The sequence below is a fragment of the Brassica napus genome, chromosome C2 (genome assembly GCF_020379485.1).
Source record: "Brassica napus cultivar Da-Ae chromosome C2, Da-Ae, whole genome shotgun sequence".
NCBI classification, from domain to species: Eukaryota; Viridiplantae; Streptophyta; class Magnoliopsida; order Brassicales; family Brassicaceae; genus Brassica; species Brassica napus.
The window spans coordinates 43,820,339-43,876,812 of NC_063445.1; the positions used below are offsets into that span (position 1 = coordinate 43,820,339).

General features: G+C 36.7%; 2 protein-coding genes, 1 long non-coding RNA gene, 1 other non-coding gene and 1 pseudogene across 14 annotated transcripts; 3 read left to right on the forward strand and 2 right to left on the reverse strand.

The window, feature by feature from the left end:
- Nucleotides 1-468: 468 nt before the first annotated feature.
- LOC125582558 lies at nucleotides 469-575 on the forward strand. Its single transcript, XR_007320015.1, has one exon. It is a non-coding gene; the product is annotated as a small nucleolar RNA R71 (small nucleolar RNA).
- A 4,413-nt stretch (nucleotides 576-4,988) lies between these two features.
- Nucleotides 4,989-6,334, reverse strand: LOC106378374. The gene is made up of 2 exons (XM_048749123.1): nucleotides 5,304-6,334; nucleotides 4,989-5,229 (listed from the first exon to the last, which is right to left on the reverse strand). The coding sequence occupies exons 1-2, from the start codon at nucleotides 6,332-6,334 to the stop codon at nucleotides 4,989-4,991; spliced, it is 1,272 nt and encodes a 423-aa protein (XP_048605080.1).
- An 11,166-nt stretch (nucleotides 6,335-17,500) lies between these two features.
- Nucleotides 17,501-31,567, forward strand: LOC106381716 (annotated as a pseudogene).
- On the reverse strand, nucleotides 18,472-19,852 carry LOC125581822 (sucrose synthase 2-like). Of its 8 annotated transcripts, none has more exons than XR_007319552.1 (4): nucleotides 19,485-19,851; nucleotides 19,110-19,393; nucleotides 18,841-18,938; nucleotides 18,472-18,747 (listed from the first exon to the last, which is right to left on the reverse strand). XR_007319552.1 is itself a non-coding variant. In XM_048747867.1 (4 exons), exons 1-4 carry the CDS (start codon nucleotides 19,507-19,509, stop codon nucleotides 18,534-18,536), a joined length of 471 nt encoding a protein of 156 aa, XP_048603824.1. In that variant the 5' UTR covers nucleotides 19,510-19,848; the 3' UTR covers nucleotides 18,472-18,533. The 8 variants fall into 8 exon arrangements, 1 of the variants encoding a protein (XP_048603824.1); XR_007319555.1 differs by having other exon boundaries at nucleotides 19,110-19,330; nucleotides 19,485-19,849; XR_007319556.1 differs by having other exon boundaries at nucleotides 19,110-19,256; nucleotides 19,485-19,847.
- A 6,405-nt stretch (nucleotides 31,568-37,972) lies between the features above and the next one.
- On the forward strand, nucleotides 37,973-41,787 carry LOC106379627. 4 transcript variants are annotated; one of them, XR_007319561.1, is made up of 10 exons: nucleotides 37,976-38,254; nucleotides 38,343-38,504; nucleotides 38,647-38,735; nucleotides 38,809-38,884; nucleotides 38,976-39,433; nucleotides 39,522-39,661; nucleotides 39,755-39,911; nucleotides 40,126-40,540; nucleotides 40,852-40,909; nucleotides 41,494-41,787. It is a non-coding gene; the product is annotated as an uncharacterized LOC106379627 (long non-coding RNA). The 4 variants fall into 4 exon arrangements; XR_007319559.1 differs by having other exon boundaries at nucleotides 37,977-38,254; nucleotides 39,755-39,965; XR_007319558.1 differs by having other exon boundaries at nucleotides 37,975-38,254; nucleotides 39,755-40,540.
- The last annotated feature ends 14,687 nt before the right edge of the window (nucleotides 41,788-56,474 follow it).

Genomic DNA, 56,474 nt, shown 5'->3' on the forward strand with positions numbered 1-56,474 from the left:
AGTTACAAAAAGGTATTCCATGACAAAAAACAAATGTCATAACAAAATATTTTATGGCACACGAAAAGTGCCACATAAAATATTTAAATAGCCAAAAGAAATCGCTATAAATAGGTATAATATAACACAGGACCAACGCTATAATATCTGTATATTGTTACAGCACGCGTAAAACGCTACGCTAGGGGAGGGGTCTATTATAGCTGCGGCTGTCACGGCGTTCTTCGAAACGCTATGAAAACGATATGATAGCGTTTTACGGGTGCTATTAATACCGATATTTCTTGTAGTGTGCCTCTGTCGTGGTCTCCACTGTAGACAGCATCACTCTTTACCATATTGTCAACCAGCTCTTCTGCATCTTCCTCAGTTCTCCCCAAGAAGAACCCATTGCTAGCTGTATCCAGTCTGGCCATGTACTTAGGAAGAGCACCACGGTAGAATGTGCTCAGTAAGCTCTCTTTAGAGAAGCCATGGTGTGGGCATTGAGCTTGGTAGCCCTTGAATCTCTCCCAGGCTTCACTGAAGCCTTCCAAGCCTTTCTGTTGAAAACTGGAGATCTCATTTCTCAGCTTAGCAGTTCTTGAAGTAGAGAAGAACTTCTCCAAGAAAGCTTTCTTGCAGTCATCCCAAGTGGTGATTGAGTCACTTGGCAGAGACTTCTCCCACTGTCGTGCCTTATCCCCCAGAGAGAAAGGGAATAACTTCAGCTTTAAGGCATCCTCAGACACACCTTTGGTTTTTGACAACCCACAGTAGCTGTCGAACCTGTCCAAGTGATCAAATGGGTCCTCTAGAGCCAAGCCATGATACTTGTTGTTCTCGATCACGTTGAGGAGTCCTGATTTGATCTCAAAGTTGTTGGCTGCTACAGCTGGTGCTCGAATTCCCAATCTATGACCATGAATGTTGGGATGGTCGTAAGTGCCAATGGGTCGAGCTGCTCGCTGTTGGTTTTGAGGTACGTTGTTGGCATCATTTTGATGTATGTCTCCCATATCAGTATCCAATCTCTGCAAGTGAGACTGTTGCTCTTCTTCTCTTCTCTTTCTAGCACACTCTCTCTCTAAAGCTCTGATGTCTGCGGCTCTTGGAACTAGGTTTGATGGACCCCTGCTCCTCAAGTTCATACACCTGTAAATTAAAGGGAGGTGAAGAAGGAGAATCAGTAACTAAAGAAAATTAAAATGACTTAGTCTCAAGCAAATGACTAAATCTCAATGTTCAAATCTACTTAGAATTTGGCAGCGGCGCCAATTTGATATTAGGAGTTTTCAAGGCTCCTAAGACAAATGTTGTAGTATAAATGATTGTCGAACCAATTCCAAGGGATTTCAAGCCCTGAGAATGCAAGTACTTACTTAATCTAAGTGCAACCGATGATTTTAAATGTTTTCTAAACTAATGATTATTACTAATGCAGTTTCAGAATAATAAAAATGATAAATGAGTTGACTTTCTTAACTAAGGAAATGAGAACTCATGGGCATAGGAATTAGACCTTGGGTGATCAAGTTTCGAACTAAGGATGGCAAACGAACAATCAAACTATCAACCTTAAGCTTAGACACGATTCTAAACAAACTCTATGTCTAGATGAATGTTCATTTACTAACACATTTCAAACAACAAATGTCTTCGATTGAATAATGTGGAAGCAATCATTACTAACAGGTCTAAGGCTATCTTAGCATTTCTAACAACAAATGTCTTTGGCAAAATATGCTAAAAGCTTAGAAGAGTTGTTTCAGACATTTCATCGAACACCTTTTGGGTGGGAAATGCCTAAAGATCAACTTTTGAGAAGCTAACTCAGAAGATGCATTATGATTACTCTACTAGCAAGGTTTTGGAATGATCTACTCTAAAACATCCTAGCTCTAACCTAATCACCCTTAATCTTCCTAACCCATGAATTCAAATGGTGATTACTCACTACTCTTCATGATTCCTCTTAAACCCATTTTGGATTTCAGATTAATCATACAGAGGGATGCAACAACGAATTGGAAACACAGAATTGCAATAACTAGATGAACAAAGATGATTCAAGAGATGAACTTTCCAAAGGTTTTTTCTTAGAACAAAAAATAATCTGTCTGGTGGCTGCCAAGAGTACTTAAAACATAGGTTTTCAGAAGTAAAAACGTGCATAGTAAAATGACAAAAAGGCCCTTGAGTAGAAATGAATTCGAGTAATCAGACGTCGCGCAGCGACCTCCAGTAGTCGCTCCGAGAGGTCGCTCCAGGCTTCGGGAGCGACCTGGAGGGGTCGCTGCGAGACGTCGCTCTGGGTCGCTCTTCGCGAGCGACCTCGCTGCGTCACTCCGGTCACGTCGCTCCGAGTGATGGAGACGCGAGCGACCTCGCTGCGTCGCTCCGGTCAAGTCGCTCCGGGTGATGGAGACGCGAGCGACCTCGCTGCGTCGCTCCGGTCAAGTCGCTCTGAATGGGTGTCACAGCGACTTCACGGTGTCGCTCCGGTGAGGTCGCTCCCATGCACTGCTCGTCCAATGATCACCATTTTCACCTCTTTTGAGCTCCAAATGCACCCAAATGTCTCCAAGAACTCCATGTGGTACTCCAATACCTGATAAGGACTCATGTATGCAAAATGCAACCTAAACATGGCTAAATCCTAGTCTATTTGATCAAAATTCACATGGGTGAATGGATAAGACAATGAAAATATGCAACATATCACCCCACTAGAAGGAACCCCGAGCTCGGTCCTTGGAACCGAGCTCCCTTCCAAGAAATGGAAAACTTCCGACAAGGAAAACCTTCCATATTTTTGAATATGGAAGAGTTTAACCTAATGAAACCGACTCGTAGACGACTAGATAAGAGCTACTAAAACCCTAAAGCAGGGGATCGATTTCTCCAAGACTTAGAGGCTAAAGCTAGACGGCTAGAATTAGGGTTCTTCTTCAATACCTTGTAACCCCGTTTGTTCTTGCTGTTCTATCTAATAAAACGTCTCTTCAAGTCTTTCTCTTCATTATTCTCTCAAATCCTTACGAAATACCTACAAGCATCCTCAAATACATTCGGTTTACTTGCTTGTCCATCACTATGTAGTATTCACAAAGAGCCTACACAAAAATCCCCTAACAATGAGAGCGTCCATTCAGTAAGACAGAGTAGGAGACCGAGCTGATACAAGACATGATCCAGCTGATCCACCGTCTTTCAAAGCCCATCTTTTCCATCAGAGTTTCAAGAAAACTCCACTCAACACGGTCAAAGGATTTAGACATGTCTGTCTTTACAGCCATGAACTCATCAGAAATAGACTCATTCGTTCTCAGACCATGTATCATCTTGTGTGCGATGATGATGTTGTCAGTTATCGAGCGGTCAGCGACGAAAGCACCTTGAGTTTCTGAGATGATCTGCGGTAGGATGAGCTTAAGTCTCTCACATAAGATTTCTGAGACTATCTTGTATTGAACAGAGCACAAGCTAATGGGTCTCATGTCTTTCATGTTTGTAGGGTTGTTGATCTTGGGAATGAGACAGAGCTGGGTGTGGTTCCAGCCTGGAGGTAATACCGAAGAGGAGAAGAAACTGTGCACCTCTGTTATGACAGCAGGGCCAACTACATGCCAGAACTTTTGGTAGAACAAACCAGAGAATCCATCCTCACCTGGAGCGCTGCTTCCTTTGACCCCAAAAGCCGCCCGTTTGATTTCCTCATCAGATACATTCTGTGTAAGAATTGCATTCATCTCAGCAGTGACTCTTGATTGGAAACCATCGAAAACATATTCCACATCAAAGGGGTTGGAACTTAGGAAAAGATTCCTGAAGTAGTCTGCTGCTATATGGCCTTTTGTACCCTCTGAAAAAATGTTCATGTTCTGTCTCATCCAGAAGCATGAGAATTCGGTTGAGGTTTCTTCTACCCTTAACTCTATTGTGAAAATACTGAGTATTTTTATCCCCAGATTTGAGCCAAAGCTGTCTGCTCCTTAGCCTCCAGAACTTTTCCTCAGCTATGTGGGCTACAGTTAGATCCAGTTTCAGACGTTTCATAAGGCCAAAGTTCGGGCATTGCTTTGATATCTCCTTCTCCAGGGCCTGCTGCAGTCTGTTAATCTCTTTTCTGGAGTTTAGATTAGAAGAACATTTCCATTTAGCCATCTCTCTGCGACAATGGAGTATTCTATCTGCGAGAGACACCTCTGCATCTTCATCACCACACGACCATCCTCTCATCACGGCTTCTTCGATTCCCGCTTTTTCCAGCATACGTTTGTCGAAATAGAATCTTCCCTGATTATCCTCAGTAGCCTCGTACGAGAAATTAATTCTTAACAGTCAATGATCAGATGTACGCATGCTTAAGTACTCTGTTTCGCTTCTAGGGAACAGATTGAACCATTCATCATTCCCAAAGCTTATGTCGAGACGACACTGAATCCAGACTTTATCACGCAGCCCAGCCCAAGAGAAAACGTTCCCTTTACTGCGCATCACCTTTATTTTGCAGTTAGTTGCCATGTTACGGAAGTCCCAGTAGGTAGAAGGATGCCTCTCTGATCCTCCTAGCTTTTTTGAGCTATCCATTAGTTCGTTGAAGTCACCAACTAGCACCCAAGCATCATCTCTTGACGCGCCAATGCTAGATAATTGATTCCAAACCAAGTTCCTTTGGGCCCTGACAGGGTCACCATACACACACGAGACATAAAAACTCAAAGATCCCATCTTGACTCTGAGATCGATTACCCTCCTATTAGCATAGAGTATTTCCACATTCAAACTTGCCTTCCACATTAGAGCTAGACCACCACTCAAACCAATAGGCTCCACTATGAAGACTTTATCGTAACCTAACGTATCTTTCAAACCAGTAACGTAAGCAGATTTTTGCTTAGTTTCCATGAGGAATAAGAGATCCGGGAAGTACTTTCTACGTAATCCCCGGAGACGTTGAACTGTTTCGGTGTTCCCCGCACCTTGGCAGTTCCAGCTCATGATGCTCATTGGGGAGGCAGCGGCTTCAATACGGAAGCCACCGTGGGGTCTTGGTTGAGGTTGGATCTTTTTGTTGAGTCGTATCCAGAAGACTCCGCTTTCCTCTTGCCATTATCAGTGTCCTCCTCGGGGAGAGAGATTACTGAGGTGGAAGTAGGTTTGGTTGAGGCTCTTGCCTTCCTTTTCCATGAAGGCGGTCTGTTTCTCGGCTTCTTTAGGAGGCTAGAAACACCGGCAGTGAGGTTCCTACAAGAGGTACCAACACTGAAACCTGTTGTGTTATCAGCGATCCTAAGTGAAGAGAAACTTTTATTTGAGACATTCGCAAGAAGGTCCAAGGGTGCAGAAGCGCATCATTGAGTCCCTTCAAGACTGATACTCTTGAGTTTGTCACTTCCCTCCTCATAACCAAAGACCATCCCTTTGTTTTGTTCAGGTCGTACGAGATAACTGGCATGGCATTGTCTTCCTCACTCCGTTTATCAGCGATGGAGAGCTGTACTCTTTGGATTCTAGCCATGCGCTCCTTCTCATCAGGATGAGAGATGTACATGAGAGCCTGCTGACGATCAAATGGAAAGAGCTCTGGAAACATGGGAGGGAAACTAGGAGGACCATCAGGGTAGTTCATTCCAGGAGGCTTCGTGAGAACTTTCTTAGAAGCCAAAGCCGAAGGCTCAGCAGGGGTATGGACATTAGACACATTCCTTCTGTGGGGCTTTTTGAGCAGAGGGCATTGAGGCTTCTCGTGTGTGAGACGGAAGCAGTGGAAGCACTTCTTACGGATCCTCTCATACTCGTAAGCAATGGTGACAGGTTTCTCATCTTTGATGTTTAGGATTTTTTCATCACGAGCAGGCTTCGAGATATCAAACAGAACTTTAGCTCTAGTGAAATCTGATTTATGTGAGACGTTGGGGTCGAAAGCAATTTCCTCCACCTTTCCGATGGCTTTTGCAAGCTCGTTCATAGTATCTATCGTGTAGTAGTTGTAGGGGATATTCCTGATACGGATCCATACTTCAAACTTGGTGAGGAAGTCATCAGGAGGGTTCGCAGTCCATCGCTCCAGAAGCATGGTCCAATGATTAAAGGACCATGGACGATCGTTTAAGACAGTCTGTAGATCTTCTTCTCTGTCAAAGATGAATTGGAACTTGTCCTTTGAGAGGGCAATACCTCTGACCCTATTGTAGACCCTCCAGTGCCTTGGCATATCAGCAATCATTCTTGACATAGACTGCTGGTCCGGGTTGAGAAGGCGACCAAGGATGCTGAGCGTGTTCTTTTCAAAAACTCGGAAACGGGGATCAGCAGAGAGAGTGATGGGCTCATCGTCCTCGATAGACATCGAGTTTAGAGCTTCGTGAAGGGAGCCTGCCGTGAGAGACGGTTGCGATAAGCCACCGGAATTCTTTACTCGGCGTGGTTTAGCATTGACTAGTAGTAGGTCAATTATTGTTGATTGAGAAACGCCATTAAGTTTGCAATATTTCGAGACATATTTTTGGGAAATCATGAGATTATGTAGCAGGAAAAGTAAAGTTTCAGAGAAAATCTTTGAAGATAAGGAAACAAGAATCTATGGAGAAGGGAAGAAAAGTAAGAGTAACCAAAAGAGTGTGATACAGACCAAAGCAAATTTCCGGTAATAGAGTTCTACTCAATTAATGAGAGAGGAGGAAAAATTTAAAAGGAAACTTCTGATCTTCCAGAGAGGGGGAAGGAAAATCGCCCTAGAGAGAAAAAAAGATTTTTAGGATCCGAAACGACCGTGTGGTTATATCCTCTTAGTTCAATTTTTCATCTTAAATGTGAAAGTATCTTTTGGCAATATTTTTAATTATTTGATATATGTTGATTTCCTCCAAAATATTATGAAAAATCAATGATCAGTATGAAGTACATTAATAAAAATAACCAGCAAAGTTTTTAGAGGTCATGAATGCATTATTCTAAGTAATTTTATACTTCAGACTTATAAAAGTTAAACTTAAAATTATTTTAAATCATCTTCAGAGTCAGATTTTCTTAACTTTATTATATTATTGGATTATAAAAATATAAAGAAAATAATAATATTAAAAATCAAATTGGATATTTTTAAAAATAAAGATTTATATAAGTAAAATATTTTTTATAGATTCCTTTTTATTTTTGTAACTATTAATATTTTTATTCAACTAAAGATTAAGCAAAAATGAATAAAATATCTCAATAATACTAATAATAAAACATTTTTAGTTAACAAAAGGTATCTCGGTTTATTACTTTGAAAGTATATTTAATGTTATCTAAGAATTAAGATTATGTTTAAATGGCATATGGAATATTATATTTTTCTGCATATCAGTTTTAATTTGTTAACTTTACTATTTTGTGAAACCACATTATATATAAATATATATTTTTATAAATTCGTTTTCAAAATTTCAAATATTTTAGTTTTATAATATATGTTGTTTGTAAAAATATAACACATAAACTATACTAAAAAAGGGAAATAAACTTTAATAATGGTAACTAAATGTAATATTTGAATTTCACTAAGGGTACATCCATAATCAATCATCGTAAGAATTAACATGAATGCGACACGTAAGAAGCTGACTTCTCAAATAATATTATAGAAATTTCCCTAAATATTAATAGAATAAAAAAACTATTTAAATTTTATGTATAAATTATGATATAACTGAATATCAGTAAATTAGAAACCTAAATAAAATTTATTTTTAACGCTTATTTGTTCAGTTATCAAAGGATATAATTGGGAGAATACAAAACGCAAACCTAACACCATCAAAACACTCACCTATAGGCATGGCTGGCCCTGAGATTTTGGGGGCCCGTAGCTATGTGTATGTAAAAAAAAAAATTACGAATTTTGGGGGTCCAAAATTTTTTTGGGACCTATTTGTATGTAATTTTTTTCAAAACATTTGGGATATGTGGCTAATGTTTCACTTAGTATGGTACACGACCGGTCCTGCCTATAGGTGATATAGAACTGCTCAAAGAGCAACAATACAACACATCTTAGGAGAAGAACCCAACAGTAATTCTAGTTTTTTTATGGGATCAAACTCCATGGTAGATTTACTTCAGGTCATAAAATCCTAATTCAAACGATATCGTAACCATGAGGGGCCATTCCTAGAAATTTATAACTGAACACAGTGATTGCGGGTAACTAACTACACAAAATCTTCATTGTAGCATGATTTTGTGTCTGCAACATAAGGTCCAGCGACCAAATACTGGTTTTATTGTGGCATATCCCAATGTCGTCCACTCGTTGCCAAAACTGAGGGTACATGATAGACGTATGTTCATGTTCTCTCATGTCTTCCATAGATGTATTTTCGTTGCAGCACAAACCTGACATGAGGAAAAGCAAAGATTATTCTCTTGTTTAACCGTCATGCCAAGGTAACCATAGAACCCGACAAAGCCACAAGTGCAATTAATCTAACATACAACGACAGCTACAAAAAAAAACAATCTGATAAAAGGGGACACCCTTGACCACCCATATCGACAACTTGTAGAAATACATGTTTCAGGAGTAAGTTATAGTTACCCAAAGGATATTGTTGGTGCTAATCAAGTTATAGCCAAATGTTTCGGTAAGATATTGGAAAATGAAATAAATAAACAATTATATTTGATTTTATATGATCTATATGACAAATTAATTACAAAGCTTTGTATATTATATTTTTTTATTATTATTCTAATCTAGGACTAGGAATACTGACACAGTCTCTCTCACATGTTTAGCTAAAACTGACATTGTATTAGTTCTTTAAACAAATGTAGATTTGGGAGAAATCCTTGTCCTAGAACCAAGACCATTACAAATGATATTTATCTCTTTGTAATAGTATGAAAATATTAGAAACAAAATTACGTTGATGTTCATCCTCATATGTTTATACTTTATACCATCCCTTTGCTGATTGGGTTTCCCACTGAGCCATAAATTATCCACCTTCAACCGTTTCCATTAAATTTTGCACTGAGTCTTGCCTTCAGAGTGTACATAATCACATTAGGCTTAAAATCCTCACCCATATTAAATAATTGATGCATGTTGAATTCACCGCCAGGTAATTTATTTGAACCAACCTCTATTCTTGTTCTTCTTCATCACAAAATTTGTCATCAATAGGAGGGTAGAGTTCATCTTCATTAGAAATTTTACCCTTAATTATAGTTTACCTCCAGTTTCAAAAGTCTCTTTCTGCTGCCTAACCTACTTCAACAACATAACCTCAAGTCATCTTACTACAACAACACAGAATCAAGCTCATCATACTCCAACAACACAGACTCAAACTCCACCTGCCACCATAACTCAACAATCAGAATTAGATAGGTGGTATGCTCAAGAGCTTGGTGCGCTTTGATCAATGTCTAAGTTGTTGTATTTTTACTCGGAACAATATTGTGGTTTGTACTATTCTGGTAAACTCGGTTGTTAATGTATAATATTTTCTTTTAAATATTTTTCTGCTTTTATTAATTAGTTTTAAAAAACAAATATTGGAAAAGTCAATAAGAAGGTGACAAAATCGTGACTAAATCAAATCACAGTTTGGTCAGGTTATATTTTCTGGAAAAAAATAGTCACGGTTTAGCCACATAAATTTGTTCCTACAATAGTTACGAACTAGGTGTTTGCCCGGGGACATAATTATTTTTATAGATATTTATTAATATATGTACTATTAAATTTAAAGATCAAAATTTTTGAATAAAAAATTAAATTAATAATATTTTATGAATCTTTAAATTTATTAATTTTTATATTTTATTAATTAAAAAAATTATTTTGGAAAACAATGTCAATATTTTATTATTTTAAAATTGGTTATTATCTTTAAACAATTTTTTTATTATATTAGTTTGTAATAAATTACTAAAAATTACAGAATCTCAAAATAAATCAAAAGCAAAAAAATTGTTCATAACCCAACTTTACATATTATATTAATCAAAGTAAATAAAACATTGATATTGTATAATTATATTGTAAAATACCACTCATAATAACTGAATAAACACTTAAACAGACCAACCATGTTGACAAATAAAACATTAATATATAATGTATAAGATAAGAACATTTGCTGTCTATTCTTATATTCAATTCTAAATTCTATAATTGAGGGAAATATGCTATAATCAATCTATATTTTTCATTTAAAAAAGAAACTACTATTTTCTTCTAAAAATAGGTATTAAAATAGTATTTCTGCATTATAAAATCATATTTTTTTATTCAAAATGGTCTTTTGACTTTCGAACTTTAATAATTATAACTAAAACAAATAATTTTGGAAAATACAGCTTTTGTAAAAATAAAATCATATTTTTCTTTGAAATTATAAAAATAAAACAAAGTTATAATTCCCTGAAATTCTTGAAAAACATAAAAGAAAATAGAGTTAATTTTAAATTAAAATTTTGAAAATATTCTCGTTTGTAGGCAGATATTTTGAAAATATTTAAAAAGATAATTTCATTCCCAATAAAAAATATATAGAAAAACACGAATAACAAACAAATATAAATCAAAATTTATTGTTATTGCTTATATACCTCTTTTGTATTTTAATATTAAAATAAATTTAAAAATTAGAAAAAAATTCCATGACATATTACGAATACAAAAACATATAAATCATTTTTTTTATTTTTTATGAACCTATTTTTAATATTTTAGTATAATGATAAATCTAATTTATTATATGTATATATATACTACTAACTATAAAAAGTTAGCGAATAAGAAAGAAAGATGTAGATAAACATAAAATAAATACATGAAATTATCTTTTAGTTTTTCAAAAACGTTTTCCATTTATTTTTTTAGATAATTTTTATAATATTAATTTGTAATCAGATAAAAGATATATTATATTTTAATTATTGTTTAATTAACATTATTTTTTAAAACTAAAGACTTAGCCCTAAAATTATAGAGAATATGATAAATAATCAAATTCACTTCTCAAATAGTAGTATATATAGATATAAACATAACCACTTTTTGGGAAAAGAAAACAGAGAAATAAACGTGTCAAATTTCTGGCAAAAAAAACATTTTTCGTGACAATATCTGACTATATTGCCACAGAAAAACATGACTAAAACATGTTTATACGTCCACGATTTGTCACTATTTTTTTGGATATGAACGTATCATCACTATTTATTTTCGCGACTTTTCATGGTTATTTTTCTGATATATCCACAAAATATTTTTCGTAGGCACAATTTAAATTGTGGCTATACCCTAGATTTTTCTAGTGAAATTATATTCTGTTCTTTTACTGAAACTCTGAAATTATATTATGTTACCATGATCTACAGGCCAGTGAAGTGACATGACAAGCAAGCTAGGATCAAAAAGTAATGAAAAATCAGAAGTTTGTTACATGCAATTTGGCTTTAGATGATAGTCAGGGCCGGCCCTGAAAGTTTGGAGGCTTAAAACCATTTAGTAAAGATTGAAAAAATTTGGGAACCTAAAAATTTTTTTTTACAAATTGGGGGCCTATTTACATATAAAGATTTTCAAAAGTTTTGGGGGCCCAAGACGAATGTTTCATTGGGATTGGCCCAGAGTCGGCCCTGGTGATAGTAATACCATGTGAACTAGCACAAGATGCATCCAAGGTAAGGCCTTGGTCCTCTTGAGTCATTGCGGTTTTGTTGTTGTGGAGATGACTGCCATTGTTGGTTAAACTGTTGTGACGCATTCCTATGCTTGTTTTGGCCTTTGTAGTTGTTGCGCTGTTGTGCCATATTGGCTGTGACAGGAGTTGGTGAGACAAGAGCATCACTGAGGGAGAGGAGTTTGGCCTCGTTGTTGAGTAGGCGCTCATGCAGCTCCGTGATCGATGGGGGAACGTCCCTGCTTTCGATCTGGTCTATGACATTTTTGTAATCTTCTCGAAGTCCTTCGAGGATGAGATCGATCTGATCTTCGTGGTCAACTGCTTTCCCGAGAATTGCTAGTCGATCCAAACGAGTTGTGATGCCTTGAAGGTAGACATCGATTGTCTTGGTCTCCTTTTTCCAGTTCTTGAGTTATGTCTTTAGCTGTTTTGTGTGACCTCTGCTTTGTTTTGCATAGGTTGATGCAAGTGTGGTTCACACATCAGAGGAGGTGGTGCAATGCGAGACAGGAGGCTGGAGAGATTGCTCCTAGAAGTGCGCTATAAAGGAGCTTGTCTTGACGGATAGGGAATTCGTCAAGGTATCCAGCGACCGCATATCCATCAAGGAGAGCATGAACCTGGAGGCTCCACATGAGGTAATTGGTATCAGTGAGTTTTGACTTTTGAGACATTATTCATGTTGATGGTGAGGAGAGATTGGGAGGTGGCGTTTATGTTTTCTGTGACAATGGCAGGGGAGGATGAGTTGTTGGAGGTACTCATGATGAGCGTTTGAGAGATGGTAGAACAAAAGAAATTTTTTAGGTGTTTAAGATTAGGGCTCTTGATAACATGCAACTCTATATTGAATCTTATTTATGAATAACTAGGGCCGGTCCGCGCTACGCGCGGAATATGCTTTATGTGTGATATATATAACTATATTATTGCATATTTTTATTGCGTGTGTTTTGTGTTAGCATTTGCAAGAGAAATGTATAAAAATGTTTATGGTAATTAAGAATTTTTGGGCATCGAAAGATTATGTGTTAAATTATTATGTTTGGTTTCGCTGTTGTTTGAGTTGATGTTAGGAGGTTGTGGCTTATAACATAGTATATAGGTTGGATGAGGTTACGTGATCTTCTGTATGTTTTTTTTTATAATTTTGAATCCATAATTAGCCGGTTTAATTTGGTTACTATATTTTGGTTCTCAAGAATGCACTTGTGGTTCTTATGATTATCATTTGTATGAATGTATTTTGTTCTAGATGATTGTATTTCATAATTGTTTTATTTTAGGCTACGTATAATATTGAAGAGGATAGTAAAATAATGAAAATATAATGTAAAATAAATAGTTGTTATTGAAGTTAACCAACAGTTACAGAGGATGTGTAACCTGAACAAAGTTTGTGGTACAAGAAAGTTTTATGAGTAGTGTTGAAGTATGATTAAATTTTATTTATTATGTTCCAGAGAATTTCTTACCTATAAGAATTGTCATTTTATTTGTTATTGACAAAGTGAAAATAAGATGACATGTGTGTATTTTCAGACGGGCATTGGTCTAGTTATGTATGTTTTGTGTTCGTTTAATTTTTGTTTGTTTATAATCAAGTTGATTTTTCTGTAGGAGTATATCGCTCATAATTAACAAACAGAAGTTGCATTTCTTATAAAAAAAACTATGGAAACATTGAATGCGATAAGATCAGCAAAGCAGAACTAATCAACATACAAATGTATTAATTTAAATGTTAGCTTTTGGTACACTGGAGGATATATTTGAGCGGGTGATTGTGGTCGAGTGATAAGGAGACCGTACTGAGACGTCAACACGTTTTAGGTTCGATCCATCTGCTGCGCGAAACTAAGTTTCAATTATCCTGATCATCTAACACGGACATGTGCATATGCTTTAGGGCTCATTTGAATACCCGGAAAGAGGGTCTATCCGTGGGCTACACTGGGCTACACCTTTCTTTAGGGATTAGTCTGGGTCTTTCCATTGGTATGGGATACCCAAGGTTAATCAAAAAAAAAAATTAATCAATTTTAAAAATTCAAAAAGTAATGAATTTGTAAAAAAAAAAAATTGAACACATATTTGTGTTAAAAAATCATGAAAACATATTAAAATAATTTTCTATTTCTGTATGAATATATAAGACTATATATTTTATTCACTTAAAGTAATTAAGTAACTGATATACATCACTTAAGTAATCAATTTACAGAAACATCCTAACATATTTTCCAATATCTTTGAGTTATATGCTATTAAGTTATTTTATGAATTTATTTTAGTTTATTGATATTATGAATAGTTTTGCATAATATTAAACAAATAAATTGTAAAACGGCTAAAAAGTAAAACAGAAGGACACAGCTTTGAAGTTATTTTAATAGTGATTTTTAAATGTGACTATTTTATATAGATTTTATATTTTAATAAAATTATAGAAGTTTAAAGATATTAATGAGGTTGATACCCTGCCTAATTAGGAAGATGAATGGTTTGGCGACCAAGTCTTGTAAGATTATATTTCATATTTTAATGAGTTTATTCAAAGATACTCGTTGAACCAATTGAGGTTGATGAGGTGTGCCCACATGGCGAATCAGAAGAAACTGTGGAGCGACATGTATGCTAAGCTCCTACCTGAGCTGGTGAGTGAATACGAAGGTCTAGATAATTGAGAAGCTTACCTTATATTCATATATCAATAGGGACATATTTGTTTTACTACCTGAAGAAAAAGTTAGTTTTAAACAACAAAAAATGAAAAAAATATGGTTATACTTGAAACCTCTGAACAACTAACATCGTGTATTCTACAAAAGAGCTTTTAGATTTATTGTGATTTTGTTTCTCTTCTATTCAGCTTCTAGCTCAGCTGCAAACTGATCTAACCGTACGGCTTCTGAATCAAAGTCACGAACCGCAGCGTGGTTCACTGATCCACTGTCAAGGCTCGCATGTATCTCTCTTTGCATACCTGCATAAACAGAACAGCCGCATAAGCTACACATAATCACAACATCTCTAATGGCGATTAAGCTGAAATGACTCAGAGAGAGAGAATTTGTACCATCAACCGTTCATTGCATCTGTACATTTCTGAGCATCTTTGTGATCCTTGAATCTTATAAGAACAACACCCTGTGGATGAAGCTCACACACCTGTAAAAGAAAGATATAAATTGATTAAATAATCTCAACTTTCAACAAAACCAACATTAGAATACCACAAGCTTACACTACACGTAAGAGACGCGAAATCTAACATTCACTGGATCAAATGGTACATGCTTCATACTCTCTTCTTCACTGAATCAAATGGTCCATGCTTCATAAACCCATTCATGAGTCTATCACGATCTATAGCCGTCCTGATCATACGTTTTACAACTGGTGATAACTCAAGAATTGAATCTCGCTTACGTCGGCAAGCACGAATGCTCCTCCGATCGGCAAAAACAACCCCTTCATCTTTGACTTTTTATGCGTAAGTGGCCATCTCTACCACCTATGCCAAGAACAGAGAGATCAAGCGCCATCACGATAAATATAAATCCAGTTAGAAAAACTCCAACTTCAAGAACTAAATGGCCACTTATTTTTGCTACGTTCAAAGCCAAATACGTTTTCCAACGGCGCTAACTGAGTAATATTCTTGAGCCGTCCATAAATTTCTTCAAAGAGAAGTATGAGCTCTCATCCTCATTTCAACTCCATCTCCTCACTGAGAATCTTCGCCGTACACTTCCGACGAAGTCCGCTTAACACTGAACGGCGGCACCAAAGTTCTTCGATCTCCATGTGGTTTATGTTGAGCCAGTGGTAGATAAGACAAAAACGATCAGAAGGGATTCGTATTGTTCATCAGAAGAGATTGTGGCGAGGAAAGACAAAGACAAACACAAACAAAATTGATGGTTTGATAAGCACAGATAAAAACGAAGTGGGAATTATATTATTCAATCTGAATCAATAAGACGATTCAAATAAAAAAGAGATTTGACAAACCCGGTATAAACCATGGAAGGATCTGTTAATCAGAACTTAATTTCTCTCTTAGGAAAATAGGTGGTGAGAGAGAGAGAATAGTTTTGTGACGAAGAACCTTAGAATCCATCGAAGAAGACAAATGTTAGGTGATGAAGATCAGAGTAGCCATAGAAGAGAGAAAAGATACGAACCGTCAAACTCCATTGCGTCGATACAATTAGGGTTCACACTCTACTGGGCTTTCAGACTTCATTCACTTAATGAAACGTGGAGTATTGAGGCAGAGGACACGTGGCGGCGCGAGAGAAGTCGACTTATCCATGTGGAAGCTTACGTGGGTGAATGAGAAGAGATAAAACAGGTCTTTATATATAAAGATATATATAAAGATGTATGTACAAGTTATATACAGATACTGATACTAGGGTACGATAGAAGTTAATGACAATACTATACAATAAATGAGAATATACGAAGATCAATCATTGATTGATATTGATTGATCTCTAATATTTATTTGGCCAAAGTTCCTCTAGTAAGTATTGTACGGTGTCAAATGGAAGAAGATCACACACTTCTCTCTAAACAAAAGATAATTTGGTTTTCAATTTTATAATGAAGATGGGAGTCTGATCAGTGCTAACAAACTTGGGAACAACTACTTATTTGCAAAAATACAAAAAAAAAAAAAACTAAAATGAGAAAATCAAATTAAGACGAAGACTGAATAATCGAGAGGATGATTCCATGTCCTAGCAACACTTCTAACAGCATAGAGCTTTTCTTCTTGTGCTGCCTTTTCGCAGACCAGATTCCTTCTTTGCTTCTTTCTCAGCTCTGATAACGTTCTTGCATTATATAGTCTCTGCACGAGCGTGCACACGTTGTTGAACTGAAGTCAGGTAGATACCCAGTGCATGAGCAACTTCTTGCCGATATTGACAATCAAGCCTTCGTTCCACGTGTTCTCTAGTCTCTCTGTACTTCTCAACCCGAGCTATTGCATAGCGAAGCATTGCACTCTCGTGCAGTATCTCTGCTTCAACCACCGATACTTGATTCGTAACATCTTCCTCTATTAGGGTTTTGTGGTCGACGTTGATCATCGGATACAGATCATCGTCATCATTGCAGGATGTACAGATTTGACAAGGTTCTTCTTCTTCCTCTTCTTCTTCGCTTTCGGTCTCAGTGTATTCAGACACGCGCATCACAAATCCTCTACCATTCTTTGAAAAGATATTGAGATTCTTGACCACAGAGTTCATCTGAGAGACCAAGGTATCGAGACCATAAGGGTTATTACTAATCCTATAGTAACTTGTCGGACAAGGAGATCCCAGAACGATTCTCATCAAGAGATTAATTCCACAAGAGATCGTCTCCCTTGTACCTTTAATTGATTGATTCTAAGTTTCTAACTCTGTCGAATCGAAAATAATTTTCTGCACCGTTACAATCTCTACACTTCTACACCAACCTGTGTTTATATAGGCGAAGGAGGTAAAAAAAGGAAATTTTAAAAGAAATCTAGAAGGAATGAAAAGATTGATTACAGAGTACAAAAAAGGAAATTAACGTAGAGATAAAAAAAAGAGAGAAGAAAAAGGAAAAAGCTTGAAGAGGCGGCCACATAAAATTCTGAATCGTACGGTTCATATTTTAAATGACGTCATCAACAAAGATATCAACGGTTTATGTGTAAGCTGTTACCGTAAGGTTGAGATGCAGGAGATTATAACCAGCATTCACAAGACGCGACCCTACTGTGGTTTTTTTTTTTGTTCAAATCCGACCATGATATCGCTAAATAACAAATATATTCCTTTTCTTAACTGAGATTTTTCACGAAAACCACACAAAAAATAACGCGGCAAGGAGAGAGAGAGAGAGAGAGCGGTGGAGTCGTAAGTTTGTGTAGGAGTAGAAGCTCTGGATAACGTCTTTTCCCGTGGTCGGAGACGGAGGTTATGCCTTTCGGCTCTTGAGGTAAATAAAAGATCTTTCTCATATTGGAGTAATTGCGATTTATAGGGGTTTTTTTTTTTTTTTTGTTTGTTTAGAGGTAAACCAGCTGTGACTTGTTTGTTTCTCTAGTTATTGTTTAATATTTATTCATTATCAGGTTATATTAAGCTTCATTTAAATTTCGAGTGGATTTGCTTCTTTTGAGATATGGAACAAGATTACATCTGCTCAGGCTGCCCCCAGTATCGATTTTTCTCTCTGCAAGAAGCTCTCGATTGGCGTTTCTTGCTCCCTCTGGTTTCCTTACTGCCTCTTTCGTGAACTGCACTTAGCTGTTCGGACCTTCTTCTGTGATCTTTATGGAAAGGTGTGATGCACATTTCTAAGTCAGGTATGTTTTTTTTCACGAAGCTATTGACATTTGCATTTTAGCTTTACACGATATGGCTTCCATAAAATTGTCTTTTTGATTTTTCTTAACATATTTGATGGTGACACTTAGCTGTAAGAGCATCATTATCCTCAATACCCAATTAGGATCTCTTATTTATATTATATTACTTTTAAACAATAAATGTATCTTAAAGATTCTTTTAAAAGACACCAACATTTTTGTGCTCCAATGCTAGTTTTTAATTAAGGTTTCTTAAAACAAAAAAAAATTATTAAACATTGTTTTCTTGAAAGTGTTAGAAGTATCATGATTTTGCTAAGTGAAGTGTTATGAGTTTGCTATTAAGCCAAAAGAATGAGAGAATCAAGATAACAAAGCGGTGGGAAATTCGTTGGGTATGTTAAGACACGATGCTTACGTTAGTACTTGTTATTCATATCAACAAAAGCTGACAATAGCTTTTTATTCAAAGACAACATAAACAGAAAAACAACAGGGAGTCAGCAAGTAGTAATATGATCATACAAGTAAACTAAGCGAAGAAACTGAAAGAAGGAAGAGTGAATTACACTGACCAGATCCCGGAACTTCAGAGAGTAAAACATCTCTAGATAACGTCGTGTTTCTCTCCTTTCAAGCTTAGACACATGTTTCCAGAATGAATAGACACCAGCTAGCGTAAGCAGCCTCTCTGAGTACTTCTTCCATGTGTACCTAATACATGCACAAACCCCTTAATGATGCAGTCATCTTGGTGAAGCGAGTACGGTTCTTTTGTTGAGCCTGTCAAGGAAAAACGAGGTCAACCTTTCATAGATTCGCTCAAGCCCTCCATCAGAGATTTTCTCCCAATGACTTGGATCAGCGTTGCAAGTCTCGAAGAAGCTGACCAAAGTAGTTGCAACCTTTGCAAAAGGATTGAGCAAGAAGAAGTCATATAAAAAAACACTAAAACCCAATATGCAGTAGACATCAGAAAAGTCATAACTTTGGTTGATCTCATCAGAATCTCACAAAAGATGTTAACTTTTTTCTTTTTTCTCTCCGACCAAAGTTTCAAGATAAAGACTTTATACCTTTGAGAAAGAGTTTTGTTGAAAGACAAGAGATGTAACTGAATAAGTGTGAGGCTTGAACAGAGATACACCACCATCCTCTTCCTCGTTCTGACAGTCAAGATTCCAAAATCCAACGTTCCCATCCTTGTGCCCTGCAGCAACCAGCTTTACACCCTCGCAAGGTAAGAACTTGACAACCAGAACTCTCTCAGGCACAACACGTTTCACATTACACTGTTCTAAACACACGGATCCAAGATCAAAACTATCATCATCCTCATTCTCAATAACAGTTGCAGTTTCTTCATTAGGTTTCCAAGATCAAAAACAATAAGGATTCCACTTTAGGTGATGACCACAACAAAGAAACAAAGAGATGATTAAACTACTTACAGAAACTACTTGAGCTCTTTGTCATGTCCACCGTCGAGTCCTACATCCAACCTGGAAACGCCGGTCTCAGCTTCGAAGATTTCTCTTCTCTCTACAAGACTTCAGATCAATTTCAAATTAACAAGTTGAGTTCTCCTCTCTCTACCTCAGTCATGGTTGTGGATGGGGAAGATGAGTTCAAGAATCCAATTGAAAGAAGGAGAGAGAGAGATTAGAGAGACAGCAGAGACGGAGAAGAAAAGATAGAGGAAGAAGAGACGTCTCTCCTAATCCTTAATTATTTTTTTTTTATTAAATGGTGTATTTGTAATATTCATTTATATTATATTTATTAAGTAAATATTTTTTTTTTTGCATCTTAAACTATCTATATTTTACGAATGCGTGATATCATATAAAAATATAAAAAAATAAGTATAGAGTTAATTAGATAATTTTAAAAACAGAAATTTTTCTTTCGTGTGCGATATCATATAAATAATGATCCGCCTAGTTAACAAAAATCATGATTATTTTATGTGTAATTTTTTTTTTTATTTTGACCATTTCTTTAAAACTATATTAAATTTTACATATTTTAATTAGAATATTTTTAATATCTTTACCTTTTTATTTGAAATGTAACTCAATATTTTTTTTAACAATTATAACAAAATATTTAAAAAATATTTTTAGAATTTGTTTGAAAAATATGAAAATTACATTTTAAATTAAAATTATCCTAAAATATGATAAGTTTTGACGTAAAGAAAAACTCAAATTATGTCAATTTTAATTGATTATTTTTTAAAAAATACATTTACAAAAATATTATTTGAAAGAAAATTCATTTATCTTTCAAATATAAAATGAAAATATTATAATTAAATAATAAAAAATATAAATAAAAACCATAAATTTATCAAATGACAAATGATTTATGAGCAAATAATACCATATAATTTTTAAAAACATAGTCATTCTTAAATATTTTTTGATTAAACAATTATTTTTAAATTTAATCAACTGAAAATAATATCCGTACAATTGTGTGAGTCAAATTCTAGTTTTATTGATGCATGTTATATATTAGTGCTGCATGTTTTAGATAACATTTTAATGATGCACGTTTTTAAAAATCTTCATTATTAAAATTATGCACGTAAGGATAACTCATGAGTTTTTTTGGTTGATTAAATGACATTATGTCCAAATTTATTTAAGGATATTTCATTAAGGTAACTGAAAAAGACAAACAATAAAATAGGAAGTTTAAATTCATTTAAACATATTTCATTAATATAAATAAAAAGACAAGTAATAAATTAGGTAGTTTTATTCGTTTTAGGATATTTCATAAATGCAACTGAAAAAGACAAGCAAAAAAAAAGAGTTTAATTAATGAAGTAAAAACATTTTCAAATGTGCGCTTCTCTTTTAATAATATAGATTAGGAGACCTCTTTTGTGTTTATTACAATTTTTTTTTTTGTTAAATCATAATTATATAAGAGACCTATGTCAGAGACTTCGATAATGATGCTCTAAATTTAATTAATGTGAGTTGAGGAAATAATAAGATTTTTATATAAAAAGTCTATACAATTGGAGTGTGAATACATATGGAAATTTAGAGAAAAGAATAAAACTGCTATAAAAGTTAGGAAATCTCAAAAAAAAAAAGGAATGATAAATGATAAGATCTAAAACACGTCATATACTCCAAACTTATATAACTCGTTGATTTTCTTTCGTTTCATATTTATCGATGCACGATTGTGTTTGTGTGGCATTTTTGTTTTGTGTGCAGGGCTGATGTCTACAAGTTATCATTCCTTTGCATAGTCCAAGACCAAGAGTCTCATCTAAACCTTGGTCTCTACAGTTTAAAAATTCTGTTAGTCCCTATTCCATATCTGCTTCTTATGGGAGCTGACTGAAGAAGAATGTATCAGTTTTTTTTTTCTTCAAAGTTTTGACATGTCGTAGCTTTGATAAGAGTCTTTTTCTCGAGTCTTCCAACCTTGAGTGAACTGTTGAGAGCCTGGGTTTCTTACTTAAAAACATCCCTTCTTTTTGGTTCTTTGCGTCGTCCAGTTCTCAGTATGTTTTGCGTTCTTATCTTGGTGTCTTTCTTTTGCCTTGATGGCCAGCCAATTTATTTTCTAAGTAAATAACGGTTAGCCAGAAAATCTTTGAGTTTGCTGGCATACGAACAATTGGAAGATTGAAGTTACAGAGATATTTTCATAAGTTCTTTACAAAAAAAAAACTAAAGAGGATACTGTGTTTATCCAAGAGACATGGAGAGGTAGGTTTGATTTTCTTTATCTGTTCTCTAACTTTGGCTTTAGACCCTTGAGTTATAATTTATGTTTCCTTTTCGATGCCTTATGCAACTGTAGGTATAATTTAGTCAAAGAAGTTGGTGATGGAACTTTTGGGAATGTTTGGCGAGCTGTCAATAAACAGACTGGTGAATTTGTAAGTTGTTTTTTTCTTAAGATATCAAGGCTTCTATACTATTTGTGCTTGATTTTTAGGGTTCTGAAGTTTTCTATGGACAGGTTGCAATTAAAAAGATGAAGAAAAAGTATTACTCTTGGGAAGAATGTGTTAATCTGAGAGAAGTGAAGGTATTGCATCTCCTCTACTACAAATGTTATCAGTCTTTCTTCTTGTATGTTTACTATGTAAAAGCCGGAAAACCGGACCGATGTAAACGATATAATAAAAGCGAAGTTAAGGAAATAGACGAATATAGAAAAACGAATACGAGAACGATAAGAAACCGTATTCGCAAATAGACATGGAGGCGAGATATGATCTCTTTCCTTAACTCAAAATATTCGCTCCGTTAGTGAGACGGGACTGTACGAATATAGAGTCCCAGGATACAACCATGGCAGACGAATCACGCCTCACTCGTGATCGCCCTATCGAACTATAAACTCTACGAAACACTCTCGCTATATAGACTTACGCAGAGGGATTTTTTGCTGTTGGATTTTGATGAAGGAAAAAAATTAGGAAATGAAGGAAGAGGAGAGACGATATTTTAAAGAGCCGGAGAAGACCCACTTCCCGCAACAGCTGCTGCACGTGGGCGAGAATCTCGCGGAGATCGAGGGAAGTTGAGTTCTGAAACTTCTTCCTCAAGATTCTCTCTTATCTCGTTTTAAATTTTCGAGAGGATAACATGCATGACGTTTTTTAATTTTTAGACAAACTACTTGTCGTTTTAAATAAAATTGTATGCTGTTTTTTCCCGAAATAACTGAGCTTAACTTGGTCCAAAAAGAATAGTTCTTATCGGGCCAAAGGCCCTCCACCCAAGCCCAAGCCCAAGCCCAAGCCCAAGCCCAAGCCCAAGCCCAAGCCCAAGCCCAAGCCGAGCCGAGCCGGCCGGACGGCGGCGGCGGCGGCGCGCGCGTGGGGAGCTCTCTCTTCCTCTGAGCTGTTTAACCTCTCATGTCATGAAGACATATATATACTCCTCAAAATCAACTCTCCCAACCAATGTGAGATGTTGTTAACTTCATTTCATTAAAGTCAACAAGGCTTTTTATATGAACCCATAGGCCCATTTCATTTTCACATTTTGCCATATATTATTTGAGCCATTAGGCTTAATAATTAGGCCCAACAATCCCCCACATGAATAGAAATGACTCTTCTAAAACATATGCAGACTAAATGCAGACTCGATAGACTCTAAAGAAAAACTATACTTATTCTAATCCTGATTAGACTAGACAGACTTATCCAGAGTGTTTGCGAAAAATTCACTGTGTTTGAGTTGGTGGCATTTTTAAGCCTTGAACCACTCATAGTTAATATCTGTCGGGTTTACTTTACCAGAAGGTGAACATGATGTCTTGAACCAACCGGTGTTTTATGTAGACCGAGACAACAGGCATAACGCAGCTTCATTTTCTCGTAGAACTTAGTTCTCTATTGTGTTCATTGTGGCCCTGAACTATTCCTGGTTTTCATGAGTGACCTTAGAGAATATAGCCTTGCATTCATTCTCCTAGAAACGGCTCCATTTCACACTCATTAGGTGATTGACCATGAGAAGTATTGAGTAATACTCCGCTTAGAAGCTATGGAATCATTAAAAGCTTATGCTTATCCTTTTACACATTTGTTAGCACTTTTCTCATCTTAAGAGCTGGGAAGAGACTACTTTGTCTCAAGTGCTTTGGTTAGATTCTGCTTGATTTTGTTTTCCCTTTGAACCTACATCTTGGGATCTCCAGTCATGATAGATAGGGTTGCAATCAAGCATCCTCATTCGTTATAGGCTTTAAACCCATTCCTTTTGATGATTTAGCAACAACATCTCGTGGCAAACCTTTAGTAAATGGATCCGCTAGGTTGTCAGCCGATTTGATGTAGTCTATTGTGATTACACCAGTTGAGATAAGTTGTCTAATGGTTTTATGTCGTCTTCTGATGTGACGAGATTTACCATTGTAGAGATTATTCTGAGCCCGAGCTATTGTTGATTGACTATCACAATGTATGCGTATGGCTGGCACAGGTTTCTCCCACTTAGGAATATCTTCCAAAAAATTTCTAAGCCATTCAGCTTCTTCTGCTGCTTTGTCTAAGGCTATGAACTCAGATTTCATGGTAGATCTGGCTAACACTGTTTGTTTGGTAGATTTCCATGATATTGCTGCTGGTCCTAGTGTAAAGACATATCCACTCGTGAATTTTGAGTTTTTGGAATCTGATATCCAGTTAGCATCACTGTATCCTTCTAAAACTGCTGGTTCTTTACCATAGTGAATCCCAAAATCTTTGGTGCAGCGCAAGTAATTGAGTACCCTCGTTATAGCTTTCCAGTGTGTATGACCTGGATTACTTGTATATCGACTAAGTACGTTTACTGCATGCGCTAGATCTGGTCTAGTACAATTGGTCAAGTACATGAGACTTCACGCGTGCATACTCGTTTTGTGAGACCGCTTCACCTGAATTCTTTGTCAAGTGCATTTGGGGACCTAACGGAGTTTTTGCCGTACTCTTAGAGTAATTTTTAAATCTCTCTAATATTGTTTCAGCATAATGAGATTGGGTTAAGATAACTCCGTTTGAATTTCTTGTGACTTTAACCCCGAGAATTACATCTACTAATCCCAAGTCTTTCATCTCAAATGTCCCTTTGAGCATGTTCTTTGTTTGATTGATAATGTCTTTATTGCTTCCAATAATAAGCATATCATCTACGTATAGACATAGCAAAACATACGCATTTTTGGTAGTTTTGTAGTATATGCATTTGTCACATTCATTTATTTTGAAACCATTTGACATCATTGTATTGTCAAATTTTTCGTGCCATTGTTTAGGAGCTTGTTTAAGCCCATAAAGTGACTTTACAAGTCGACATACTTTGTCTTCCTGTCCGGGAATGACAAAACCTTCAGGTTGTTTCATGTAAATTTCCTCTTCTAAATCACCATTTAGAAAAGCAGTTTTTACATCCATTTGATGGATTTCTAGGTCTCTTAAGGCTGCGATTGCTATCATCAGTCTTATTGATGTTATTCTCGTCACTGGAGAATATGTATCAAAATAGTCAAGGCCTTCCTTTTGTCGGAATCCTTGAACTACAAGCCTAGACTTGTATTTTCCACCAGGTTTTCGTGTCATTATCCATTTATTCCCTAATGCTTTGCAGCCAGGTGGTAAATCCGTTATGTAATAAGTATAATTTTGCATGATCGAATCAAATTCACTCCTGACCGCTTCGTTCCAGAATGGAGCTTCTGGTGAAGCCATGGCTTCTGCCAAAGTTTTTGGAACATTTTCTACTAAAAATGCCATTAGGAAATCTTCTCCAAAAGATTTTTCTTTTCGAGCTCTTTTGCTCCTTCGAGGTTCATCTTTTTCTTCATTTTCTGAAATATCATTTATAGAAATCTCGACGTTTCTCTCAGTTTCTGAGTTTTTGTCATTGTCTCTTTCTTCTCGAGTTCGTTTTGAACCTTGTTTTTCCTTATATGGAAAAATATTTTCGAAGAAAGATGCATTTCTTGATTCCATGACTGTATTTTCATGAATGTCTGATATTTCAGATTTATGTACCAGAAATCGATAAGCATTACTGTTATGTGCATATCCGATGAAGATGCAATCCACTGTTTTAGGTCCAATAGTGACCTTCTTTGGAGGTGGTACTGCAACTTTTGCCAGGCACCCCCACACTTTGAGGTATTTATACGAAGGTAAATTACCTTTCCATAATTCATATGGAGTTTTGCCAGTTACTTTGTGTGGAATTTTGTTGAGGATATAATTAGTGGTAAGCAATGCTTCCCCCCACATGTTCTGGGGTAACCCAGATTCCTGCAACATTGCATTCATCATCTCTTTTAGAGTTCGATTTTTGCGTTCAGCAACTCCATTAGATTCCAGTGAGTAAGGAGCTGTAGTTTGATGGATTATTCCATGTTCTTTACAGAATGCATTGAATGGACCATCATACTCGCCTCCTCTGTCGCTTCTAACTACTTTAATAGTTGTTTTAAGCTGATTTTCGACCTCGAGTTTAAATTCTTTAAATTTTTCTAAGGTTTCGTCTTTGCTATGTAATAAATATACATAACAATATTTTGTGCAGTCATCTATGAAGGTCACAAAGTACTTTTTACCACCTCTAGTTTGTAAGTATTTTAAATCACATAAATCTGTGTGAATTAAATCTAGAGGTTTATTAGTTCTTTCAACACGAGGTGATGGCGTTTTCGTGAGCTTAGCCTGTACGCATACTTCACATTTTTGTTTACTTGTTTTGCATTTAGGAATTAGATTTAAATTCATTAATCTTTGTATAGATTTGTAGTTTACATGACCTAATCTTTCATGCCATATATTAAAAGACTCAACCAAATAAGCAACTGGCTCTTTCTTATTCATTGAAACTTTTGAAGCTACAACTTTCGGAGGGACTGTCATTACATTCAACTTGACAAGTCCACCCTTAACATACCCTCTTCCCAAATACATCCCATTTTTCCTAATCACGAGCTTGTCCGCCTCAAAATTTGTGGCGAATCCATTCTTGCTGAGCAAGGTTCCCGAGACCAGGTTCTTCCTCATGTCAGGCACATGCTTCACATTCGTCAGAGTGACCTCATGTCCAGATGTCATCTTCAAAATCACATTGCCGCGTCCTTCAATCTTGGAGACTGCAGTGTTTCCCATCTTGAGCTTCTCCTCAGTCATGCTTTTCTGATAGGTGCTGAACATCGCCCTATCGGTGCAAATGTGGGTGGTTGCACCAGTGTCATACCACCATTCCTTGGGGTTGTTGCTTTCAACCATGTTGGCTTCAGTCACCACAGCAACGAGATCCTCCTCTGTGAGATTTGCCTGAGCCTTCTCATCCTTGATCTTTTTGCGACACTCAACAGTCTTGTGCCCCACTTTGTGGCAGTAGTGACATTTCCCCCTGAACTTCTCCACATTCGCATTCGCATTGATTTCAATGCCTTTGTTCTTGAAGTTTTTTCCAGAAGCCTTCAGGGCTGCAGCAGTTTTGGAAGGCTTGGCAGGAGAATGGGCGTGTGCCTTTCCTTTGCCTTTGTGCTCAGCCATGTTGACACTGTGCTCCTTAGCAGTGACCTTGTCAGCAATTCGGTTTCTGGATTCCATCTGAAGCCTCATGATGAGCTCCTCGAGCCCCATCTTCTTCTTCTTGTGCTTCAAGTAGTTCTTGAAATCCGCATAGCTTGGAGGAAGCTTTTCAATGAAGCTGAGAGTTGTGAATGTCTCGCAGATGGACATTCCTTCAGCAGCGATTTCATGGCAAATGAGCTGAAGCGCTTCCACCTGATCCATGATGGGTTTTTAATCCACCATTTTGAAGTCGTGGAAATTTGAGACCACATACTTCTGGCAGCCAGCGTCCTCACCTCTGTACTTCTTGTCCAGTGATCTCCATAGCTCTTTCGCCGTGGGGATCTCACAGTAGACACGGTACAATGGGTCAATGAGACGACCCAAAATGTAACCTTTGCAGATGAAGTCGGAATGCACCCATATGTCAACAGTTGCAAGACTGTGAACATCATCTATTCCGTACGGAATCAGGGGCTTGTCCTCCTGGATGAACTTGTCCAGTTTCATCGTTGTCAGAAAGAACATCATCTTCTTCTGCCACGTTTTGAAGCCTTTGCCATCAAACTTGTCTGGCATCAGTCCTTGAGTGAACAAGCTAGGTACAGCCGGAGGAGTTTGAACTGCCACCGGAGCACTTGCAGATGCTGATACTGAACCCGTCTGATAAAGACCAGCACCAAATAGGCTACGGCGAGTGGTTTCATCAGCAGCATTTCCCGCAGGGAGGATAGTGCTTGTTGTTGCTGCAGCGGTAGATGTTGTAATGTTTGTCGCAGCGGTTGTCACGCAAGTTGCATCAGTTGCTGCAGCATTGAGTGGAGTTTGAATGACATCAGTGGTGTCAATGGGGGTGTTGTTATCGTTTGTCATTTTTCTGTAGAGAAAACATGAGAAAAACGGATTAGTACTCCATTCAACAAATAACATATTATTTTAATGAAAATAATAGTCTAAAATCGATGTTCATTTTTGGTATTTGAACCAAATCATATCGATATAAGTCTGGAAAAAACGTTTTGCAAACTCGCTTAAAAGCGTTCGCAGAAACCATTTTTATAGACTTAGAATGTTTCACAACCTCGCTTAAGAAAACGGTAACTGAAACGATTCATGTATATAACGTTTGAAGAATGTATCAACGTTTTGCGAAAATGCTATAAAGCAATCCGCAAAGCGTAATGAAATAAACCAGAAACGTTTCGCGGAAGTGCTCTAAGGCAAATCGCAAACACATTTAGGCAGAAACGTTTCGCGGATAAGCGTATAGCAAATCGCAAACATCATTGTGAGATAAGAACAAAACGTTTCGCGGAAATGCTAGAAAGCAAATCGCAAACACGGTTCCAAAACCCGTTTCTATTAATCGTTTATCAACCCAATTAAAGCTTTAAACATAAAGCAATTTTGAGTTAAGATTGTAAAAGCCGGAAAACCGGACCGATGTAAACGATATAATAAAAGCGAAGTTAAGGAAATAGACGAATATAGAAAAACGAATACGAGGACGATAAGAAACCGTATTCGCAAATAGACATGGAGGCGAGATATGATCTCTTTCCTTAACTCAAAATATTCGCTCCGTTAGTGAGACGGGACTGTACGAATATAAAGTCCCAGGATAAAACCATGGCAGACGAATCACGCCTCACTCGTGATCGCCCTATCGAACTATAAACTCTACGAAACACTCTCGCAATATAGACTTACGCAGAGGGATTTTTTGCTGTTGGATTTCGATGAAGGAAAAAAAATAGGAAATGAAGGAAGAGGAGAGACGATATTTTAAAGAGCCGGAGAAGACCCACTTCCCGCAACAGCTGCTGCACGTGGGCGAGAATCTCGCGGAGATCGAGGGAAGTTGAGTTCCGAAACTTCTTCCTCAAGATTCTCTCTTATCTCGTTTTAAATTTTCGAGAGGATAACATGCATGACGTTTTTTAATTTTTAGACAAACTACTTGTCGTTTTAAATAAAATTGTATGCTGTTTTTTCCCGAAATAACTGAGCTTAACTTGGTCCAAAAAGAATAGTTCTTATCGGGCCAAAGGCCCTCCACCCAAGCCCAAGCCCAAGCCCAAACCGAGCCGAGCCGAGCCGGCCGGACGGCGGCGACGGCGCGCGCGTGGGGAGCTCTATCTTCCTCTGAGCTGTTTAACCTCTCATGTCATGAAGACATATATATACTCCTCAAAATCAACTCTCCCAACCAATATGAGATGTTGTTAACTTCATTTCATTAAATCCAACAAGGTTTTTTATATGAACCCATAGGCCCATTTCATTTTCACATTTTGCCATATATTATTTGAGCCATTATGCTTAATAATTAGGCCCAACATACTAATCATCTCTTTTTCAAACTAGTCTCTTAGTAGGATGAATCATCCAAACATTGTGAAGCTGAAGGAAGTCATCCGCGAGAATGATAACCTATACTTTGTGTTTGAGTACATGGTATACTTGTCGCTACTTTTTGTTTGATCTTTTTGCGATAGCTCTTTTTTCTCCTTGCCCTAAGTATTCTTTATGTTATTACTCGAGCAGGAGTGCAATCTTTACCAGCTTATGAAGGATCGCCCTAAGCTTTTTGCAGAATCTGATATCCGAAATTGGTGCTTTCAAGTCTTTCAAGGCCTTTCTTACATGCATCAGCATGGATATTTTCACCGTGATCTTAAGCCAGGTAATTGATAGCCTTGAGTTACCAATCAGTATTAACTCATGTGCGTGGAGTTCGACATTATTTTTCAAATCAGTTACCAAGTCTTTTTACTGTTTTTCCTGATGCAGAAAATATATTAAGTCTCTAAAAATGTCACTAAGATCGCTGATCTTGGCCTGGCTCGGGAGATCGATTCAAGTCCACCTTATACAGAATATGTCTCGACACGCTGGTAAGGTTCACTTCCTTGATCTGTTGAAATGGGTCCTTAAGAGAATCATTCAATTTTTAGTGTTGTGGTGATTGGCACATCTTTGACGTGTTCCACATATCTGCCTTACTGGCCACTAAATTATGTGCTCTAAATGTGTAACAGGTACAGGGCACCTGAAGTACTGCTACAGTCATATGTGTACACGTCTAAAGTCGGTTAGTGTTCTCAAAACTCCAATAGAAAGAAGTCTTTCAGTATGGTGTTGGTCCATTTCTTAATCATGGGGAAATTTTGCTTGTGTTTCAGATATGTGGGCAATGGGCGCTATTCTGGCTGAGCTGTTGTCGCTTTGCCCTCTTTTTCCTGGAGCTAGGTATTTGTCAAATGGTGATCACGTACAGTTTTTCCTGATTAAACAACGTTGTGAATGTGATAATATCTCTTTTAATGTGCGCAGTGAAGCAGATGAGATATATAAAGTCTGCAATGTGATAGGTAGCCCAACTCGAGAGACATGGTTGGAGGGCCTTAATCTGGCTAGTGTCATTAATTACCAATTCCCTCAGGTAAATTTTTTGCTCAAATCTTCAATAATGTTTTTGGAGGAAAATGAGTCATGATCCTTTTTTTATATAGTTTTGCATACTATTAATGATCTGTTTGTTATCTTGCAGCTTCCCGGTGTACATCTTTCAAGCTTGATGCCATATGCTAGTGCAGAGGCGATTAACCTTGTTGAGCGGCTATGCTCATGGGATCCCAACAATAGGCCGACTGCTGCAAAGGCTTTACAGCACCCGTTGTTTCAGAGTTGTTACTATGTTCCACCATCTCTCCGTACAAAAACGTCTGTTGGGCAGAGAGGGTCTCTCGAGCATCAGCAGCAGTAATCCGTCAAGAGGTTGCCGGTGACTTTGACCAATACTGCTAATAATAAGCCGTTCAACAGTTATGCTAATGCAAAGGCAAATGGTCCTCCTTTTGGCGCTTGTCAGACCCAGCGGAATTTGGAGACAGCATGGAACAACAAAGCCATGGGAAGTTATCATGTCAGAGATGCTAAGTATATACCACCGCCTGGAAGGAAGAGTCCTTGGAAGTAAAATTACATTTTTATTCCTTCTATTCTCACAGTTCGGTTATTCATCTGAGGGAAATCAAATGTATGCACTTTTGCAGCCTCTATGAATATGAACAAGAAGTGGGTCTTTCCTCGTGGGCCATCAGACACTGCGGATAAACTGGCAAATGCAGTGGTTGGCGGGGGAAGATGGAGTCAGAGTCAAAGGCAACAACAACCGGCGATGAAAGCAGGGTGGGTGGGAGAAAGTGGTGACATGTTCCTTAGACCTACACAGCCTCCCAACCCCTACTCTAGGAGAATCGCCGGTTAAAGCCCAAAGAGTCTTTGGGCTTTTGATCATCATCGTTTGAAGACTAAGAAGCTATGTTTGATTTCCTTTTTCAAAACTATCTTTCTTGTTCGTCGAACTTTTTCCCTCTGTACTGACTTTAATGTTTCGGTCATGACTTTTGACTATTTTGTATGAAGTACTTTTCATTTCTCAAAAAAGCTGTCGACTTTGGGCCTAAATTCTTCTTTTCTTTTTGTTATCAACGTAGATAAATTCATGAAGATTCTATAAACCAAAGGATGGACGACGAAAGGTTTCATTACGCTGTACGCTCTTGAATCGATATGTGAAATTAGAATTTGCCTTTAAACTGGATTATATTTCCATAACAATCAACAAAATAAGTTTATAATCATTACATATATACGCATATTCATGTTCTCTTGCGTCGCTATGCTTATGTCAACACAAGCCCTGACTCGAGGAAAGGCAAAGATGTATCCCTTGTTTAATTCTCGTGCCAAGTAATGAAAGAACTCGGCGAACCACAAGTGCAATTCATCTAATCTACAACAAAATGAATATAAAATAAAAGTCTAATTTCTTAATAATCGTGGAGGCAGAAAAACTCTGAGAACCGTACCAAAGTAATATAAATCTAATGACAAAAAAAATAAAAAAAAAATAATGATATTTTGTAATTAATTAAACTTTTAGAGTGAATATGGCAAAACAAAATAAAAAAGGTTAATTTTGTGTTTGACCATAATCATTTCTTAATAAAACCCTATAGTCCTTGATTAACTAATTCAACACTAGATCCGGGGAAATCGCATGCATTAAGCTTAGCACATGCCAATCCTAAATTTAGATAAATTAGGTACTGTTTTTTACATAGGTTTAAAATCATTTTACGTATTTTTGGGTATTACATTTTTGTAGAAAATAAACATTTCACTTACTTTTAGTTATTCCAATATTCCAATTGGTAAAATAATTTAGTAAGCCAAATATATTTAATTACGAGAAGAGAAAAAGACAAAAATAGCACTAAATTAAGTTTTTGTTCCCAAACTAGCACTCAAGGTCAAAAGTCACAAAAATAGTACTTAATGTTTTATCAAAAGTCACAAACTTAGGGTTTAGAGTTAAAGGGTGGGGTTTAAGATTTAGGTTTAGGGTTTAGAGTTTAGGGTTTAGGGTTTAGAGTTTATGGTTTAGGGTTTAGGATTTAGGGTTTATGGTTTAGAGTTTAAGGTTTAGGGTTTAGAGTTTAGGGTTTAGGGTTTAGAGTTTAGGGTTTAGGGTTTAGGGTTTAGGGTTTAGAGTTTAGGGTTTAGGATTTTGAGTTGAGAAATGAGGTTCTAGGGATAAGATTTCAAATTTTGAAAAATAAAAAAATTAAAATTTTCAAAGGATAAACTTAAAAAGGTGCTATTTTGGTCATTTTAGTTTTTGAGTGTTATTTTTGTGATATAAACTTAGAAATGTGCTATTTTGGAGATTTGTCCTTACGAGAATACCATTTGTATATAGATGCACAAAAAACATCATTGGATTTCATTATAAGCAAACTACATTTGATCATATATGATATATAGTAATGATGTTCATATATTAATTATTGGTTTTTTTATTGGTTAAGACTGTGGCAGCTACACGAGCAATCCTCCCCCGAGCAAGTCTTCATCGCTTCAATAAGCTTATTGTTCTCTTCAATATAATTATCTATGATTTTCAGCTGAGACTCAATTAATCTATCTATATTTAAATGTCGGATTGCTTCAAAATGTTCGCAGCCCAAAACAATCTTGTTTTCATCAAGGTATTCAATTAAAGTTTTCTCCAAACCCTACATTGCACAAAATATAATTAACGCTTATAGAAAAAACAAAATACATAAGAGTACGAGTAGTGTAAATAAATACTCACCCTCACGTGCTCTTCATCTTCTTTTGATTTTTCCTTCATAAGGATGAGTTCACAAATAACATCGAAAATTTCAACATTTGTGGAAGCCATTTTTTTCTTTGGTGAATCTAAATCTTGAAAGATATTTAAAATTTTGTTTTCACTTCTATATAATTTTGGCACATTTATAGATTTGATGAATCAAGTCAGTCAACAACATTAAATGAATGTATATTTATATTGATGTTGTTCTTGGTCAAATATCCTTAATTTATATATATTTACCAATATATAATACCATAAATGTTCCATTTAAGAATATGAATAACAATTTTATTAAAAATATAGTATATTCTCATATATGGTGTAACAAAAGATAACTTTCCTTAATTATTTGATTTTGAATTTTTATGAAACGAATTGAAGTTACAAATGTTTTTTATATTTTGCTAATAATGTTTTTAATATATTTTTATAGCGTTTTCTCTAAAAATCTAAAAATTGTGACCTAAATATAATTTAATTTCACATAATTATTAATGTTATATAGGATAACGAAGACAAAATATAATATTTATGTTTATAAACGAACTTGGAAGCATGTAGTTGTATCAATTCCAGTGTGGCATTCCAATATTGTTAGAAACTTTCCCTAAATATCAGTAGAATAACAAAATACTATGTAAAAATTTTATGGATAAATTATGATATATCTAAATATCAGTAAATTAGAAACCCAAAATTTATTTTATTTTTAACGTTGATTCGATCAGTTATTAAAAGATATAACTATGAGAATCAAACAAGTAATAAAATGGGAATAAGAGCCTCAGATAGATTGTCCACGTAGGATTCAAAAATCATCCAATAAGATTCTTTCTTTTGGCCATCTCACAGTCCATTTTCGTGTTGGGCTTCTAATAATTTTTTGACCTGTTAACTTGAATTTGTTTAGCCCGTTTAGCCCAATGAGAGGGAAAACCCTAGAAACGTGAGACGATGAACTCCAGATCCTTTTGTGTGTTGTTCTTCGTCGTTTCCAATTCTCTAACGGATTGTCGATCAAACGACCCACGATTCATTTCTGTGTAATCAAGCCTCCATTTATGGCTTCCTTTCACCTTTTCCCTCTGAATTTCTTTATAACCTTTTTTCTCCAGATCCATTTATCACAAAATTGTCTATCTCTTCACCAATTCTTGGTTCCAATCAAAATCGAAAAAATCCTCTTAAGAAGCCGAATCCACGATGAAACCCGATGGCAAATCCCCACCGATCAAACATACCGGCAAAACCGGTGTCTCCTCCACCAAAGCTGTCTTCGGCGATCCTACGTCGAAGAAACCAAACGGCAAGGCGGTTCTCCACTCCGACTCCTCCGCCAAAACTTGTGTTTCCTCCGCCAGATCTGTCTCCGGCGATCCTATGTCAAAGAATTACACGTTTTGATTTTTCTTAGTGTTAAATGTTGAGAATCCAAATGTCGTTTTTGCTGTTGTGAATTGTAACCTTCGTTATTTTTGCAGATATCTAGCTTCGAGTTCTTTATGAATGGAACAGCTAATGAAGACCAATGTGGTTGCGTTTGGGGTGTTGCCTCTAGAAATCATAACTAGCCGTTGAGCTATTGACACATCTATAAAGCAATGTGATTTTGGGTAATAGAATAAAATAGTCGGAAAACTTGAAATGCATATTTTGCAATAGTTTTCTTATTGAAAAGGTTTCTTATTGGTTTGCTAATATGGTGTTTTCATTTTTTCTGAGAAGCTATATATGTTTGTAAGTACTATATATCATCTCATAGAGTCTAAAAACATGACTGGAACTTTGCATATATGAGTCTGTGCATCTGGAACTTCATCACTCTGCTTCATGGTTTAGATACAGTGAAAGTGAAGCTTAATAGATTATACAATGACAATCTATAGTTGTTTATGTGTCGATTTGATTTTAATTTTCTTGCTTTTTTTGTTGTTGGTATTGGCTTGATTTTTTAGTTTTTTCGTCCTATTGTGATGCAGATATTGATTTGAGAGTTTGGGAAACCACACACTGAACTCAAATCGTAAAAGTTTGTCTGAGAGACATAGAGAGAAAGATCTTGAAAAGGTTTGTTGTTATTTGTGTTGTCTGTTTTTCTGTTTTGTGTTTGTGTTTATTAAAGGAAGTTCAGTTTCATAAATTCAGTTTGTTTATTTCTTCCGTTCATCCAAAATTTTAAGTTTTTAACTTTTTGTTAGTTAAATACAAGCCAATTATCATGAATGTGTTCAGGTGTATTTATGCCGTGAGTGTTATGCATTAGCGTACAGAATTTTTACTGCCACTTAGTTTTATGGATCAGTTATTACATTCAGAATTTTACTGCCACTTAGTTTTGGATCAGTTATTACATCATATGTTCTTCACTTTTATGTTTTAATTTGTCAGAGCTTCGTAGATGGTACCTTTTGTTTATACATAAGAACTGTGTTGCGGAATCTATAAATTAAGAAAATCAATGAGGAGAGGGCATCAATGGTTGCTCAGTTTGCTACGGAATCCACCTAAAGAAAGATCCTTGCTGCAGAAAAAGATGATGATGACATGCCTCCAATTGAAGCTATATTTGCTCCATTAGAATCTGAGCTTAAGCTTCCACGAAAAGAGGCATTTTACATGGCATTTATAAGGTTGATTGATTGCTCTCTACCTCCATATAGGGTTTCTAAAAATTGATGAAGCCATCAACTGTTTTGTTTCTTCGTAGATGGGGAAGTTCAATAAGATAACATGGTTTGGATCGTCTGACTAAATCAAAAGAACCTGCCGTATAATACTGAGAGGACCATTGAAGGTACCCTCCCAAAAGCAGACATGATTGATGATGACCAAAACAAGAATAGTTCATGAAACAAATAGAAATCTGTCAGGTTATGTAGTCATCATCTTATTTTTTGTGTGTACTCTTAAGTCTGAACACGCTAGAGATGGAAAAATTATAAGATGAAAAGCTATGAGCCTATGATGATCGACAAAAGCCAAGGTCAAAAGTTAATGGATGTTCTTTTGTACTTCCCAAAACCATTGTTCACTTAGGAACAACTATATGTGTCTCTATCAAACGTTACTTCATTGATGAAAATCATAGAAGAAACCCAAAATTCTGATAAGAGTTAAGAAGATAGTTAAAAGTATATATATATATATATATACAATGGCTTTACAACTTGAAAAGATTGGTAAGAGATACAAAAATATTTTGCTTTGATTCGAGATTTATGGATTAAAATAATTATTTGATTTTAAATGCACGAACAAAAGCTTTGAACTTCTTAACTAGCTATTGATCCACCTTAACTTATTATTATGTTTTTTAACCACAAGCCTATTATTATGTTATAAGCTACGAACTTCATATTATGTTACACCTTAGCTACGGACTTCATACTATGTTATAAATACATGAAAAAACAATAATCATGTATTGTTTAATTATCCCCTAAATTAAATACATATAAGCGTAAATATAAAATATTTAAAAAAATTTTTCTAACAAGTACATTTAAGGCCCAACCAAGGAAAAAGTAAATGTAATGTAGATGGAGAGTTTCATCAACTCAACTATTCCAGCGGAAGTGGGTTGGATTCTAAGAAATGAGTATGGATGTTATAAAGAATCAGTTCAAGTTTCAGGGAAGATTGTTTAAAATGCGTTTGAAAGTGAGCATCAAGGAATTTTAATGGCGGTACAACATTGTTGGATAAGAGGTTATAGAATGCTAATCATTGAGAGTGACTGTGAAAAAGCCATATTAAAGAATGGTAATCTCAACTTTGGAGCTTATAACTGGATCAGGAAAATATGTTGTGGGTGCAAAGATTTGAAAATATCTCATTTACTTGGACCGGAAGAAAGACAAATTAGGTGGCGGATCTTTTGGCTAAAGCTTGAATTCCGAATGACAATTTATTTGTATGTTATTACAATGTACTTACTTTAGTTGTTCATCCTCTTCATGAAGGATTATGTAAACTCCACCTAAGTTTAATAAAATTAGTCGTTATAAAAAAATTATGTAGACTCCTATTTCTTTCATTTAATTAGATATTGATCCACCTTAGCTTATTAAAAGTTTAATACCACAAAAATAAATACTTATCTATTACGATACGTCAAAAGTGTTTTGAAATAAAACTATGAAAAACTTTTAAACAAGAGAAAAAAAAGAAAAAAACATTTTCTTTGAATTTAAATACTTTCAATACAAAACAAAATCAATAATTAAATATAATAAGAGATTATATAAAAAATAATACAACAAAATCAACAATTAAATATAAAAGGCAACTATAGTCTATCATATTTGATATTCATATAACAAATCAACATCAACAATTATATATAAAAAACAATTATCCGCGCAAAGCTCTAAAAAAAAGATAATAGTTCAGTTTCTTTCCCCATAAGCTGTCCACGTGTCCAATATTGTGGGTCCCACCAACTTTTAATTTTTTTTTTTCAACGATGATTTTGTGTATCGGATCACTCGAGAAGCGTTTAATACCAAATGGGCTTGAGAATAATGAGTTTTGTGAGACATGAAATGGGCTTCGTATCATAAAGGGAACACAAGAAACGATCAAAAAGTGCAAATAAGTTTTCTAGGTGGGGCTTAAACAAGAGGGTGAAACGAATGATGGGCATCGTATCAAATAATAAAAGAATGGTACTGTTGACGTATTGGGAAATCAAGGATTTTCACATCTCTTCAGACACGGGGCGACTCTTTGTGTTTCTATCAAAAAGTTGGTCTTTTCCTACCTGTACATCTCCCCATCATTTATGATTTCTAATCGTAACCCCTACGAAAATCCTCCTTATCTTAATTAGAGGAACCTTCCATCTCAAACCAGCGTTTGCAACTCAACTTTCGACATGGTCGCACAACTCAGTTTATAGTTGGTCGCCTCATCCGCTTATGGGATTCCCGCAATTCATGGGAATGACACTTATCTTCCTTGATAGAAAGGTAAAGCCATCTTCGATCTATCACAACATATCACTTACGACTGTTAAGATTGTTAGGATTGAATTATCAGATCTGTTTCAATCTGCAGGACTGAATTGTCACCTCATCTGTTTCCTTAAAAAGAGATAAGATGGAAAGCGAAGAGATGGATTCTATATTCCGTGGGAACATAATGAACAAAAAAGAGATGGAGGTGGTGATGAACAAAGCCAAAAGAGATCGTCTCCGAGTAACCAGTCGTTGTCTTCAGGTCTTACTCATCGAAAGTTCCTATCTTTTTACCTGATCACGTATCTGTGATGCTGCTCATTTGATAGATTGTGTATTATTATGTCTCTATCTCTGATGTCTTTGGTTGATTAAAAGCTTGATTCTTCCATCTTTTTTTGCAGCAAAACTTACTCTGGTTATTGTCAGAGGGTGAAACAGCTGTTGACATAGCTAGGAGCTAGCTTTAAAGTGCTTGAGCTCGATGAGATGAGTAAGGAACCAAAATATCTGTCATTAAACTTGGATTATATAGTCAAATGCTAATTTTACAATTTTACAATCAGCTTATCTGAGTGAACAGGGCAGAGCACTGTTCCAAACGTGTTCATCAAAGGAAAACATATTGTTTTGGATGTGATAGTAAGAAAAAAGACTATACGAACTCTCTTCACATTTAATGGAGATCATACACAGATCGCTGGAAGAGCTAACTGAATCTTTGTATTTGCAGGAGTGATGGAGAGTACAAGGAAAGCTAGCATATATTGTATGTTATACGTGACAAGAACTAGCAGCATGAAATAGCTAATTTATTAATCTATAAAGACCCATGAAGCTGATTTCCTCTGTATTGCTCGGATTGTTGGGGTCCTCCAACAAAATGGCTGGTCTTTTGTCTCATGCACCGGATGCAACAGGAAGTTGGAGTAATCTGGAACCCTCCCTCCGATGCAACAAATGTGTTACTCCCCACATCACCGGTGTTATCAGGTGTACGTTGTTTATCGTCTACCATTTATAAACACAAACCTTCATTTTAGTAATCAATAACCCTTGGATTCCTATATTTTAAGGTTTTGTGTTGAGCTTGCTGTGGATGATGGGAAAGATAGTGATACGTTTGTAATATTTGATAAGGAGATGACAAGGCTCACCAAGCAAGAAGTTGTTGTTCTTGCGTTTGAGGAGGTACTTTATATCTCTAGGAATACATTTAAAGTGGGTTTGATATTGTTACAGTTACTCTCATGGCGCCTGAAACTACTTGCCACTACAGATACCAACCGGTGGAGAGGAGGAGCTTCCAAGCTGTCTTGTAGAGCTTTCCTGGGAAGGAGTTCGTGTTTCAAATCCGTGTGACACCTTACAGTTTCACACATAATCAACGTACCTTCACTGTATCAACTATCAACGAAGGTACTGACAATCAGCCTGAGGTGGGGTTATGTTAGTGTTGAATATCTTTACTTTTTCCTTGATTAATTTAACACACAGTTAAATGTATCGCAGAGGGCCATCAACAATCTGCTACCACTCAGTGAAGAGGAAGGTGGAATAACGACAACATCTTCCAACGAGACGGTTGTTGCGGCGAAGCTAGGAATGGGTGGTGAGACAGCAAATCCACCGGGAAATAAAAATGTTGTTAACACACACAAGCACCACCGTGAGTGATAAGATACTATTAATTCCAGCAGCCCGTCAACCCCACTTTCATTATGTGGGTTTTTTAAATAACTATCCTTTGTATTGCTCATTTGAAACTTTGTTGTTTTTTTTTCCAATTATTTCCTGCAACTATCTCTCATTGGGGAAATAGTTATTTTGTTCTCTAATTACTAATGAAAGTGTAATGACCCTAAACCTTGCCCATGGGTCAGGTTGTTTGAGATTTCGCCAAGCTTGTCACCACCGTTCGCCACAGCTGAGAATCGCCGGAAACCGCCGCCTCTTAAGCTTTGTTTTCGTCGATTCCGTAAATCGGCCATAACTTCTTAACCGTTGCGAATCTCGTGCATCCAAGCCCATCATCGTGTTCCTCTCGTCGAGACGAAGCCGTAGACACCAACCACGCCTCAAACGGAGCCCGGACGAAGCCGCACGCGCCTCCCGAAGATTCGCCTCGGCGTGCGCGTGAAACACACGCGCCACCGCCGTCCGCCGGAGCCACCGCGAGTTCCGGCCACGCTCCGCCGTCTCCGACCAACGTTCGCCGGAGCCGCCGTGACCGACCACCGTCCGTTCGCCGCCGGGAAGCTGCCGCCGCGTCGCCGCCTCGCCGCCGTTGACTTTCCGGTAAGCCGCCGCGACGCCGCCGGGGACCGACACCGGTGACTCACCGGCGACTCGGTCAACTCGGCCGAGTCAACTCAGTGAGTCAACTCGGTTGACTCGGTTAACCGGTGGTTTGACCGGTTTAAATCGATTTCGGTTCGGTTAGGTTAAACCGGTCGGTTAAAATCAATTGGAAATCGGTTAGGGAAAACCGGATTAATTAATTAATTAATTAAATAATTAATCTTTGACCAGCGAGTTGACTTTCCCGTAAATACCCGTTTTAAACCGTTCGAAAGGCGTTCTGACTCGAAATTTCGATCTGATTTCAGATTTGGAGTCCATTTGAGCAGCTGGAGTTCATAGATACCACCTCTTATTGTTGCTAAGGTGAGGGTCTATTCCCGAACTCCTCTTATTCGGCTTAGGACCTCGAATAAGTATAATTTATTTCTAATGTGTTCCGTCTGTGTGAAATCGAGTCTGTCATTGCTTGTTTAGTTTTAGGTTCTTTGCATAAACCGGATCTAGGGGGTTAGAGGATTCAGCATTGATTGTTTCACTTAATGTAAATTCTTAGCTAGGATTGTTTTTGTTTGGAGACGGATACAGAGTCGGACTGCTGTATGCCGGATTGTATGGAGGTCACGGCCAACTTTAGTCGACCGGTTGAGCCGTAGACTGGAAGTGTCGATAAATCGTCTACGGGCGTGTGTTACCGAGCACTTTTTCGGTGTGTGTATGAACCGAGCACCTTTTCGGTAGTGTTTTGGCCTGTTAGTGGGCGGCGAGTGTGCACCTCGCTAGGACTATTGTTTGTTGTTTGGGTACTTTAGGTACTGTGTTTGACATGCATTATAATTAAATTATATTTATTCGGAGTGCTATGTCCGGGTCCATGGACTTCAGGGTGGCATCCCATACCTCACTGAGCGATTCCCCTGTCGCTCACCCCTCACTCTTCCCCTTTTCAGGTGAGACAAACAAGTATGTGATATTTGGACGGACTTGGTGCTATTGGACTTGTCTTTCGGATTTTATTTGGGCATGGGTGAGAGTTGTCGGGTTTATGGGCTTTTATATTACGGGATATTGTTGGTGGCCCGTCGTCCTTAGTGTCAGGGAGACGGGTATCACATTGTTGTATGATGACGCGTCGGGGGTGACACGCTGTCCTCCATATAGGAGGTGACGGGTGTCACAGAAAGGTTGACGGGATTTTCATTATTCATTAAACCATGTTCACAAAGAAACACTTGATGCCTTAACATAGCCTCGTCATCGTCGTTCTGAACATTCATAATGACTTTTAGTTGGAAGATATTTAGGATCCTCATTGGGTTTAACTAAAGAAACCGTACATTTTAATCCCGTGAAGGCCCAATAAGAAACTTAAACCTCCGTTTATGACTTGAAGTATGATTTTTTTTTTTACGGTTCTTTCAAATGTTTGTCTTAAAACACAAGTAACATGAAATTACAAATTACGAAAAGAAAAACAAATAACCACATAGAATTAAGACTCCAGGTTCTTCTTAAAATATTGACTTCAATTTGGTGAGAAGTGCAAACTTTCTTAAATAAAATTATTTAAAATGTAATTTTATGTCGGGTACGATTTGGTGTTACAAATAGTACACAATAATGATCCTCTGTTTTCTCCTACTTTTCTCATGACAAAAGTTAAACATGCCAATTAGATAGACATACAAACCTTATAAAATTAATTAATACATTGAAAAAATATTATTACAAAGATAAGTGTTGAAAATATCGACACATATGAATTCACCACACATTCTTATATCAATCTAATGAAATTGTGTTAGATACAATGTTCCATTCATCACCATTATAGTTAAGCTGAAAAAACAAATGTTTAAAAACCGAACAACAAGGTCCCCTACGCCAAACTACACAACGCATTAACAACGTATCTAGCCGACAATATCCTGTACACTAGACTACTTAACACAACAACAACGTACCCAGACCCGTGCTTGGACGTAAGCTATACCCCTAGTACAAACTAAAACCAAACCCCATTAAAACACTCACCTATAGCACAACATAACATCTTAGGAGAAGAACCCAACAATAATTCTAGTTTTTTTTTGTTGATAAAATCCATTGTAGTTTTACTTCAGGTCATAACTTCCTAATTCAAACAATATCGTAACCATGAGAGCGGGCCATGCCTAAAAATTTATAGCTGAACACATCTCGAGTAACTAACTACACAAAATCTCCATGGCATCATGATTTTGTGTCTGCAAAATATGGTCCAGGGACCAAAGAATGGTTTTATTGTGGCATATCCCAATGTCGTCGCCGAAACTGAGGGTACGCGGTACACCATAGAAGTATGTTCATGTTCTCCCATGTCTTCCATAGACCTATGATCATTGTAGCACAAACCTGACTTGAGGAAAAGCAAAGATGAATCTCTTGTTTAATCATTATTCGAAGGTAATCAGAGAACCCGGCGAAGCCACAAGTGCTATTAATCTACATACAACAACAGATATAAAAAACAATCTAATAACTTAACAAAGGGGGAGACAGAACAGCTCCAAAATCCGCACCAAAGTAACACAAATCGATTGACAACAAAACAACGAACGAGCTCAAACAACGCAAAAGTAAAACCAAAAATAGGCCAATAAAGAGAGTAATAAACCAAATATGGAGTCACAAAGAAGACAACCTCACTCCACAAGTTTCAAGTTAAACAAATCCGAAAATAATCTGAACCTATGAAGAGGAGACGGATCTGAACAACACCAACCTGACCACTAAACAGTCTTTCCCAGCCAATAAAAGCAGATCGGGGAGGCCTGAGATGATGAAATGGACAAGAGCACAACCTAGAAGGCTTGAACAAGCAAAACTAAGCAACACCATAAAGATAAGAAAAATAAGGCTAAAATCTCACAGGAACGCCATGGATCAACAAAGAGTGAACGAGACAGGAATGAGACCAATGGAAAGATATGATGAACCACAACACCCTTGACCAGCCATCCACAACTTGTAGAAACACATGTTCCGGAGTAAATTATAGTTACCCAAAGGATATTGTTGGTGCAATCAAGTTACAGCCAAATGATTCTATAAAATATTGGAAAATGAAATAAATAAACAATCTATATTTTATTTTATATGATCTATAATAAACTAATTACAAATAAGCTTTGTATATCATAATTTTTTATTATTCTAATCTAGGACAGGAATACTGTTTTAGACACAGTCTCTCTCACATGTTTAGCTAAAATTGACATTGTATTAGTTCTTCAAACAAATGTAGATTTGGGAGAAATCCTTGTTTCCGTCTTCTCTACTTGTGGTGTTGATCTCCATGGTTGTGTTTTTATTTATCATGAAAACCAAGACCATTACAAACAATATTTATCTCTTAGTATGAGAATATTAGAAACAAAATTACGTTGATGCTCATCCTCATGTTTTTATCATCCCTTTGTTGATTGCGTTTTCCACTGAGCAATAAATTATCCACCCACAGTCATTTCCATTAAATTTTGCACTGAGCTTTGTCTTCCTTCTCCCATATACATAAAACAACATTTGAATCAACGTTTGTCTTGCCTTTAGAATATACATAATTGCATTATGCTTAAAATCCTCACCCCTATTAAATAATTGATGCTTGTTGAATTCACCACCAGGTAATTTTTTGAACCAACCTCTATTCTTGTTTTTCTTCATCACAAGATTTGTCATCAGTAGGAAGATAGAGTTCATCTTCATCAGGAATTTTATCCTTACACTTCACCTTGTTGATTACTCTTAGGTCGTCTTTAACCATCTTAGCCTCATTGTGTTATTTAGAAATTAGAATTATCGGACAACCCAGCTTCAAGATCTACACCATTTCATCATTTGATGCTTCACAACTGTTCGCTACTATTTCTTTAGTTTATTCTTAAATAACACAATTGCCCTCCCACTCTCTTCTTCAGCTAATGCCTTCTTACTTTCTTTTTCAGCTATTGCTTCTCACTTACTTCTTCAGCTATTGACTTCTCACTCTCTTCTTCAGATACTGCCTTCATACTCTTTTCTTTTGTGACACCGAACCCTTTTTGATGCACATGTCAACCTCCTTGTACCATAGGCATATCGCCTCCGATCTATTTTTGTCATACTCCTTATTTTCCCACATTGGCTTTATATCTTATAATCTTGATAAAGTAGTTTGAACTACATTTTCCCTATGATGATCCTTCTCTCAAATATCCTTGACACCAAATTTGCGAAGATAGAAACATGAGCCACCTCAACAACATCGACCACCATCTATATATGTACTCCTCCAAGACTTCTTTTTCTTTTAAATTTCATAAAAATGGTACTTTACCTTCACCAAACTCTCCTTTTACTGTAATACCATCGATCAAAAAACAAACCAAACCACAGTTAGACAAAAATCCCAACAAAAGCGATCCAAAACAAGTAGTTCAAAATGATATAATTTCGAAGCGAAACAAACAAACAAAAACATCCAAAGATAATCATGGAGACAGCTGCTGAGCTTCCTTCGTGACAAGCTTCATGGCTGATTGAATGGATGGTTTGCGAAGTCCCTATCGCAAGGCGGTAAAGAGATTCTCCTTAAGTCTATTTTCTTAGCTCTGCCTATCTATGCAATGCCATGTTTTCACCTCCCAAAAGATACTTGTGCTCGCCTCAGAAGCGCGATGATTGAATTCTGGTGGAGCAGTGGATGTAATAGAAAGAAGATAGCTTGGGTGGGTTGGCAGAAGCTCTGTAAATCTAAGGATCTAGGAGGTTTGGGGTTCAAGGATTTGGAGAAGTTTAACCAGGCTTTACTAGCTAAGCAAGCAGCAAGAGTTATGAACAACCCGGACTCACTGTTAGCTCGAGTTCTGAAGCAACGGTATTTCAAATATAATACCCTTGATTGTGGCTTAGGATCAAGGCCTTCATTTGCTGGGCAGAGTATCCTACATGGCCGGGAGCTCCTTCAGCAGGGACTGATGCCTAAAATTGGTAATGGGGCAGAGACTAAAGTGTGGTGGGATCGTTGTATCTTGGATGGTGTCCCAAGGGTTCCTGAGTATAGAGAAGGATCAGTGGTTGATCTAACATTGAAGGTGGAAGATCTGTTAGATCAACACTCTAGAGTCTGGAATAGAGCGCTCATCTATGATACCTTTACTCCTAAGGATGCTGCTATCATCATAAAGCTGAAGCCCCTTCTAACTCGCCCAGATGAAATAGTTTGGGGTTTAACAAAAAATGGTGTCTATTCCTCAAAGAGTGGATATGAGTTGCTTGATCAGATAGAAGAGCTCTCTTCACCGTCTACTACGCCCATTCCCCCAGTTGAAAAGCAGCTATGGCTGGCCTTATGGAAAACTAAAACAACACCTAAGCTGCGTCATTTCCTTTGGCGTACTCTTTCAGGTGCCTTGGCGGTTAATGATAGATTAAGATCAAGGGGAATTCGTCTCGATACGACCTGTTCTTCATGCAATGATGCTCCTGAAGACATTGGTCATGTTCTATTCCACTGTCGATTTACACAGGCTGTTTGGGCTTTGTCCTCTGTTCCTATGCCTCCTTCGGGCTCTTGGTCTCGCTCTACTTTTCTCAATCTTCATCATTTGATATCTTGCAGTAAAAGAAAAATCTGTCTCCTGAGGCGGGTCATATATTCCCCTGGATCTTATGGCATATATGGAAGGCTAGGAATAGCTTATGCTTTGAACATACGAGATTGGGCCTAGCTGTGGTTCTGGATAAGGCTAAGACAGAAGCTGAAATATGGAGAAATCTTCAGACCTCGGCGCAAGATATGGTCTCCTCTTCTGTAGATCAGAACCTACGCCCTCAGTTGTGGTCTAAACCTCCAGGTAATTGGGTTAAGTGCAATATTGCTTCTTCTTGGGTCTCCGGTGCGAGTCATAGCGGTGGTGCTTGGATTGTTAGGGATAATGCAGGCTCGGTGTTGTTTCATAGTAGAAGATCCTTTTGTAGATCAGATACTGCTTTGCTGGCGGATCTCATTTCATTGCAGTTGTCGGTGGAAGCTATGGTTAGCTTAAAGATTGACAAGGTGATGTTTGAAACCTCATCTGGTGTTCTTAAAGAGGCTTTTAGCAGAGGTTCATCATTCCCTCATGTCAATCAATTTGTCTCAGAGATTCTTCTCGGACTGGAGACTAGTTCATGTGGAGAAGGAGGGTAACAAAGGGGCTACTTTGAGAGCTAATAGTGTTACATCTGATCATCGACTCCAATCCTATGTAGCTACAGGTGGACCTTCTTGGCTCCAACATCCGATAGCGCAGGAATCGGCTATGCTCCCATTATAACTTTCTTCCTATGCTGCCCTCTGTGTTGCAAAGAGTGACGACTGTATTACCACCTATTGGTGTTGTTTCCTTTTGAATTTTGTTGCTTTGGGTGATTGCTCTGTTTTCTGTTTGCTTTGGCTTGTAAACGTTTGAGGCCTTGTCTTCTGGGGTTTTCACCCCTTCTTCAGAATGATAATTTCAGTGTTAAAAAAAAAGATAATCACAACAATACCAAGAGAGGAGAAAATTATGTTTCTCTCGAAACTACACCATGAAAACCATACAGCGTCAAAACATAAGAGAGCGAATATATTACCTCATTAAAAAGAGATCTCAGCCACACAAAAAAAAAAAAAAATCTAAGTGTTATAAATCATAGAGTGGATTGCCATTAACCAGGTCCGGTCCAAGACCGGCCCAATACCTAGAAGATGGAGAGACGGCCGAAGCCTAGAGAGAGGAGAGAGAGAGCCGACTTCAGGAGAGAGAAAAACGGCCACAAAGCTTAGAGAAAAGGAAACCCTTTCTTTTTCTTAGTAGAGGTAATCTTTCCATTATTATGTTTTAGTAGTTTTCCTATTTCCTGTTGGATTAGGATATGTACACTTTCTTTTTATCTTCATCTTGTAATACTTATATAAAAGAATCCCCTTGATCATTAATAAGAACACACACAGAAATATTCATTCTCTAAACTCTCTATTTACAACACGTTATCAGCACGCTAGACTCCAAAAACCCTGAGACAAAACCTAATCTAAAATCCGTCACACATAAACCCTAAAACAGGAGCAACTTAAAATCGATCTATCTCTCAAACCCCGAGGAACCAGACAACGAGCCACATATCAAATTGAAGCTCTTTACGAGACGAATCCATCAGCGTAAACCGTTTGTCGATCCGATCTCAGACGCGCCCACACTCGCAGAAACAATACTCGGTGCCGTCTTGGTCTTTTGGAACCCTAATTCTGAAAAACCCCAAATTGTTCTTGCTTGTGTTCCGGCTTACAAACACCCGATCAGCTCCAGCCCTAAGGTGTTCCTGATCCCAGATGACCTCAGTTTCCAGTTCACATCACAGCCAGCTTGAGTTCCCAATCAATCCGCTCGCAAACTCAAGAAGAAGACGCGTCCGACGTCCTCTGCGCACATCTGCGACCAGACGCCAAACCATCCGATCCCGATCAGACACGTCTCGCCTCAGCACGCGACCGTTCCAGCTCGTCCCATCTCGTGTCCGGTCGAGGTTCTCTTGGTGGTCCGGGTTTTACAATCTGCAAAACAAAGGTAATCCTAATTCTGAGAACATGAATCGAACTTGATTGTTTGTAAAGATTGAAACCCTAAAAACTAATCTCTAAGATGAAAGCCTTAAGACAAATAGATCAAACCCTAAAAGAGTAAATCGGAGCTCGAATAAGCCTGGTCCCCTAAACCATAATTCGAGATTGATCCATTGATCAATTAAAATCAAAGTCTTAATGATTTTGAATTTCAAATCAAACTCCCTTGATCAAAGATCAAAGTTTTTGAAATCCCCTGAAACCCTAATTTGGAAAAACGATTTTAAAATTGTTTGATTTGAAATTTGATTGTTTTTTTGATCACCTAGAGATATTGATAGGATTGTTTAAACTCGAATCTGTATTGCTTGACATGTTTAAACTAAAAATCCTAATTAAACTTGATAAAGATCTTGATTATATCATCTCATGGCCATGTGGCCTTATTGCTTTCATAATCGAATTTGATCATACCTGATTGATTGCAATTGAACCTAGATATTACTCTAAGGATGACATTGAATTGAACTAAATAGCCGTGTGGCTCCTACTTGTCTGTAAGGCATATACCTTGGCCGTGAGGCATTGTTTGAAAGTTTAAATGTTTAAAACTCTAAATCTCGTTTTAAATCTTAAAAGGCCTTGAAACCTTAATCTTAAAACCGAATCCTACTAGTGTTTAAATCAGAAACCCTAGGATTGATTAAGGATTTCTTGCATACATATGGATCTAAATATGGATTGCATTCATACTGTTTAAATAAGAATCGACCAGTATGTAGTTTATACAATCTTGAAACCGGTTGCATTAGATATAACTGCATGGCCGAGTGGCTTGATGAATTGATCGCACTATGGTCATTTCTAGATTGATTGTTTTTCATAAATGCGTAAGACATGTTTGTGGCCGAGCTTGTTAATATATCTTGCGGCCGCATGATCACATTGTGAAACTCAATTTTAAATGATGATGTGATTCAGATGTCGAAAATCTCAAACAGAGACTATGCGGCCCTTAATCTCTCTGGAGATAACTACTTGCAGTGGGCGCTAGATACAAAGATCAGTCTAAGGTCAAAGGAACTTGGTGATACTATCATCAAGGGCAACAATGAGACCGATAGGAATCGGTACATGGCTATAAGTATTATACGCCATCACCTCATTGAAGGTCTAAAAGATCAGTACATCACGATGAAAAATTCACTAGAACTTTGGGATGCTTTACAGCATAGATATGATCACCAGAAAACGGTGTTACTTCCAAAGGCTAGAAAACGACTGGAAGAATCTCAGATTCTTGGATTATAAGTCGGTGGATGAGTACAATTCAGTCTTATTTAAGACGGTCTCGATGCTGAGACTTTGTGGTGAAGTAGTAACCGAAGAAGAGTTACTTGAGAAGACTTACTCTACATTCCATTCATCGAATGTGATACTGCAACAGCAGTACAGAATGAAAGGCTTCGCCACATAAACTGATCTGATCTCGTGCCTACTTCTGGCCGAGGCAAACAATGAGCTCCTGATGAAGAACAGTGAAGCTAGACCTGTTGGAACAGCACCATTACCGGAGGCTAATGAGGTTGAAAGGAAAGATCCCAACGAGTGCAATTATGTCCAAAATGACAAGAGATCACACGGTAAAGGCCGAGGTGGATACAAGGGGGCATGGCCGTGACAATTACTCGAACAGTCGAGACAACTACTCGACCGACCGGAAAGGAAACCACAATAACCGTGGTCGTGGTTCCAATTATGGTCGTGGTCGAGGCGGCATATCCAAACCGTCTTACTCGACCAAATCCGTTTGTCACAGATGTGGAATGGGAAACCATTGGGCCAAGAACTGTAGAACCCCTAAGCACTTATGTGAGCTCTACCAAGAAAGTCTTAAGAACAAGAACCATGAGGCTCACATGGTTCACGATTCCGGATATGAGGCCGATAATGATTCCGATATTGCTAAAAATGACCAGATGGACTTTGAGACTTCTGGTTGTCTCAAGGACTAAATTTTCGATACGACTTGTCTTATTGCTTTATGATTTGTTTTTAACCTACTTGATGATTCACGGTTTTTATATATATATAAAAGAGTTTGCTTTGATTTCATTATATCTTGTCTGATCTTGCTTGAACATATGAATGTTTTTACTGATAAAGAATTGCCTAAAGGGCATAATATCCAAGTAAGAAATCGTGAAAGTAGTATAGTGAGCCTAGTAAAGAAACTATGGCTAAGGCATTGTCTAAAAGACATTAGATACACCCAATAATATGTGACCCATTGAGTTATGATAATATGGTTTCTAAATAGAAACAATGGGCAAAGAAAAGGAAACAAGTTCCTTCAGATTTTGAAAGAAAAATCGCCTAAGACCTTATAAGAAAGTGGTCGAGACTATACCTAATGATCTCTACTGATTTAAACTATGCTATAAGATCAGTATGATGAGAGGCAAGAACCGTGGTGACCATATTGAGATACACCACGAAATTTTACACTATATGGCATGATAGGATTAGCCATCCTAAAGTCTAAACTCGATGCAAAGATTGAAAAGGCACAGAGTTATCCCGTAAAAGATCTCACGTTGTGAAACATGTACACAAAGGGAAACTTATTATGCTTAATTGTCCCAAGCACCACGACCTTATAGTATGGTCATGAGGGGGAGAAAGGATAAACCCATGATCAATACTACAAGTTCGTGTACCACTATGGTCTAAAGACCATGTTATAAATGGCCCGGCCATAAAAGGCCATTCCTCGGCCGTAGAGGCCATGTTTCAAAACGGCCAAACCATAAGGACATTACTCGGCCAAAGAGACCATGTTATGAACAGGTCGGCCGCAAGGGCCATAACCGGCCAGAGAGGCCATTACCATAAAAGGTTCGGCCAAGTAAGCCATTATCTATAAGACTAAGATTCTAAAGTCAATAAGCTTGGAACATTATGAATTTACATGTATAGAATGATAATATGCATCAGGCCATATAAGTGAGCATAGATATTCCCATCTCAGATTAAATACGGGTCATAAAACCAGACATACAACATCTTAAGAGATTTTGAATAAACCACCACATACATATATGTGCCGTCTAAGATGGAACCTCAGAAGAGGATTGGAAATATATGTTGGATAGGAGTATTACTTTCTCTCAAGATTTATAAAGAAAACTTGAGCCAAACATGGGTGATCAGATTGTGGCCAAGTACACGGATTGCATCCGTCTATCCAAACATTAAAGGAGAAAGATTATAAGCTGGATAAAGAATGATAAGAATGGTTTTAAACCATCATTGTCTTGGCAAAGATCCTCGGACTAGAGATTGTAATTTAAGACGTCCAAAGAAAGATTATATAAAGCTAGCTAATTGAGAAGCTAATCGAAATGCCAGACACTGACCCGAGAAATGACTAACCAGCTTAGCACCAAATGAATGTCCTAGAAGAGACATAATCAAGTTGCTATAGAGTCTATAAAAGATAGACCAAGTGTTCCATAGGATAAAGGAATCTCGGCTAAAAAAGAATGGTGCATAGAATACAGATCCGAGTTTATAAGAGAAACCATACCAGACATTGAGAAAAGGCTTCGCAGCTACACATCTAAGGTACCGAACCATGTAGCTTGGGACGCCAAGCTACTAGGTAACAAAGGTCCTGGATAATAAGATCTCTAATCCATTGGATCATGTCTGGAACATAATGGAACCACATGAAAGTGTCGACACACACACTTTTGTATATAAAAGATGCATAAGAGAATAGCACTTGAACATAAAGAGATAAGCGAGGATCATGAACCCACGAATGAGTACTCATACAATCATAAAGATTACATTGAAAGATAAACGTGGAGGTTCAAAGTATCTAAAAGAGAGATGAGCGTATATTGGCCATATACATATACAGAAACGCAACGCCATCTGATCAACCAGTGAAATAAATGGATCTTGTGAGGTAAAGAGACCGTGAGAGAAGACACATGATCACGATGTCTAAGAGTGTTCATGTCTTCCTACTTAACAGCATTATATCATAGCTTGTTACACAAGGTACTCACAGAGATCAAAGGAACAGATTATGAGGAGATAAACTCCTATGTGGTGGATGCTGCCACAGAATTTTCGAAATTGACAATGGTCTGGTCATAAGAAAGAAATTGGATACAAATGATGTAGTAAGCAGCATATGGATCACTGGATAAATTGAAAGAACAACTTTGATCCTAAGCTGCTTCATGGACTGAAAAGCAGCTGCATATAGTATGTAAAATAAAGTGATCACGCATGATCTTGGAGTTGTATAAAAGACAATCCAATACAGTCTATATATTTGAAATTCCTTGTGATTATACTAAACCTAAAAGAGGCATAGAATAAATCTATATGGGTGTCCGACTAAAAACGTCCGGCCCATCGGCTAAAAGGCGTCCGACCCTTATCCCTTGATCACGGACTAGTAGAAACAAAAGATCAACCATCAGGTTGCAATCCGACATCAGATCTCCTAAGTAAGGATCCGGCATAGCAGAACGGTCTGCTGCCGTATAAACTCCACAAGGCAAGTAGTGGACACTTATAGACGAGGTCTATGACCCGCTCATGATTCGGCCAGATTGATACATGGTCGATGGTAACCATAAATCGCCAAAGTAAAGAGCAGTTGATAATAGACGATCACGTCTAGACTATGGACATATGCAAACACGATTTGCAAAGACCCAATAGTGATCTCCGCGGACAATGTGATTCACATTGGTTAGCACATGTGCTTTACTAGGACACTCGGTGTCAAAGGACATGAGAAACGACCTAAGAAGTCGAAATGGTCTAATTACGGTTCAGTAATGAAACTGGCCGATTACTCTCATCCTATACATACAGGAAATATCATGCACCAAGATGCGTAGAATGTAGTACCTACAGTGAGGTTCACATCAGGAGGAGTAGTGCGTGTTGTACTCTTTTTCCTTCATCATGGTTTTGTCCCAATGGGTTTTCCTGATAAGGTTTTAATGAGGCAACATGAAGTGTACTACGAATCATGTGTGGTTATGGCATCCAAGGGGGAGTGTTATAAATCATGGAGTGGATTGCCATTAACCAGGCCCGGTCCAAGACCGGCCCAATACCTAGAAGATGGAGGGACGGCCGAAGCCAAGAGAGAGGAGAGAGAGAGCCGACTTCAGGAGAGAGAAAGACGGCCACAAAGCTTAGAGTAAAGGAAACTCTTTCCTTTTCTTAGTAGATGTAATCTTTCCATTATTATGTTTTAGTAGTTTTCTTATTTCCTGTTGGATTATGACATGAACACTTTCCTTTTATCTTCATCTTGTAATCCTTATATACCCTTGATCATTAATAAGAACACACAGAAATATTCACTCTCTAAACTCTCTATTTACAACACTAAGTCAATTTCACCCGCAAATTACAAACCCTCTGATCATCACTTCGCTACACAAAATAAAAAATATGGTTTTAGTTTATTAAATTTAGGCAGGTTTAATTTTATTCGAGCCCAATTTCTTATTTAATTAATAGGGTGTATTTAAAATTTTGTTTGGATTGGGTAAGTCGGATTTGTCAAAGGACGATACCTGAAGGGAGGGCCATCACATTTTTCTGTCTGTCTGGATTGAGTTAGTTAAATCGTGGGTGATTGGTTGAGTTTTATCCCACTTCTTCGACTACCAATTTACGATATAGATTTAGCTTTAAAGTTCAAAGAGTACGTCAACCCCTACTAATTTTTGTCATTCATGATTTAACATTATTTAAAAAGTTACAATAAAAATAAAAAAAAACTTTTTTTCTTATTATTATTTAGGCCGTAGCATATGTAATATGAAAAAATCATGTATAAAATCAAATAAACTAGATAAGTATAAATCTAATCTATTGAAAAAGATTCATATTTGAAATTTACCGTGGCATGTTTTAAAATTAGACCTATTGAGTATGTTGTGACTAAATAAATTAAATAACTATTCTACTAGAGCTTGATCCGTGCGTCCGCACATATTTTTTTTTTAATTTGTTTAATGACATTTATAAATAATAGGCTATTTGAATATTTTTAAGTTCTTACGAACTTATCTGGACCTAGAAGGATTCGACTTGAATTCCGATCGGAAACTGGTAATATCCGAATGAAGTTTAATTTTAAAACCAAAAAGCTGATATCCAAAAAACTGATTTGTACTCGACTGAGTACTTGAATGTCCATGTATTAATTATGTAACAAATAAAAATTCTTTGTTAACCGGTTTGAATTTTTGTTACGAATCATACATGTGAAATTATTATTGCTAACATATAAAAATTAATTATGTTAAATTATTATAGTAAATAGATATAATTAGAAAAGTGATAAAACACTTAAAAATTAGCAAGTTATGTTTTATACTTTTTAATAAATTCTGTCGAATAAATTAGAAAAGATAATTAGTTAAATGGTTATAATTAGTTAAAAGGAAATTAAAATCTGTAAAAATTAAGAAACAACTTTAAATAGTAAAGTATTATTTTGTACTTCAATTTTAGTTTTAGTAGAATAAATAATTGATTAAAAATATGTACGGTTTTTTTAAATGTTACGTGATTTAAGTGGGATACGGATTTATTAGTTTGGATTTGGTGGGAAAAAAAGATATCTTTGTATATTAACTAACCAATTTAGAATTTTCAATATATTTGGATATAATTAATACAAAAGAGTGTTCATGGAAATCTTGGATTTGATTCTATTGACAAAAATAAATTGAGAAATAATTATATACCAATTGTGTACGTGTTTCAAAACCAATCGGTATATAAAAATATTTAATTGTGCATTTAATAGATTAATTGGATTGTGTAGATAATAATTAAAACCAAGATATAATTCGTTACTAGATTTTGATCTGCGCTAAAGCGCGGAATAATTTTTTGATAAAAACTTTATAAAATCACATTTTCTCTTTATTCAAAGTAGGTTTGAGCATAAAATTCGTAAACCAAAGTCTGTACCGAACTTAAACCAAAGAACCCGATCCATATCCAGTACGAAATGTAAAAAATCCCCGAATAGGTCTTGTAGGGTGATACATCATATATCCGAACCCGAAGTGTTATTAGCGAACCCGAACAGACAACCCGAAAAAACCAAAAAAAAAATCCAAAAAACGATATGAAAGCAAAATTAATCACAAATATAAATACAATGTAAAACATAAATATGTACTTCAAATATTCAGTTCTATATTTATAGTGAAATTATATTAAAAAAAATAAGTATTTAAATTTTCAAAAAGCACCTTAAATATACAATTCTATTTAAATAAGTTTATTTCTTATGTTTTGCTTAAAAATTTTGGATTTAATTTCGGATATATCCGAACCGAACCCATATAACCTGAATCAGAACAATATTTGGTTACTTTATGTATTTTATGATGTGGTACAAATTAGAAGCAAAACCAATGTGTTATATCTTCTATTCAAAAACGCGGCCGATTTGCCGCGTTTGCGGCCGTCAAAACGCTGATCGGAGACCAACCGTCGCGATTTTACACAACGCGGCACAAAAATCGGTCGACCATTTATTGGCCGTGAAATAATTATTAAGCGCTATTAAAAGCACTAATCACCGATTTATAACAAACAAAATTGTTTTAGGCCCAAATATTTAGGTGGGCCTTGGTCAAATCGTAGGCAATATGTGTTCAATTAGAGGAATAACGTATCGTATTTATACTAGTTGAATCTGCTGTGAAATGTTGACATTGTCCGATGTGGGAGGTTTACGATTTGTCATTTATTAAAAATATAAATGCAAAATTGACAATGCCCATAGTTGAACCTGTGATATGATGGTCTATCACAAATTAGATTACCTGTAGACCACTTTAACATAAATGGAATTTTCCCCTTCAAGCTTTAATCTTCGTGTGTATATATGAAAGTCAAGAAAAAATGTTCAAAGTATACTATATATTAATTTAAATATTAAAAATAAGTATGTTTATATGAAAATCAAGAAAAATGTTCAAAATTATCTTATATATTAAATTAAATATTAAAGATAAATACAATAATAATTAAATTAATCCCCGCGTATACCCCGATTAATCTCCGATTTATTAGAGTTACCGTCCGACTAGCGCCTAGCGTAATTTCGAACAGAGGTTATATCCAAACTCGATCTGTACTTATAAATTTACCAGAATGAGACATAGGATGTGATATAAATTTGAACCGAAATTTCAAATACCAAACCCGTACCCAACGGGTACATGAATGCCCGAGCCTAAATAAAGTATGTTT

Coding starts and splice junctions, on each gene's coding strand:
- LOC125581822 (XM_048747867.1), bottom strand. CDS start 19,509: ATGACAAAGAGCTCAAGTAGTTTCT. Junction 18,939..19,109: donor AACAAAACTCTTTCTCAAAG/GTATAAAGTCTT, acceptor CCTTTTGCAAAG/GTTGCAACTACTTTGGTCAG. Junction 18,748..18,840: donor CTTGAGCGAATCTATGAAAG/GTTGACCTCGTT, acceptor TGCATGTATTAG/GTACACATGGAAGAAGTACT.
- LOC106378374 (XM_048749123.1), bottom strand. CDS start 6,334: ATGTCTATCGAGGACGATGAGCCCATCACTCTCTCTGCTGATCCCCGT. Junction 5,230..5,303: donor CCTTGGACCTTCTTGCGAAT/GTCTCAAATAAA, acceptor TACCTCTTGTAG/GAACCTCACTGCCGGTGTTT.